The sequence below is a fragment of the Paroedura picta genome, chromosome 3 (genome assembly GCF_049243985.1).
Source record: "Paroedura picta isolate Pp20150507F chromosome 3, Ppicta_v3.0, whole genome shotgun sequence".
NCBI classification, from domain to species: domain Eukaryota; kingdom Metazoa; phylum Chordata; class Lepidosauria; order Squamata; family Gekkonidae; genus Paroedura; species Paroedura picta.
Genome location: NC_135371.1, coordinates 162,350,703 through 162,411,650, shown reverse-complemented (window position 1 = coordinate 162,411,650; position 60,948 = coordinate 162,350,703). Strand labels below are relative to the sequence as shown.

General features: G+C 50.5%; 1 protein-coding gene and 1 long non-coding RNA gene across 2 annotated transcripts in view; one reads left to right on the top strand and one right to left on the bottom strand.

The window, feature by feature from the left end:
* Positions 1-1,165: 1,165 nt before the first annotated feature.
* Positions 1,166-44,705, top strand: LOC143833377 (nuclear receptor subfamily 1 group D member 1-like). Its single transcript, XM_077329118.1, has 8 exons — positions 1,166-1,712; positions 30,807-31,097; positions 32,238-32,326; positions 32,999-33,143; positions 35,187-35,704; positions 39,103-39,288; positions 40,413-40,623; positions 41,707-44,705. The coding sequence occupies exons 1-8, from the start codon at positions 1,697-1,699 to the stop codon at positions 41,901-41,903; spliced, it is 1,653 nt and encodes a 550-aa protein (XP_077185233.1). The 5' UTR covers positions 1,166-1,696; the 3' UTR covers positions 41,904-44,705.
* A 15,499-nt stretch (positions 44,706-60,204) lies between these two features.
* The window catches only part of LOC143831379 (uncharacterized), a 19,214-nt gene continuing 18,470 nt past the window's right edge, over positions 60,205-60,948 (bottom strand). The window contains exon 5 of the long non-coding RNA XR_013228862.1: positions 60,205-60,556. This is a non-coding gene — a long non-coding RNA (uncharacterized LOC143831379). The remainder of the gene's footprint in view (positions 60,557-60,948) is intronic.

The window sequence follows — 60,948 nt, the reverse complement described above, 5'->3', positions numbered from 1 at the left end:
GCTGGCAGGGGCTCCTAGGAATTGTAGTCCATGGACATCTGGAGGACCACAGTTTGACTACCCCTGGTCTAATGCCATATAGCAGGGGTGGCAAACTAGCTCTCCAGATGTACATGGACTACAATTCCCATGAGCCCCTGCCCTATAGTCCACCCTCCAAAGCCGCCGTTTTGTCCAGGGAAACTGATCTTGGTCACCTGGAAATCACAGGAGATCTCTAGATCTCACCTGGAGGTTGACAAGCATATTCAGATGCTTGAAAAACAACTGATAGCTCTTAAAGATGGGGTCTCAGTTAATCACTCTCAGCATTCAATAAAGAAAGATATGTCTGCCTGTTAATTCCCAATTCTGTGACATCAACCCCAAACAAACAATAACCTTATGTGCTAAGTTTGTTATTCTTGTTTGGTCCCTGAATCTATCAAACTTCTTCATTATGTCCTGCTCAGGGGAGGGCGGTATAGAAATGTAATGATAGATAGATAGATAGATAGATAGATAGATAGATAGATAGATAGATAGATAGATAGATAGATAGATAGATAGATAGATAGATAGATAGATAGATAGATAGATGATTCCCATTTCATTGTATCTGAGGAAGTGCGCATAACAGCTGACGCCTCGAATATAACACGGTTGACGATCTTCAAGGTGCCCCGGGATTCGAACTGGTTCTGTCGCTTCAAACCAACACGGGGACCCATCTGAACCCGTCTTCGCAGGGTTGTTGTGTGGACAAAAGGGAGGAAAAGAGAACGACTTTAAGCCGCGTCGGGCGCCCGCTGGAGCGAAAAGCAGGCCAGAAATGAGAGCAAATAAAAATTAAACTAGACAGGAGTGACAAGAGTGCTTCTGAGCATTTGCAGAGCGCGGCAGCCCTGCCAGGAAGGCCGCCTCGGCTGCAAATCCTCCCTCCTTCTCCCTTTTCTGCACCGTCAAGGGCCCCGGAGCTACCTGCACCTCACCTGGGGCTGTGCCAGCCCGGGGTGGGACGAGTGGGGGGCTCCCTCTCCCTCCCGCGCCGCGCTGCAGTGGGTGGGCAGCCAAGCTCCGTCTCTGGCGCCGCCTCCCCTCCGTCCCTCCCTCCCTCCGTCGCTCGCTCCGCCTCCGTCCATGTGCGGCTCCGGCGCTGATGTCATCTCTCCGGCTGCCTGGAAATGTGTGTCAGTGGGGCATGCCTTTGATGCTGTCACATGCGGGCTACGCATGAGCCAGCCGCGGAGGCATGCCAGATCCCAACTCCCCCGCTCCCCCCTGGCTCGAAAACAGGAGCGGCCGAGCCGTGGAGTTGGAGGAGCAAAACAAGGAGGCTGCAGCCGCACCGCGCTCTCTCGGCTGATGCACACGCCGACAGCGCCCTGCCACCCGTCTCCCGCTAGCAGCGAGCCCGGCTCGGACGGCAGGCGAAGGCGCACGTGGGAGCCACAGCCGACAGCCCCCCTGCGACCGCGACCCATTTGCAAGCGCGGCGGCGAGGCAAGCGCGCGCGCCTCCGCGAGGGGGAAAGCGGGGGAAGCCGCAGAGGGGTTCCCTGCGCGGTCTCCGGCCGCCGCTCCTCGTCCTTTGGCCGCCTGCCGTGGGGAATCCGCACCCCGCGCAAGCCCTCCCCGTCCCCCAACCTCGGGGCCCGCGGCGCCCCGCTTTGCAGCCAGGTGAAGCTTGAGCACGGAAGAGGCCCGCCGGAAGGAACATGGACAACAATTCGGGTAAGCGAGCCCGGCCAGGCGCGTTGGTTTTGCAGAAGTCTTTTTTTTTTTTTTTTTAATTGCGAGATCGAAAAGGAGATCGAGTCCGGAGAGCCGTCCGCGGCGGAGGGGCGGAAGTTTGGGGGGCGAGGTGCGCTGGGAGGGGGCTCTAGGTTGCACTCCCCTAATCCACCCCACCCCAAAATCTGGGGAGGCTCCTCTCCTGGCACCCCCCCGCTTTGCGTCTTCCTCCGCCGCCGCGCATCCGAGATCAGGCACCCCTGGGTGCCTCGCCGGTTCTCCTCCGGATCCCGACCCGGCAGGCGTGCAGAAACCTGGGGCTTTCATTCATTTCGCCCAAAAAGGGTGGGTGGGAGAGGGGTGGGGGGACTCGAGCTTGGCGTTACTGCGGACGGACTGGGGGTTTCCCTGGAGGCGAATGCTTTGCCTGGCGCGCGTCTTTAGATGACCATGGGGGGAGAACGAGAGAGAAATATGCTTTTTCTGCCTGCTGGACGCATGCTTTTTTAGGGGAGTCGGCCAGCCTGCAGTCTTGTCTGCCTTCCGAGAAGGACCGGAGGACTGGCCCAGCCTCCGTAGGGCTCGCAAGGAGGCCGTTGCCAGGGGCTCTCCCAAATCTGGCATGATTTTTGCAAGGGGGCGGGCGAGCAGGGCATGCACTTCTCCGGGTTGTTATGGAGCTGCTGGGCCACGCAACTAGTTTCGGCAGGGCCACACGGGCCCACCTGGATGGCTCCGGCCAAGTAAACAAACAGCAGAAAAAAACCGGAGGGGTGGTTTTGGGAAACAGCTGCGTGCTTCCCCCCTCCCCCCCCAATCCTTGGCGTACCCAAGGCGGGGAAATTCTGCCACCCGTTCCCTTTTCTGCACTGTTCCGGGAGGGGTGGGGGAGCTTAGGTGGGGTAAGGGGGTCCCATGAGGTTTGCCTTTTGAAGAATGCTGCTGGTGGGGGGAGATGATAGCAAACTAGACCTCAGCCCCTGGTGGGGCGTGGCAGGGGAGGGTTGCCAGATCCAGGTTGGCAAATTCCTGGAGTTTTTGGGGGTGGAGCCTGGGAAGGCCAGGGACCTCAGTGGGGTGCAAGTCCACCCTCCGAAGTCCATCCCTTTTCTCCAGGGGGACTGATCTCTGCCATCTGGAGATGAGCTGGAATTCCAGCGGGTCCCCGTGTCCCACCTGGAGGCTGGCATCCCTCTAACAAACCCGTCGATTGAGGGCGAAATTGCTTTTGCAGGTTGGCACTGGAACAGTATTTGTGGAAGGGAGGAAGAGCTGCTTTCCAGGACAGCTAGGGAGCAGCACCAAACCAGAGAGACCTGGGGATGTCATTCCTTGTACTCAATTAGGCCATTGAGGTTTTCACCCATTTGGGATTTCCTGAAGGCACGAGTTCCCAGCCACCTTGGTACAATGACCCACAAGTCCCAATTTGCTGGGCCGTGGGGATCCAACCAGAGCTGGCCTGAGGTTTCCGGGGTGCCCTAGGCAAACCATGACCTTTGCACCCATCTAGTTCAGCATTCCATTTTTCGTAGAGGCCAACCAGGTGTTTTGCGGAACACCGACAAGGGTGCAGCTGATGCCGTGATGCACCTGGACCAAGTGGCATACACAGCTGTGGCGTATGGGAGTTTACCTTCCAGCTTTTGACCACCCTCTCCTTCTCCGTTACTCCCGCTCATAATCCCTCCCTGTTAAGATTCTCACTTGCTCCAGCGAAACCGTACTAGATCAAAATGTATATGCCAGGGGTAGTCAAACTGCGGCCCTCCAGATGTCCATGGACTACAATTCCCAGGAGCCCCTGCCAGCGAATGCTGGCAGGGGCTCCTGGGAATTGTAGTCCATGGACATCTGGAGGGCCGCAGTTTGACTACCCCTGGTATATGCAGTTAAGAAAAAATCCCGGCCCGTGTATAACATGGCAGATGCTGTTTCCAGGGTCAGAGCTTGGTGTCCAAGATGCACAAGAAAAAAATGGGAAAGGAAGGGCAGGGTCAACCATTAGGGAGGTCTGGCCTGCAAATCCACTTGCTGAGGTTGTGGGGACCACTTTGGAGTCCTGACCCACACATTGGGAAATACTGCCTTACGGGGAGATTCAAATGGGTGGCCGTGTTGATCTGAAGTAGCATAATAAAATCAGAGTCCAGTAGCACCGTTAAGACCAACAAAGATTTATTCCACGGGTGAGCTTTCGAGTGCAAGCACTTGCACTCGAAACCTCACACCTTGAATAATTCTTTGTTGGACTCTGATTTTATTAAGGGAAGAAGATGTCAAGGATACATGGGGGGGGGCTCCTACATTGAAATCCTCCTTTGCTTCTTCATCCTTAGACCTCTTTGTTTTGCTCTGCTGCCTCACAGAAGTGCAGTACCTGGAGAACAGTCTCATATAAGTTTCTAGTCCTCTGTGCTATGCGCATAGGTTTGACAGTGTGATGAAATCTCAGAAACCACAGCAGTGGCTGAAGTTCCAGGGCTTTGTCAGTGGGGCGTCGGTGTCTTCCCGCAGCCTTCTGGTTAGCAATAGCAAAACCAATTATGCAAAACCGGACAGGGTGCTAATTTGTTCCATTTGTCTAATTTATGTAACGCATGAAATGTTTGCGGTTGCTGTTATGCACGTTGTACGTTTTCTTAGTGGAGACATTGAGTTGCCTTATCTTGGTTGCATAGAGGACTATTATTTCTTAGACTATTAATTATGATAATAAGAATAATTGACTAATGCGGGTTATGCATGCAGATTGATGGCTCTTGCCGATGCAGATTACCCTGTGACCTTTCTGCTCTGGGTTTCTCCTCTCGGGGAACAAGCCTCTGGAATAAGAAAGGGAACTTATGTGTTTTCTTACTTATTTATCTTATTTCATTTATGCCCTGCCTATATGGGGACCCAGGGTGGCTTACAGATTTCTCCTCTCCTCTGCTTGATCCACACAACCACCTCCTTGGGAGGTAGGTTAGGCTGAAAATGCATGAATTATAGAATAGAATCATAGAGTTGGAAGGGACCTCATGGGTCATCTAGTCCAACCCCCTGCACTATGCAGGACACTCACATCCCTATCGCTCATCCACTGTAACCTGCCACCCCCTTGAACCTTCACGGAATCAGCCTCTCTGTCAGATGGCTCTCCAGCCTCTGTTTAAAAATTCCCAAAGATAGAGAACCCACCTCCTCCCGAGGAAGCCTGTTCCACTGAGAAACCACTCTGTCAGGAAATTCTTCTGGATGTTTAGACGGAATTTCTTTTGCATTAATTTCATCCCATTCATTCTGATCCGTCCCTCCGGGGCAAGAGAGAACAACTCGGCTCCATCTTCCATATGGCACCCTTTTAAATACTTGCAGATGGTTATCAGATCCCCTCTCAGTCGTCTCCTCTCTAGGCTAAACAGACCAAGCTCTCCCACCTTTTCCTCATACCTCTTGGTCTCCACCAACTCCTCACTATCTTTGTTGCCCTCCTCTGGACATGTCCAGTTAGTCTTCAACTGCAGTGCCCAAAGATCACCCACCGAACTTCCACAGCCAAGCAGGGATTCGAACCTGGTGCTTCTGAGGCTTTAACTATCTCACCACACTTGACATCTAAGAATTCCATGTCTCTTCTAGCTTGGTGGAGACACAGGACTGAAAAGCCTTGGGCAGTCCTATGTTCTTCTCCCCACCCCCCAAATAATCTTTAAGGAGATTTTGGAGTGCAGTGTAGAAGAAGCACTTCATACAGCCCCCCCCCCCCCCCCCGGACTCCTTGAAGGCCACAAGAGCTAATGGGTTACCGTAATGTGAGACTTCAACCAGAGAGATCTGAGTTCCGATCTGCCAAGAATCTGTCTGGCCTTTTATGAATCACACTTCCTCAGCCTAACCTCCCTCTTGTGAAGATCATCAAGTGAAATAATCTGCCATGAAATAGCCAGAGTGGCATAGTGGTTAGAAAGAATGTTGGACTGGGGTTTGGGAGTCCTAGGTTTGAATCCCCGCTCTACTTGCTCGGTGACCTCTCGCCCTGTCAATCAAACCTACTTCACAGGATAAGATGGAGGGAAAATGGTGTTAGGGGCAAACAATTTCCCCCTGGGGCAAAACAATGGGGGCATCAGACATCTGCGGTCTAGTGTACAGGGTACCGTTTGCCGTAAGTCAGATCCTGCTGTGTAAATTTGCAGTGTTTAATCTGTCCAGTTCTGGGTTTTGTGTGGATTTCTGGTTGGTTCTGCAACCCCAGTCCCAAGTCCCAAGGCATTGCTTATTTAATGTCCCACCCTTTCGACTGTATTGGCCCAGTCTGCCAAGATGTCATAGCCCCATTGTATACAGCACTGGTCAGACCACACCTGGAGTACTGTGTGCAGTTCTGGAGGCCTCACTTCAAGAAGGACGTAGATAAAATTGAAAGGGTACAGAGGAGAGCGACAAGGATGATCTGGGGCCAAGGGACCAAGCCCTATGAAGATAGGTTGAGGGACTTGGGAATGTTCAGCCTGGAGAAAAGGAGGTTGAGAGGGGACATGATAGCCGTCTTTAAGTATTTGAAAGGTTGTCACTTGGAGGAGGGCAGGATGCTGTTTCCATTGGCTGCAGAGGAGAGGACACGCAGTAATGGGTTTAAACTACAAGTTCAACGATATAGGCTAGATATCAGGAAAAAGTTTTTCACAGTCAGAGTAGTTCAGCAGTGGAATAGGCTGCCTAAGGAGGTGGTGAGCTCCCCCTCACTGGCAGTCTTCAAGCAAAGGTTGGATACACACTTTTCTTGGATGCTTTAGGATGCTTAGGGCTGATCCTGCGTTGAGCAGGGGCTTGGACTAGATGGCCTGTGTGGCCCCTTCCAACTCTATGATTCTGTGATTCTTTGAGTCCCAGCATCAAAAGGGGATTATAAATAAACTAGTAATCAAGCCCGCTGCAGCTAAATGCAGCGGGCGCTAGGCACTTACTGTGGGTGGGTGTGTTTCCTTGTCGTCGGTGGCTGGCTTGGTCGTCGTCGGCGGGCTGGTCGGCGGCTTGTTCGGCGGAGTTCTTGCGGCGGCGGCGGCCTGACGCGGCGAGAGGCGCTTTGCACCTCTCACCGCGCCAGGCCGCCAGGCAGGGAACCCCCGGCAGCCGCGCTTCGCGCGACTGCCGGGGACTCCCTCGGGCGGCGGCCTGACGCGGCGAGAGGTGCTTCGCGCCTCTCGCCGTGTCAGGCCGGGAGCAACTGCAAGCCGCGCTGTGCGCGGCTCGCAGTTGCTGGGGCTGGGAATCGGAGGGACCAATCGGCAGGCGCTTTGCGCCTGCCGATTGGTCCCTCCGATTGTCTGTCGTGAGGAAGGGTCCAATCTGGACCCTTCCTCATCACGGACAAAGCCCACCTCAAGGCCCCTTAACCATTTATTTAGTCCGTGGCGCCCGCGGCACCACGGGCGGTTTAAAGATAAAAATATCTAAATTAAAACCAAAGCCACCATGAAGCCACCATCAAAAGGGGATTATAAATAAATAAAAATATCTAAATTAAAACCAAAGCCACCATGAAGTTAACCTGAATAGTGGAACAAGCAAACATGATTGATTGTATCTTATATATATTTAAAAATAGCCTGTGTATCTCCGATCTCAAGGAACATTTTGGCAGTGGGGTAAGTGATAAAAGTATCACCCGCCCCAATGCCAAAAAGTTCCTTGAGACCGGAGACGCCCGGGACATTTTGCAATGGGACACTGGTGCCAAGAGGTGCTGACGTGTGGGAATTGGACAGCGGTGTGCAAGGTCGGGTGGTGCCATCCCACCAGGTGAGGTGCAAAACTTCACTTTGCTATGATGGCACCCCATTGTTTCTGAGACACGGACTTTCTTAAGAAAGGCAGTGCGGTGTTCGAAGGGGAGGTCTGTTCTGGCATCACACTGCCCCTCTTGAAGTCCTCCCAAGGAGGTTCTGTAATAATTAATAACTCCACGTTGACATCACTTTCCGATACTGGGCTGTACCATCTTGCAATAATGCATTAACACCCTGCTTGTGTTTACGGCTGGCGAGGGCAGGTAACATGAAGCGCCCACAGCAGTGTGCATGTAAGATGCAGCGATACCCGTGGGGACTTGGGGAGTCTCACTTAGCAGGATCCGTTGGGGAGCAGTGCCTTCTCTTTCTCGGGTAGGAGACAGGGTGCTTTCATCTTTGATGTGACGGATTTGCTGTGCTTTCTGGGTCCGTGGGAGCCCTTCGGTTCCCGGAGAACTAGGTTGAGTCTGCAGGCATATTTTGCCATGCAAATTGCTCTCTCCTCCCGAGCAGCCAGATTCCATCATAAAGTTGGCACCAACGTGGCATTAAAGGCTTGGCGGTTCTAGGACACACTGATTCGGGCCTAACTGGGGCACTGCTTACAAAGTCAGAGAGAGAGAGAGAGAGAGAGAGAGAATACATTTAAAGCTTCCCTTGTTCCCTGCAAGTCGTCTCTTTATTGGTTGACTGAGAGCCAGTAAAATTGGGTAGGGTCAGCAGGGGGGCATTAAAATTGCCTGGGGTGTGCGTGGCTGTGCCTCGCCTGTTGCACATCCCCGCTCAAAGGCATCCCAGGTAGCCTGTGAGACTTTGGCTGCCGCCTTCTGCCGACCCCATGGGCCGGCACCCATCTCTCTAATCCGTCTGATGGGAGTGACAGGCCAGCAAGGCCTCTCGCTCGGATGATCCCGGAGACGGCCGCGCATGACCTCGCCTCGCACGGGTGCTAACCTGACTGTGCATTCTCCTCCTTGCGCATCAGAGCCCTGAACGACTGCACGTGCCCTTATGGCTTCTTCCAGTCCGTCACACTTGGGGAAGATGGTTGGTGATTCAGACGCCGTGGAGGTGCCTGTGCCTGCACAGCAGCCAGGTTGGCTGCTTCGGAGTCTGGCAGGGCGGGACGGGAGTATCCTGCTTGCCAAGTCAATAGGACAAGAGGGTGATCTGGCTGTGACATCTGCCACCCCATCGATGGCCGATCTGTCTCTTACCTAGCTCACCCCTCCAGGTGCATCCCTCCCAAGGCTACATGCTCAGTGGAGGAGGGTGACCATTCCAGGTAGAAGAAGTGACCCGTTCTTTGGTTAAGGGTGTATGATAGGTGGGTTCTGCTTATATGGCTAAGATTCCCCTTCAAGACAGCAGGATCCAATCTCAACCGGTTTCCAAGACTTCAGGGCGTATCACCTGAATTCGGTTCCGCCCTGGATGACCTGGGGTATGACTGATTCACTGCTTGTTGGCACTGCGACTTAACCGAGCCACTGTGTTGCTCTGGAGAAAAGTGTTTCTTCTTAAATCTCCTCTTCCACATATTTCGCATTAAATGTATCCCTGCAGTTGGAGAGTAGAGCTTTTTCACAGCTGTTGTGGAACTTGCAGTTCCAGTAGAAAGCATTTTGTGAGAGCAGTCTGCACAGATAGGTCGCTAGGGAAGATTTATTTTAGATCACGCCCTGCTTTTCTCCCCAGCGGGGGACCCAGAGCAACTTCCAACTTTCTCTTCTCCTCCATTCCGTCTTCACAACAACCCTGCAAGATAGGTTAGCTTGAGAGCGCATACCTGACCTCAGGCTTCCCAGCAAATTTCCATGGTGGAGCAGGGATTTGAACCTGGGTCCCAGATCTTAGTTTGACTCTCTAAACCAGGGGTAGTCAAACTGCGGCCCTCCAGATGTCCATGGACTACAATTCCCAGGACCCCCCTGCCAGCGAATGACTACCCCTGCTCTAAACCCTATATTACACTGGCTCTCATTTGTTTGCCAAGGTGGAATGAGCTCATGCACAGACTTGGATCAGAGATGCTCACAGTGGCTTTCCCCACTCACATCAGGGAGTGCCCAGAGATGTAAACAGCTGTTTTTGGTTCAGTCTGGCACTTAGGTTGGATTACACCAGGAGATCATTTTGTCATTTTGTTGTTTTCCTTCTCTAATTACCAACTATGCCATCGTTCTTTCCCTCTCTGCGTCTCTACGGGGCATGCACAGAGGGTCAGACCTCACGAGCTCTCTACATATATGCGCTAGCCACAGGCTGTTGGAAAGAAAACAAAAATTGGCCATTAGGTAGAGTAAGGTGACCAGGTTGTCCCACTTTTGGAGGGACATCTGGGGGCACCTGGCAAATTGTACGTATGTTAAAATGAAAAAAATATATATTACAATACTATTTTTGCGTTCTATGCGTTCTTTGAAAATTGTTGTTGCTCCATATAAACCAAATTTTTAATCAGGAACCCCCCCGGTCAATGGTGTCCCGCTTTACCAATGTTAAAATCTGGCCACCTTAATGTAGAGGCCGTTGTGACCTACATCCCTGACCCATCTGAGGGTCCTCCTCACCTGTAGGCTTGGAGGCCTTGTCACAGCAGAGAAGGAAGAAAAGCAGCCAATTAGGTGCTGGAGAGGTTGTGTGGGAGTAGCTGCCACCTCCGCATTTTCTGTACTTGAGCTAGATGCTTGAAAGGCAGCATTCAGTGCCTGGGGTAAGAAGAGGCAACCCTGATGGTTTTTTAAAATAGCACAGGCTAGCCTACGACAGGAATTCAGAATGCAGCAGGTGATGTTTTTTGTCATTTCTTGCATTTGCATGTTGGGGAAAAGTCAACTTTTTGTTCCGGTGCGTTAGCCAATGTCGTTATTACAGAGCCAGTATGGCATAGCGGTTAGGCCAGCCTTTTTCAACCTTTTGACCGTGGACGGGCCCCTGAAATAATTTTCCAGACTTTGAGGAGCCCCAGAAGAAGAAGAAGAAGAAGAAGAAGAAGAGTTGGTTATATGCCGCTTTTCCCTACCTGAAGGAGGTTCAAAGCGGCTTACAGTCGCCTTCCCTTTCCTCTCCCCACAACAGACACCCAGTGAGGTGGGTGAGGCTGAGAGAGCCCTGATATCACTGCCCGGTCAGAACAGCTTTATCAGTGCTGTGGCGAGCCCAAGGTCACCCAGCTGGTTGCATGTGGGGGAGCGGGGAATCAAACCCAGCTTGCCAGATTAGAAGTCCGCACTCCTCACCACTATACCATACTGGCCACGCCCCCAGAAGTGACATCACTACCTGCATCCTTAGCCCTCCTTTTGCTCCACCCAGTCAGGAGACCCTTCCGGGGCCTTCAAGAAATCCCACGGCCTCACAAAACCTTGTTTGATAAAGCCTGGTGAGTAATAATATAGTGATATATATAATCTTCCAGCAAGAGGATCTCCTTACTTCAAGGATGGGCCAGGTTAGCTAGGTCTCGTAACGTCTTGGCAGCTAAGCAGGGGTCAGCTCTGGTCAGCATTTGGATGGGGGACCACCTGTGAAGTGCATGGTTGCCATGTAGAGCCAGTCAGTGGCAAAGCACCCTGGCTTGCCTCTTGCCCTGAAAACCCCATGAGGGGGTCAACAGAAGTTGGCTGGGGACAGCACTTGGCACCCATAAGCTCAGAGTTTATTACAGAGCTTAATGACCTGAGGTATGCGTGGGAGATTTCAGTTGTGCAACAAGATGTACCTGGCTACTGTCCCGCATTGTGATCTCTGGAGGATATCGAGTTTGGCAATTGAGCAGTGAAAGGTTGCTGCACTTAGGTGTAGGCCTGCTGAGAGCATACTTAATAAAGAGGCACATCCCATCATGCAAATACCTGGCGGCTCCCCAATGATTTGATTTCCCTCTCCCTAACCAGGTGGGCGACGCCTGCCAACCTAGCACAGCGTCCGTTCTTGAAAGCAATAAAAGTTTTCAGCGTTTTTTGAACAAAACAACAGGTTGGGAGGGATAACAGAGATGGGCTATTAGCCAGTTTGGGGGAGATTTCTCCTAAGGCGGACTCGGACATTGGCTGTGGAGATTGACTAGCTCGGAGCAGAGCAGGTTGCTTCCAGGAGATCCGCCCCCAAGCAACCCGCTGCAGGAGCCAAGCTAACCAAATTGGCAGGTTGAAAGAGTCCTTCGTTGAAGCCCATCAGCAGTCGGGTCCTAAGCTTTTCTGAGAAGGAAGGTAGAGTGTAGGTAATCAAAGCCATTCCCATAGAATCATAGAGTTGGAAGGGACCTCATGGGTCATCTAGTCCAACCCCCTGCACCATACAGGACACTCACGACCCTATTGCTTATTCACTGTAACCTGCCACCCACTTGAACCTTCACAGAATCAGCCTCCCTGTCAGATGGGTATCCAGCCTCTGTTTAGAAATTTCCAAAGATAGAGAACCCACCACCTCCCAAGGAAGCCTGTTCCACTGAGGAACCGCTCTAACTGTCAGGAACTTGTTTCGGATGTTTAGATGGAATTTCCTTTGCATTTATTTCATCCCATTGGATCTGGTCCGTCCCTCCGGGGAAAGAGAGAACCCCTCTGCCCCATCCTCTGCATGGCAGCCTTTTAAATACTTGAACATGGAGGAATAAGTCCTTGCTGTAGACTCTTGACCATAAGGCCTGTTGTTTCATTGGACTATTTCCTGCATGGTGTAGTGATTGAAAATGGTGGCTTCTAATCTGGCAGGCCAATTCCCTGTGCAGCCAGCTGGGTGGCCTTAAGCTCATCACAGCCCTGATAGTGCTGTTCTCACAGAGCAGTCCTGCCAGCTCTCTCAGCCTCTCCTACTTCACAGGGGAGAGGAAGGGAAGGAAATTCTGTGCTCCTTTGAGACACATGAGGCCTGCTGGGTGACCTTGGGCCTGTCAGGGCTCTCTCATCCTCATCTACCTCACAGGGTATCTGTTGTGGGGAGAGGAAGGGAAGGCGATAATAAGCCACTTTGAAACTCCTCCGGGCAGTGAAAAGCAGAGTTTAAAACCAACTCCTCTTCTCCCCCCTACTTTCCCCTCCGCTCTTGATTTTTTGTTATCGACTAAGTCATCTTTCTTTTGAGACTAATGAGGGGAAAGCTAGACAAAGTGATTAGATGGAGTTTTGGACAGAAATAGGACTGCCCACTAACCGTAGTAAGCCCCCTCCACTCACCAGAGGATAGACCCCATCAACCTTATCCAGCAAAATGTTGCATCGAGGGTTTTGCAGCATGCATAGAACTCCCCCCCCCATGCACCAGGGCTTCGCTGTTCACCTTGAAGGGATGCGCTTTTGCAAGTGACTCCCTAGAAAGGCATGGTGGGCTCCACTTGAATTTTACCATGGGGAGTCTGGTTTCAGCCTTTTTACTGGTGCTTGGATACCTGGCTTGTAGTCTGTGTCGTTTTGGGCATATTGCCAAAGGCCCGCTCTGTTTCTTTTGCATCCTAGTCCCCGGCACATCCAGGTGGTGACCGTCAGTGACCTCTGTCCATTGTGCTCGACTTGTGATGAAATTTGGCTTGTGTCCAGCTCGCTATGCCAGGGGTAGTCAAACTGCGGCCCTCCATATGTCCATGGACTACAATTCCCAGGAGCCCTTGCCAGCATTCGCTGGCGAATGCTGGCAAGGGCTCCTGGGAATTGTAGTCCATGGACATCTGGAGGGCCGCAGTTTGACTACCCCTGCTCTATGCCCATGGTAGCATGTTCTGCCTGAGACAGGCAGTGCAGGCCGATGGAACGCTGCAAAACAGCTTCCAGTGTCGGTGCAAGAAATGACCACCTGTGTAAACACACGAAGCTGCAATATACTGAGTCAAACCATCAGCCCGTAAAAGTTAGTATTCTCTACCCAGACTGGCAGCGGCTCTCCAGGGTCCCAGGCTGAGATTTTTCCCATCACCTACTGCCTGATCGTTTTAACTGGAGATACCAGGGATTAGAACCTGAGACCTTCTACATGCCAGGCAGGTGCCCAGCCACTGAGCCACCCGCTCTGCTTCTTGAAACAGCCCACGATTGATGAGTTTAGCTTCTTGCATGAATCGGAGCTGCATCTCCCAGTCTTTTTGGGTAGGGTGAACCACGAGTCCAAATATAGTTGGAATGGTGACCCACTTTTAAAACAATGGGCACACACAGTAACCTGCAATAGCCTGGGACCCGCCTTTACAGGCTCTGCAACCCACTTCTAGGGCAGGATCCCACAGGTTGGAAAAACTGGATTAGAGAGCATTTGCAAGACCGTTTATGCACTGGAGGTTTCATGCCAGGCTGCAGGCTGGAGTTCTAGTCATAGCAGGTTGCCCCACCACTTCCTGCACCCACATGGGGGAGCATTTGGCCTGGTGCACCTCATCTGCCCCTGATTTGTGCTCCTGCACGGGAGCTGGGTCAGAGAAGTTCCCAGTGCATAAACGGTCCAAACGAAGCAATTGATTGACTTTATTTTTGTAAACTTTAGTCTCTTCTTCTTTTGACAATTGGGTGGTGGAAGAGGTGCTGTGAGGGGTGAGGGTGATCCGGGGCGACAGTGGACTGGGGTCCTGCATTTTGGACAGAAGAGTGATCTGTTGGGAGGTGCAACTTTCTGTACCCTTGTGGAATTAGGATGTGTGTTTTGTGTGTGTGTTAAAGCAATCTCAACCATTGGTAATTTACTCCACCTGTGAATTCACAACAGGGAGCAAAAATTTCTTAGGTACAAGGAAAGAACTAGGGAACATGGTCCATCCCTTCTCATGGTCCACCCTCTACATCAGGGGTAGTTAACCTGTGGTCCTCCAGATGTCTATGGACTACAATTCCCATGAGCCCCTGCCAGCATTTGCTGGCAGGGGCTCATGGGAATTGTAGTCCATGGACACCTGGAGGACTACATCCCAAACTCTCATTCTCTAGGAAAGACCTCCATCTCGTCCTTTGTGGCTGGTTCCCCACCTCTGGAGTTCCTATATTCGATGCTTCTCCAAAGTACCGGAGCAAAATCTCTTGCGTCACATTTTACCTTCCGATTGCAAAAGTTGCAACAGGTACGGCGGCACTGAATACAACAGCTGTGCAACCACTTAGGCAAGGATTGGGTCCCACTACTCTCACCTCGGTGCCGCACCTGTTACAACAGAATGCTGGCAGAGGAATCTTCCAATCCAGATCCTCCGCAATCCGGAGGAAGAGCATTGAAGCAAAAGCCATGAGCTGTTTGTAGATTTAATACCATTAATGTTCTTGCCGGAGATCAAGGTACCTGGTGATCCGGCCAATTGGTTTAGCCTGTTACACATCCGGCGTATTTGCAGCTTGCTTGCCCCATTTCCCATCGCGGTGCTGTCTGCAGCGTTCGGAGGAGAGGCTCGAGATGTAAACAGCCGGTGGAAATGGGTCACGGTGCTGCAGCCGTTGGCACTCCCCGTCCCTTGTGTCTGCGTGGTGTCAGAATATGCCCCTCCGAATCCAGAGATATGCACCAGCAGGGAACCTACATGCTGTGCCTGCATTGGGGTGTGAACAGGCTCACCAGCCGTTCTGGTGCTTAACCAAGGCATTGAAGCTTCAGAGATGGGTTGGATGAAGGGGGCTAATTTCAACGTTCATGTCTGTTTTTCTGCAGCAGAGAGGGGGCAAAGCGGATGATCCAGTTGGCGCCTTGGTCTCTGCGTTTGCGTGCTCTGTCCATCATTGGCCATTTGGGGAGGGGGGGCAGGTCAACATGACCGTATATGATCGTATCACCTAATAAATCACCTGTCAGAACTGCCATCTTTCCGCAGGGCCTGTAAGACGGAGCTCTTCCACCAGGCGTATGGTTGAGGCCAGGGCAGAGCCCGGGTTCCATCCGAGATCCCTGATCCATCGGCCAGTTTTTTCTCTCCTCTCTCTCTTACAGAACTAATGTCTGACCTCTCCCTGAACAAGCGGGGAAAGTGGGGAGAGTTATAGAATAGAATGCCATATTTTTATTGTAATAATGGGGTATTTATGGGGTTTTATGTGATTTTACTGTGATTTTATATTTTATTGTGAACCGCCGTCAGAACTTTTGGCGAACGGCGGTATATCAAACTATAAATAAATAAATAAATAAATAAATAAATAAATAAATAAATATCTAACAATGTATTAAACAATGAATTAACTCTCACCCATTCGGAAAACCCTTCCAGGGCCATCAGGAAACCCCAGGGTTTCAAGAACCCCTGGTTGAGAAAGTCTGTATAAGATAAACCATTTTTCCCAAGGTTACAAGATTTTCGTCACCTTGTTACCTGGAATCAGCCTTTGCTCGCCATGGGTGAGCAATGATATATATGCGATATCTAGCTATATTTTACAAGCTGGCTTTAGTTCTTAATTTCTAGTTTATAGCCGGCTCTGTTTTTCACCTGCTCACGTGATATAGTGGCTGGGCTGTGAGGGGTTGCAGCAAAAAGAAAAACCCTTTCGGTTCTCAACTCAGTGCTGCGTTCCCTACTTCTTGCCCTTTCTCCTGCGGGGTGACATTGACCTACTTCACTGTCTGCAGGCGTCGTCGCGGGCGCTTTTGCAGGTGCCAGGGAGGCTGAGATCGAACTCAAAATGTAATGCAGCAGGCAGAATTTGCTGGCCTAAGAGTAAAAGCCCATTTTGGCAGGGTGTGGGCCTGCTCTGTCGTCAAGCTGCTCTGATTGTCGAGCAGCCAGGGAGATCCTGTTTACCTTTCTGGTTAGCCACCAGCTTTACGGCACCAGAAAAATAGCTTCTCCGGGATGGGGCGGGGGGAGAATATGAGGGAACCAGGTCGATCCTTTAAATAGTCTCGGACTGAACGATCCCTCTTGGAACAAAGCATACCCGATAATACGCAGCACAGAATACGCAGAAAGTTAAAAGTTCTTAATTCCTGATCGAGAGGCATCCTGAGTTCTGTGGAGCATGCCCTGGAGTTTACAGATGAGTGACTTATCCAAGACTGCTCATTCAAGTGGAGAGGCTGTTTCTGAGGTCAACCTATGTTGCCAAAAATATGTAGATATGAGTACGTTGTCGGCTGTTTCTTTCAGGCTAAGTGGTCTGAGGAGGTGATCATTAGAAGCAGGGAAGGATCTATCCTTAATCCTTTTTCCACCTGCTGATTTTCTGCTGCAGTTCTGCCCCCCCAGCACCTGCTTTTTTTTTTCTCCCCATGGGATACCTTCCATACACGTAAATTTGCTCCTGAGATCCCTGAAGGGAGCATCATAGTAGGAAAATGTTAAAACGATTCTGCCCCTTCGACACTGCAATCCACCACTTTCTGCTGCTTGGAGTAGTGGTTAGGAGCAGCGGCCTCTAATCTAGATCAGGGGTAGTCAACCTGTGGTCCTCCAGATGTCCATGGACTACAATTCCCATGAGCCCCTGCCAGCGGCTGGCAGGGGCTCATGGGAATTGTAGTCCATGGACATCTGGAGGACCACAGGTTGACTACCCCTGATCTAGAGCACCGGGTTTGATGCCCCAGTCTTCCTCCACATGCAGCCAGCTGGGTGCTCTTGGGCCAGTCGCAGTTCTCTCAGAGCTCCCTTGGCCCCACCTGCCTCAGAGCATCTGTTGTGGGGAGAGGAAGGGAAAGTGATGAAAAGCCACTTTGAGACACACGAGGCCTGCTGCCTGCCATCAGGCCAGCCAGTTCTCTCAGAGCTCTCTCAGCCTCACCTATCTCACAGGCTGTCTTTTTGTGGGGAGAGGAGGGGAAAGGCGATTGTAAGCCGCTTTGAGACCCCCTCGGGGAGTAAATATCAGGGTACACGAACCCAACTCGTCTTCGTCGTGCTCCCAAAGTCCGGTTGTGAGAAGAAAGGTTTTCTCACAGAGATTTGTGAGTAACGGTGTGGTTTCCCCCCCTCAGCAACGCACTCCCAGACTGTCGAGAGTCTGTAATGTTTAGTTTGGCACCTTGACCATAATCGTCTCGGTTTCAGATCATACCCCCCTCTCCCCCGAGCAACGGAGGGCAGGTTCACGTGGCCCCTTTTTTGAAGGAACGGCTGGAAACCAGGTTAACGGAAACCGAGGAAAAGCCAACCCAGTTTGCAAAGCGCGTGTGGTGAGCCGCCAGCCTGGACAAGCCGCCACAAACCGAGTCTGACAGGAACGCCTGCGAGGAGCAGGTGTGAAAGTTCCACCGGGTGTCTCAGACGATGGGGTTCGCCAGACACGAATTTAAACCAGGTTACATCGTCCCCCTTTGCAACTGCGCGGCTGTGGGGAACCCACGTCTGAAATCCCCCAAGCCTTGACAGGCTTTGTGCACTTCGTTTAAGGGCAATCCCTCCTCATTTTTTGCACTTTTGATGCTGCCTCTGGAGCTTAAAAAAAGAGGCAACAGAGATATATATGGAAGCCTAGAGGAGCATTCCACTTGTGAGTTATTTGGCCCGGTTTTCACCCTGCCTTTCCTTCAGCTGCCAGGGAAGCAAAGAAATAGCTCGGAGAGGGCATGTGGTGTCTTGCTTTTCTTGCCTATTCTGGGAGCGCTGCTGCTACAGAGGCAGCAGCGGCTCCTGCCTGCACTTCCAGCAAAGCCCACAGATGCACTCTGATTTGTTTAACCTACTTAAAGCCAAAAACACAGAGCCTCTTCCCTCTCCTGCCCCTCCCGCCCCTGTTCCACCGATGAAGGAACATGCGGGCAAATTAAAGCCCGCACGAGTAGCTAGTGTCTCCCGGCAGGCTGCAGCAAAAGGCCCCGGCTAGGCTTGTTTTGGAGGAATCTGATTTGTTTACACATCGACATTTTATTTTGCAGGGAAGGACCAACTATCTTCTCCCTGTTAAGCAAGCCTCTCTCCTGCTGGGGTCCAGCCCCGATGGGGAGAGGGGACAGAGAAATGGGGCGGATTAGGATTTGCCTGCCATTTTAGGACCGATCGTTCTCTGGGCTTGCTTGAGTCCTGGTCCAAAAGATGGCAAACTGGGCCGGCCAGGACACTGTTTTCCACCCTGAGGTATAATCTTATGCACCGACTGGGTTTCTCTGCTGAGGAGAAAGTTAGGGTTGTCAGGCTCCAGATGGGGCCTAGAGTTATGGAATGACAGCTGATCTACAGATGACAGAGATCTGTTCCCCCGGAGAGAATGGCAGGTTTGGAGGGTGGGCTTCGGCTGCCCATCCCTGCTGTCCTTTCAGTCCGTAAATCTTTACATATTTCTTAACCCAGAGTTAGCACCGTAAGAGAAATCCCTCGCTACTGGCCCTAGTTACATAGAAGGTCGGTTTTGTTTTCATTTTGTTTGTCACGGGACTGTCATGACTTCACCAAGTGGTTTGCAAAATGGTTTCTTTCCGATTACCTATGCCTCCTCAAGAGGGGTCAAGGGTGCTTGGTTTTTGGCAAATACCGCTCAACCAGTGTGACACGGGATGGCTTGGCTCAGTTGATAGAAATCGCATCTTAGGGAAATAATAGTGAAGTGGGATTGGCAGGGTTTTGTTCACAACCAAGAGGTATCAGGGTAGTAGTATCAGAATAAAAACATTTCAGGGGTCCCTTCCAGGTCTTCTCATCGTGCGCCTACACCACACATTTCTAGAGTTACCAGTTCCCGAAAACCAGTTATCTTGTTTTTAGGCCAGGGTTCTGAGGTGATTTGGAAATTAAGAACTTAAAAAGGTCAACACAAGGGGGAATGAACTTAAGCCTATACAAGAGTGGAACACAGTTTACAAAACTATAAGGCCAGTATTTATTAATCCAGTTAAAACCCAAGCTTTCAGCATAACCTCGATAAAATTAATACATCCATACAAACTAATGCCTCCACTGACGAGACACTTTTTGGCGTTACCACCTTTATCAGTGGTCAGGCATCAAATAAAACCGGCATATTTAAAACATACAATAGATACAATAATTGTTAAAGCCAGTTGGCTCCTTATATATATATATTCAGGACACTGTGCACCTGTAGTCAATTCTGTGAACCAGGTGACCAGATAGAACTACTTGAGGCCTCTAACATATTTGAGGCCTCTAACATTTCAGAAACAGGCCCTGGTCAAGGCAAGCACTTTTGACATAAGTATGCGGCAGGGTGATTTGGAAATTCAACAGTCATTTGGGATGGCAACATGGTGAGCACTCCCCCAGGCAAATACCTACCTGCTGTTCCTAGAAAATGGAGCTTGGATGGATTTCAAAGGCCTTACCATTTGTCCTTAACAACAACAACAAAAGGTGCAGAACCCTCAGGGGATCCTAGTTTGAGAATTGCTGATGTAGTAAATATGTTTGGGAAACACTCTTGAGGTGTTAAGCGTCTTCTGTGGTTTTATTAAGAAATGTGGAACACAGTGGACAGGAAGCGGAACTATATTTTTGAGGGGCTTAGCAGGGTCGGTCCTGGGCCAATTCTGCACACATAGGATAATGCACTTTCAATGTGCTTTGGCAGCTGGATTTTCCTGTGCGGAACAGGTTAATATTTGGATGGGAGGCTATCATGGAATGACTGGAGACAGGCATTGGCAAACCACCTTTGACGATCTTTTGCCTTAAAAGCCATATTATAGCAACTTGACTGACAAAGTATCTTGATGTCCGTGGCTTGACTGCTATAAATTGGCTGTGACTTGACCGAAAAAAGAAGAAGAAAGTGACCAGAAGATTAGGATAGACCCATGCTGGCAGGGGCTCATGGTAATTGTAGTCCATGGACATCTGGAGAGCCCCAATTTGGCCACCCCAAATTTAAACCTTCTGCAAGATTATATCGTACACGTGGATTAATTCCTGTCTGCCTTCACCCAAAGATGTGAAAGCGCTTTCTTAATAAAATAACATCAAAGCTGAGAGCTTCCTACTTCTAGGAGTCGAAAGTTAGGTCTACTTGGAGTGTCTCAGCATGTCTTGGAACAACCCTGAGGGCAAAACAAAGAAACCCCATTTCACAGATGGCAGTACTGAGGCTCCGAAATAGCAACTCAGGTTGAAGCTCATGGCTGTCTTGAAACCCAAAGTCCAACCCTCCAGCCCCCCAAATCTGTTTGGGTAATGCAGAATTGTTCTGTAAAGCTAAAACATAAGGAGTAGAATTGATTCCCCTCCCTACACACCTTGCCCCCAAAGTCAACCAGCTAGACTAAATCAGTTCACAATGTTTGGTGCATGAAAATCTAGGCCCACATCTGAACCTCAAGTTATAGGGTTACTAACCTCCAAGGGATAGTTGGGGATCTCCTGGGATTACTACTGATTTCCAGGTGACAGAGATCAGTTTACCTGGAGAAAATGGCTGTTTTAGAAGGTGAACTCTAGGGAACATGGTCCATCCCTTTTCATGGTCCATCCTCTACATCAGGGGTAGTTAACCTGTGGTCCTCCAGATGTCCATGGACTACAATTCCCATGAGCCCCTGCCAGCATATGCTCTATAGCATTTTATCCCATTCCAGTCCTTACCCTCCACAATCCCTTCCTCCTCAGTCTCCACCCCCAAATCCTCTAGGTATTTCCCAACCTAGAGCTGGCAACCTTAAATTATCACCTACTTTAGTGTCCACTAGGGATGTTCGGAGTTCCACATTTTGAGAGCTAAATGTGGAACTGAGAATTTTCCCATTAGCGATGGGCTAGCCAGACCGCCTTTCCCCAGCAAGAGAAACGGGAGCCTTTTTTTCTTTCCTGCAAACTTTAGTTAGATCTAGCCAGCTGGAGGGAATCTGTGCCAAGGTCGGCTTCAAAGCGGTCCGATAAGGAAGCCCAAAATAGGGTCACGGCTGGCTGCCATCTGCGGAGGGAGGGAGGAGGAAAATCAGGTTTCGCTGCTTTAAAAAGAAAGGAGGGAGGGGGGATAAGGACACAGCAGTCTTCTGGCCTAGATTCCAAAATACACAGGGCTCCCCCAGCTGCCAAGTGCTTCGGAGATAGCACAGTGCCTGGTAAACATGTGCCAGAGTTGCTGAATTGGCCTTTATTGGGTGAATCGAGGTCACAGGTAGAAACGACTGCAGCGGCTGTCTCCAGCACAATAGGGTGGGAAAGGCGCGGCGGATTGATTTCTGCCCTGCCAGGCATCCCGCGCACTGCAGCAATCCCTTTTCCTGCTACGACATGTCAAGTGGCACAGGGCTGAGACCCATGCTCCCTCCGCTTAAGGATTGCCCGCGCGGCTGCTGCGATGGCTTCTCCAGCTTGCACACGCACTCACGCCCTACCGCTGCAGAGGAGCCAACTGCAGCGTCAGCAGTGCCGAAGCTGCGACTGAGCTGATGGATGAAGTGGCATGCCATGCAGTCGCTATTAATGCCACCCTGGATGGGGTCGGTGGGGGGATATGCAGCGTGGAGAGGGGAGCATGCTGCTGCAGTCGATTGTGTGCTTACTCAGCGACAAACACTGGCCTTAAAAACAAAGGTTTGATTTTCAAACCTTGCACGACGCTGGCAGGGAAGGGAGGGGACGCCTCCCCACAAACTGGCCATTGTTAAGGCCTCAGGCCCCTGATCTTGATGTCTGTTCTCACCAGATCTTGGAAACTAAGCAGGGACAATTCTAGTTAGTACTTTGGAGGCAAAGGGAGACCTCCAAAAAATACCAGGGTTGTAATTCAGAGGCAGGCAAGGGGAAACCCACCTGTGAACATCTCTCACCTTGAAAACACCTATGGAGTCGTCATAAGTCGGATGGGACTTAATAGCAATTCCCACCACCAAAACCCCAGGAGGTCTGTTCCTATCTCTCTACTACTTAACAGCAGCATGGTAGGTTAGTGAAAAGCTGATGCAAGCTTCACCTGAGCTTGGTGACCAGGTGGGCCTCCTGGCCCTCACCTGACACTGTCCCCTACTGATTCCACATTTAATATCACGGCTTTCTGACCGTGCGAGGAACGCCTCTGATGAGTAACCACCAGAAACTTCCTCCTACTTGTTAGGTGAGGCAGAATAGCTAGAGGGTTTGACTTTTTCACAAGCAAGATAGCGATGGAAAGTTGACTTATGGTGACTCTGTAGGGCGAGGGCGGGGGCGGGGGGTGGGGTGGGGCTGCAGCTTTCCGGATGTCCATGGGCTACAGTTCCCATGAGCTGCATGTGCTGGCCAGGGCTGATGGGAATTGTACTCCATGGACACCTGGAGAGCCACAGTTTGGCCACCCTTGCTGTAGGGCCTCCAGATGTCCATGGACTACAATTCCCACAAGCCCATGGGAATTGTAGTCCATGGACATCTGGAGGACCACAGGTTGACTACCCCTGCTGTAAGGTTTTCAATGCAAGAAATGGTCAGAGGTGGTTCCCCATTGGCTGCCTCCATGTCCCAATTCCTTGGAGGTCTCCCTTCCACATACTAGCCAGGGCCGACTCTGCTTAGCTTCTGAGATCTGGCTTTCCCAATGCTCTGAGACAGGGGTAGTCAAACTGCGGCCCTCCAGATGTCCATGGACAACAATTCCCAGGAGCCCTTGCCAGCATTCGCGAATGCTGAAAAGGGCTCCTGGGAATTGTAGTCCATGGACATCTAGAGGGCCGCAGTTTGACTACCCCTGCTCTGAGAGATCTTCCGAGGAGGGCACTCTGCACATGGCCAGAGGCGCCGCGCCCAGACTAAGGAAGGCGGCCTGAGCGGCGAGCAGCGCCTCCGTGCGCCCGGGAGCTGTGCCTGCCTGGCTGGCGGCTGCTGTGCCGCGCAAGGCGGGCCATGTGAGCGGCGAGTCAGGTGTCTGCCGGGCGCCGCTTGGCGGGGCTCCAGCACGTTGCTTGTTCTTGGACGCCGGCTCCGCGGCAGCCGCCAGAGGCGGACACGTGAGGCGCTGACCCGATTGGAGGCTCCGCTCCGCAGGGGAGGCGAGGCGAGGCGAGGCCGCGCTGGGAACCCGCGCTCGGCCCGCCTCCGCCTCCGCCTCCGCCAGTGCGCGCGATTGGCAGGCGCTAAGAATAGCCGCGCTTGGCACAGATTTGCCCGCGCACGACCCCCGCCCGCCTGCCTGCCTGCCTGCCTGCCCCACGGAGAAGGGGCGGAAGGGGACGGCGGGACGCCCGTTTGCTCGCAGGAAGGGGATGCCGGGCGGATTGAGGGGGGGCTGAGAGGAACCTGGCAGGGATGCTGTTGCAGGCTGGTTGGGCATCCGTTCTTAAGAGAAAAGTCTATTGGTTTTAGCCTTTGGTTGTGTGTGTGTGTGCCAGGTGGAAGTCGATTTGTGGAAACCCTGTAAGGCAGCCTATCTTATCCTTTTTTACCCTTGAGCAGGGGTAGTCAAACCGGCCCTCCAGATGTCCACGGACTACAATTCCCAGAAGCCCCTGCCAGCGAATGCTGGCAGGGGCTTCTGGGAATTGTAGTCCATGGACATCTGGAGGGCCGCAGTTTGACTACCCCTGCCCTTGAGAACCCCCGAAGCATTCCTCAGACCCCAGAAGTGGCGTGATCCTGCAGAATATGGCTGAGAAGCATCGCTGCATATATGCCCGAGAGGTGAGGGGTGGGATTTAAGCAGGTCCGGGGGTAGCCAATCTGAGGCTCTCCAGATGCCCATGGACTACAATTGCCATGAGCCCCTGCCAGCAAATGGACATCTGGAGGGCCGCAGTTTGACTAGCCCGATATGGACCATATATGGTCCTGTCGCTCAGTAAATGTTTGACACATTTAAAAACTATATTAAAATTAATGAACTCCCACCCATTCAGGGAGCCTTTCCAGGGCCATCAAGAACCCCCCCCCCCCCCGGGTTTCACAAAACCCTGGTTGAGAAAGCCTGCTGTGGGGTTTTCAAGGCAGGAGCTGTTCGGAGGGGAATTGTCATTGTCTGCATTTACCAGGTGGTCTCCCATCCAAATATTAATCAGGGCTAGAGAGTCCAGCCCCTCAGGTGGGACCTGGGGATCCCCTGGAATTACAGCTCCTCTATAATCTGTTCCCTTGGCAAAGATGGCTGCTTTGGAGAACAGGCTCCATTCTCCGCTGAGGTCCTGCCCCATCCCAAATCCTCCCACTCCTGGCTCCACCCCCAAGCCTCCAGGTGTTTCCCAGTCCTGAGCTGGCAACCTTAGGCAGGGCTGATCCAAGTCAGGGGATCTGATAGAATGATAGAGTTGGAAGGGACCTCCAGGGTCATCTAGCCCCACCCCCTCCCTGTGGAATGCAGGAAATTCACAGCTACCTGCCCACCCACCTAGACCCCAGGTGATGCCCCCCCCCCAAATTTCATTTGCAGTTTTTTAAAAAATGGAATTTGCTTTTAACTTTCTACCTGGAAAAAGCAGAATATAACTGTGATGGGTGGGGGGGGGGAAACAATTTAGCTGGAGCAGGTTGTTCCTGCTAAATTTTGCATGGTTGGAATGGGAGCTTCTTGGCTCCCCAAGCAACAGTGGCCAGACAGAGGAGCCTACCAAGGTGCCTTTGACTGAATCAGACCCTCCCCCCCCCCAGCCCTGCTTTTTCCACTGTTAGTGTCTCTCCGGCTTCCCAGGCAGGGAAGCGTCTTTCCCCAGACTTCCCTGAGGTTGCCAAGAAGAGATTCAGAGACCTCCTCCGAAAACTATGTACTGGTCCTCTTTCCCAAACATCCAGGTTTGCTTTAGGATGCTTTGGGCTGATCCTGCGTTGAGCAGGGGGTTGGACTAGATGGCCTGTATGGCCCCTTCCAACTCTATGATTCTATGATTCTATGATTCTAGGTGAAATCCAGGAGGTTTTAGTTATGTAGGAACTCGCCCCACTTGACTAGGAATCAGGCCCAGGGGGAAAACACCCCCTTAAATAGCAACATTCCTTCTCCCTAAAGAGCATATGCCCTGACCTGTATAGGCCCGATCTTGTAAGATCCCTGAAACCAAGCAGGGTGAGCCCTGGCCACGGTTTGGGTGGGAGGCTGCCAAGGAAGTTCAGGTTGCAATGGCCGACCACCTCTGAACATCTCTTGTTTACTTCCCTCGACCACAACGAAAAGAGACTCCCCTCCCGCCACTGCTTGCAGCCTCTTTAGGGTGGGCGCTAGAAGCAAGAAACCAATTAGAAGCCTGTATAGTACTGAATCAATCTTTAATTAAAAACAGCTCCCTGTGGTGTCATTAGTTTCTAAGCACATAGGCAGCCTAACGTTAGGGAGGTGTCGTGAGCCGGCTGCTGTGAGCTGCCACTGTGCCTGCAGCTTCTCACGAATTCTGTATTTATGAGAAAATCTTGGCAGAACCACCGTGATCTCGTGGTTAAGAACGGCGGCCTGTGATCTGGAGAACCGGGTTAGATTCCCCATTCCTCCTCCTCGTAAGGCCATCTGGCAGATCTTGTGCCAGTCCTAGTTCTCTCAGAGCTTTCTCAGCCCCACTTCCCGCACAGGAGAGAGGAAGGGTAGGCAAGGGTGAGCCGCTTGGAGACTCCTTTGGGTAGTAAAAAGCAGGGTACAAATAACCAGCTCTTCTCCTTCTTAAAAGATACTTCATTAAAGAAAGATTCTTGGGTAAGGGTATTCCTGTGTGAAATAGGTCTAGAGGGTTGGAAGGGTTGGGTTGTACCCTTGCAGACCAGATGTGACAAAGAAACTTTTCTCTGCCCGAAAGAGTCTCAAAGTGTCTTACAGTCACTTTCCTTCTCCTCTCCCCACAACAGACACCCTGTGAGGGAGTTGAGGCTGAGAGCCCTGATATTAGTGAAGAAGAAGAAGAGTTGGTTCTTCTATGCTGCTTTTCTCTACCCAAAGAAATCTCAAAGCGGCTTACAGTCACTTTCCCTCTCCTCTCCCCACAATAGTCACCCTCTGAGGTGGGTGAGGCTGAGAGAGCCCTGATATGACTGCTCGGTCAGAACAGCTCTATCAGTGCCATGGTGAGCCCAAGGTCACCCAGCTGGCTGCATGTAGAGGAGGGGGAATCAAACCCGGCTCACCAGATTAGAAGTCCGCGCTCCTAACCACTACACCAAGAAAGGATGAAACTCTCCAGTCACTTTTGGCCAGATGTTAAAAGGGCCCCTTGGAACTCTCTTGTGCTTTTTTGGGCTCTCAGATGAATGCTGTTCATCTAGGGGGGAAATGACGTGTATGTTGCAACCAATGTTTTGTTTTAGGATTTTACAGTTGAAGCGCCTGTGGAAACAAAATATTCAGTATGTGTTGTGTTATGCGGTTGAGGACTTTTGCAGCGGCACGTGACCCAGTGGGCTGTGGTGGTGGGGGCACTGGAATTTTAAGCTGGGGGGGGGGAGAGGACTGAGGTCAGAAGCAGGGAAATTGAGGTTAAAGGAGATCTTGTTGTCTGACTGACGCTGATTCCGTGCAAAACCAAAAAGGGAACCGAAACCCAACCTGAACAGAAGTCAGGAACTCAGAGGTTGAGCTGCAAAACAATATTAAAAAATTATTACAAATATTTATTAAACCAAGTGCACCAATAATATATTAAAAACAGTTGTTTTCACACATGTACACCAAGGCAGGTTGTCCTTCAGCCTCTTGTGAAAGGGGGGACTGTCCAGCCCTGCTACCGGTCCTAGGTGACCCTTCAGCCATGTACTTGAGGGACCGGTCAGTTATTAGATCCACCTTAGGGTGGCTGATGGTGCAAAAGTTTGAGATCTCTGGTGATCTAGATTAGCATTTTCCCGCCTTTGGGTCCTGAACTAAAGTGGGTCATGAAGCCTGTGAAAACAGATCCCGTTTGTTTGCGACTGGATTGATTTGTGCCTGCCTTTTAAAAGCAGGTCACCACCCCAAGTGAATTTGGGCTTTTAGGTCACCGTACCCTTGCAATGTATGGCTGTGAAAGTTGGACCATAAGGAAGGCCGAGCGTCAAAGAATTGAGGCTTTTGAACTCTGGTGCTGGAGAAGACTCTTGCGAGTCCCTTGGACTGCAAGGCGAACAAACCGGTCAGTCCTAGAGGAGATCAGCCCTGACTGCTCCTTAGAAGGCCAGATCCTGAAGATGAAAATCAAATACTTTGGCCACCTCATGAGAAGGAAGGACTCCCTGGAGAAGAGCCTAATGCTGGGAGCGATCGAGGGCAAAAGAAGAAGGGGACGACAGAGAATGAGGTGGCTGGATGGAGTCACTGAAGCAGTCGGTGCAAACTTAAATGGACTCCGGGGAATGGTAGAGAACAGGAAGGCCTGGAGGATGGGGTCGCGATGGGTCGGACATGATTTTGCACCTATCAACAACAACAACCCTTGGGAACCTGTCTTCTAGACCAATGGCTGACCTGCAGGGCTAGAGCTGGCCACAGAACCATTCCCTGGATTCCCCTGCAGCCCGACGGCTTGCCCAGTGGTCTTGAAATGGAATCCTCCCTCGATAAGAACCCATTTCAAGATCCAAACTGGGTCATAAGATCAGCAACGTTTGCAATTCAAACGGGCCATCCTTGGCCTCATCAGCATCACAATGCCTGTGAAAGAAAGAAAGAAAGAAAAAAGCAGTTTATTTTTGGCACATGTTTTTGAAGCCAGGGTTCTTTTTCTTTCCCCGAGTGACGATGATCAGTCCTTGCGGCGAATTAAACTCATTCTGTCACCAAAAGACGGCGAGAACGAGGCTGCGGAGATGTGTTTGCTTGGAAAGTACATCTCCTGTTGCTGATATAGGTCACATGCGGACGTGTGCGTGCGTGTGTGTGTGTGTGTGTGTGTGATGTGCAGTATGAGAGTTTCAGGCATGCAGGGGAAGGACGAGGTATGTGTGTCTTGCTAGTCTCTGTGCGATTTTCTTTACACAAGATTTTAGGGTTGGGGGCAGGAAGCGGGGGATGAGGGTAGCTGGAGGATGCTGATGGTGCATCAGGAATTTTTGGGAGGAATTTTGGGAGGAACCTAAGGCTGGGATCACAGGAGACCTGTAAGTAGGGGGTTCCTTGTCTGTCTTCTAGTGCAGCCCCACATTGGGAGTGTGTGTAGAATCTTTAGAATCATCAGGGGAGATCAGACAGCCTGGATGCCATAAAATGAGCCACTGGTTGAACATGCTTTGTCAATCACATGAGAGTCCCAAATAGATCATAGAATCATTGAGTGGGAAGGGATCCCCAGGGTCATCTAGTCCAACCCCTGCAGAATGCAGGAAATTCACAACTACCAGCCCACCCACAGTGACCCCCAACTCCTTGCCCAGTTGATGCCCTTCTGCCCACCCACTTATAATCTGCCTAAATTCACGGCTTTGAATTTCCTTGGCTGTGTTCTCAACAAGATGCATTTTGCCCTCAGGCCATGATATTATTATTTTTATTTTAATCTTGCCCTTCCATATTGCTTAGGATGGGTAACAGCATTAAAAGCGATATACAAAGGTTCAAAGTTTAAAGTTAAAGCATTTATAGAATGGATAATACCCTCCCTGCTACACGCCGAATGCCTACTTCTTGTGATCCTTCTGCTCACCTGAATATATAACCTCAATTGCAGTATGGTAGGGAGCACATCCACCCCCACATCCCAGGGCTGGAAGAATTCCCGCAAGAATGGTACATTTTGCATGCGAGAGTACCATGCGACAAATAGGGTATTCCTAAATTGATAACCTTTTGCATCAGCCACGGTCTAAAGAATATTATTTACTTTCTCCTTTTGTACCCCACCTTTCTCTCCAATGCGGAGAAAGCAGTTTACGTCGTACTCCTGTTCTCCACTGCATCCTCACACCAACCCCTGTGAGGGAGGTTAGGCTGAGAGAGTGTGACTGGCCCAAGGACACCCAGTGAGCTTTCGTGGCAGAGGTGGGGGTGCAGGCCTGACACTCTAACCCAGGGATGGCCAAACTGTGCCTCTCCAGATGTCCATGGGCTCCCATGAACCCCTTCCAGCATATTGGCAGGGGCTCATGGGAATTGTAGTCTATGGACGTCTGGAGAGCCACTGTTTGGCCACCCCTGCTCTAACCACTATGCAACACTGCCACACAGTTAATGAATCACACCCTCATGTGCTTGTGTCCTTAAGTGGCCCTAGCTGAATATGCCCCATTCTGAGCCAAAGGGATTTCTGGTTGGCATCGGCAGGATCGTCTTGTGGGGCCTTGGCCCTGCCTTTCCTTTGCGCTCTTCCCTCCTGGGATGCATTTCAGACGGCTGCCTTGGTTCGGTGGCTGTGTCTGTGTACCATCCATCTGCCCTACTTTCCCACAGCACGTGTCTCTTGGGCTGCATTTCCTGCTGTCCCCCCCCCCCTCCAGCTTTGTCCCGGAGTCGCACGGCATGTGTTCAGTCGGTCAGCGGCTTCACACCTTTGGCTGCTGACCCCCTCCCGGCCAACGCTGCGGATTAACGCCTCGCTAAAAGGAATCTTTGAGAAGGGAGTTGGAGATCTGGGGCGACAGCACCCCTGTTTGGGGCCGTTTCTCTCAATGGCTGCCTCTGGTCTCCAAAGTTTTTGGCAGGTCAGACTGTTGACACATATTTATGAGGCTTTCGGGAAAAGGGAGAGCATTTGTTTGCCCTGCCTACGAAGGACAGGAGAAGGAACTCGCTTAGCCTAGTTGGAAATCAATGAATGTTTTCACCACTGCTTTTGACAGGAGTCTGGCGCTACCTTGTAAGAGGACAGGAAGCAGATGCTGTTCAGGGAGACGACAGAATCTCTTTCCCTGGAGTTTTTCAAGGGAAAGCTGGGCAGGCACTGGAGTGAGCTTTCAGGGCCCACCGTAATAATTTCAGAGGGGTGGCCATGTTTTTCTAGGTTCCCAACTGCCAGGTGGGGCCTAGAGCTCTCCAGGAATTATAGCTGGTCTCCAGAATACGGAGAGCAGTTCTGGAGAGCACAGCAGCTTTACAGAGTGAGCTTTGTGGCATTATACCCCACTGAGGTTTTTCCTCAAGCTCCTCTCCCAAATGTCCAGGAAATTCCCAACATGGATCTAGCAACCTTAGCTCCGTTGCAGCAAAATAAAGCAGAAGTCCTGGGACCCCTTAAAGCAGAGATTCCCAACCAGGGGTCCACGGGAATGCTGAAGTGGCATGGTTTCAGTGGGTCTGGGATGTCTTCTCTGCTCTTAGGGTCATTCCGCACAGATTCTTTGTAGCAGGAGTGTGGCAAATTGAAATCGCTACAAAAATGCGGTTATGCACAACGTCGTAGACACTGCCACACTCCTGAAACCGATCCGCAAAAAGCGCTTTGTTGTAGCGCTTTCAGGGAAATGCTTTCACTCATTTTCACAAGAAGACCCATTGCTTTCACTCATTTTCTGCAAATGACCCATTATTTTCACTCAGTTTCCACAAGATGACCCATTGTTTTCACTCGTTGCCCACAAGACAACCCCTGGCTCTTGCTTGTTTCTAAACACTTGTCAGAATCAAACTTCCCGGTGGAATTCACGGTTCCTGCTCTGACCCTTTCCCTTCTCTACCCGCAGGTGGCGTAATCCTGTACGTGGGCTCCACTGCAGGCTCCAGCCCCACCCCGGGCAGCCCACCCAGTGGATACCTGGTGCCTTCGCCCCAACACTCCCTGCCCTCCTCCCTGGAAGAGCTGACGCTTACCGAGATCGGGGCCATCAAGCCGCAGACAGCCAGCTCGCCCTCCTCACCCAAGGTAGCCTTCCAGTTCCCCGAGGCCGTTCGGTACTCCAACAAAGGCCCCTCGCCTCCGACGCAGAGCAGAGTGCCCGCTGCCAAACAGAACGGAGCCACCAGCACCTTTACCAGTAAGTGACCGGCCATCCGTCACCTTCTTTGTTTGTTTTGGGTGTGTGTGTGGTGGGGGGGACACAAGCCTCTGGCAAGGGCTAAAAACCAAATCCCACAAATCTGCCCTTGCGTAGGAATGTGGTTGGTCACGGTAGGGACCGTGAATTTCCAGCAAGGATGTCCTGGCTTCAGATCTCACTGCAAGGAAGGGGCCAGTGGCTCAGTGTTAGAGCAGTTGGCAGACAGAAGGCCCCAATTTCCTTCCCTGGCACCTCCAAGCTGAAAGGACCAGGTAAATCGGGGACGCAAAAGAGTTCAGCCTGAATCTTTGGAGAGCCGCTGCTATTTCGAATAGACAAGACTCTCCTCGGTGGTCCAAGGGTCTGATTTGGCACGAGGCAGTTTTGTGTGTTCAAATCACAAGTCTTTCCCCCTGTCTGCGACAAACGGCCTGCCTCGCAAGGTCGTTGTGTGGATTATAGGACAATAATGTCTGTTCCGTGCTTTGAACATACTGAAGGACTGTGATTTTCCCTGCTGCCCATCGCTGCTTCCCACTTGCCCAGTTAATTACTGAAAATTGCCTACTGGTATGCTCTGCAGCTACTGTTTTCTGCAGTGAGAAAGCCCTGGCCCTGATTGAGGCCAATCTTGCCTCTTTTGGGCTGGGGGTCCTTGTGGAGATATAAATATACTGGTAAACAAAGGTGCATGAGCCTCTTGTGGCGCAGAGTGGTAAGGCAGCAGACATGCAGTCTGAAAGCTTTGCCCATGAGGCTGGGAGTTCAATCCCAGCAGCCGGCTCAAGGTTGACTCAGCCTTCCATCCTTCCGAGGTGGGTAAAATGAGGACCCAGCTTGCTGGGGGGTAAACGGTAATGACTGGGGAAGGCACTGGCAAACCACCCCGTATTGAGTCTGCCATGAAAACGCTGGAGGGTGTCACCCCAAGGGTCAGACATGACCCGGTGCTTGCACAGGGGATACCTTTACCTTTTAAACAAAGGTGCATAAGCAGAAAGAAGAGCCTTGCTTGGCCAGGCCAGTTGGCTGCTCTGAAGATGCTTCAGTTATCTCAGGAGTCCCCCTTGGGCCCAGCACGGAGCTGCACAAGCCCAGAGTGGAGAGTTACTTACAGTTTTCCTCTTCCGTCAACAGAGACCGGAGGGATGGTGCTCCTCTGCAAGGTTTGCGGTGATATCGCTTCCGGCTTCCATTACGGTGTCCACGCCTGTGAAGGATGCAAGGTGAGTTTGGCTGCCAGAGGAGGATAGTGGTGGGAAGAAAAATGGGCAATGGGGGACAGCAACAGGTATTTCGAAGGTGTGTCCTGGTACCTGGAGAAGCCAACGTTCTACTTCACTGCATCCTGCATCCTGCAGATCTCCCCAAAATTGAGCTCCTGCAAGACAGGGGACCCTTAGGGGCAGCATGGGAGGTGAACTGGCAGGGTCTGCAGCAGGAAGAGGGAAATGACGGCACTTAAATCCCTCTCAATCCCTGGCATCTCGTTGAAAGGACCAGGCAGTAGGGGACGTGAAAGACCCTTACCAGGGTCCCTAGGGAACTGATGGTGTGCTTTGATTCAAGACAGCTTCCTGTGTGTTCATGTGTGAGGGTGAACACCCTCCACATGCCGATGGAAAAGCCAAGTCCCCAGCATTCTGCCTCTCTTTAGCAGTCAAGCCAGGCAGGGCTGAAGCACGTCTTGTTACTTCACTGGTCATCTGAGCACATGCAGAGTTCTGAATATCCACAATTCGGTCCTCCGCTGATCTAGAAGGGAGCCAGGGTTCCGAGCCGGAAGCTTTCTCCTCGGCTTAAGGCTTTGGCAGTCCTTAAAACTGAAATGGAAACGTACTCTTGCAGCTTCCCAGCTCCCACCTGCTAAATCAATTCCTCCCTGTTCTGCTCGCCAGGGGTTCTTCCGCCGGAGCATCCAGCAGAACATCAACTACAAGATGTGCGTGAAGAACGAAAACTGCATGATCATGCGGATGAATCGCAACCGTTGTCAGCATTGCCGCTTCAAGAAGTGTCTGGCAGTGGGCATGTCGAGGGACGGTGAGTATCTGAACAGAGCCAGGGACGGACGTTGGCCAGTTCTCTCTTGCTCCGGAGGGATGGACCAGAACCAATGGGATGAAATTAATTCGAAAGAAATTCCGTCTCAACCTCCGGAAGAAGTTCCTGACAATCCGAGCGGTTCCTCAGGCTTCTTTGGGAGGTGGTGGGTTCTCCATCTTTGGACATTTTAAAATAGAGGCTGGACAGCTATCTGATGGAGAGGCTGATTCTGTGAAGGTTCAAGGGGGTGGCAGGTGACAGTGGATGAGTGATAGGGTTGTGAGTGTCCTGCATGGTGCGGGGGTTGGACTAGATGACCCAGGAGGTCCCTTCCAACTCTATGATTCCATGATTCTAGGGCAAATGCCATACTAAGATTTTCCTCCAACACGGGTAGCATGACATGATGTCCGATGGGGACACATCTTATCTGACACTCTCTGTTTCTCCTTTATTCCAGAGAAGGTGTAGATTTCAAGTTCTCTGGAATATATAGGGAGGCCGGGGGTGGCGCATCCAGATAGATGACTCCTCGGAGTCACCCATGAGAGGGGAAGCTTAAGTTCTTCCTCTCAACGTTTAATTTTTTTTTCCTATCAAGCTGTACTATGGCATGAACTATAGCAGGAAACCCTGCAGTGTTCATTGAGAGCCATAAATTCATGTAGGAGCTCCGGTGGCTCTTTGCAAATTGGAGTTCACTGAGTGACTCTGGTGACTTGCGTTTCTGCTGTGTTTTGTGAGGAGGAGCACAACTGCCTTACTGGCATCTGATAGCAAGAATGCTCCCTCTTCCTTAAATACCTGGGAAGGAGGGGTGGGAGAAGGGCAAGAAGGATCGAGACTCTTACCCGAGGCGCACAATTACCGGGAAAGCTCGAAGGCAGAAACCTTTGAATAGCTGCTGCTCTTGGTGTCCTCTGACTGGGCAGAACGTCATGAAATCCTGGGCTGATGAATGGGAACCTTGGTCTGAGTTATGCTTCCGAGCCAGGATTTCCAGAGCAATGGAGAAGGAGGGGGAGGGAGAGCCACTCTAGGGCCGAGAGCAAGCGGTCCAGCCTTTGATTAATGGTCCCGGCTTCTCTTCTGAGTACATGATGGATTTACCCAGAAGCTTGAGAAGCGGGTTGCTAATTTCGGCTTTTCCAGAGGCTCCTTGGATTTTGCAGCCAGCCCTTTCTACTTCGGGCAGAGCGACGTCAAAACGAGACGCTCACATCAACCCCGAGATGCAAAACCATCCCCAAGGGACTGCGGGACGCCTGTCTCATGCTGCAGCGTACCTGATCTGAGCACCAACCAATCCGATCTCTCGGTTGACGCCAAGGGCGTTGAAAGGTCATGCAGCCTCCTCTCACCTGCTGGGAGGTCTTCGGGCCACAGGGCTGCTAGAGCCTAGTGGAATAACGAAGGGGAGAAATTTGGCCGGTGCTCTTACTCCTAGGGCAGGAGTAGCCAAACGGTGACTCTTCAGATGCCCATAGACTACAATTCCCATGAGCCCCTGCCAGCATATTGGCAGGGGCTCATGGGAATTGTAGTCTATGGACATCTGGAGAGCCACTGTTCAGCCACCCCTGCTCTAACCACTATACCATACCGCCTGTCCATGCACGGCTAATGAATCACGCCCTCATGTGCTTGTGTCCTTAAGGGGCCCTAGCTGGATAAGCCCCATCCTGAGCCAAAGGGATTTCTGGTTGGCATCGGCAGGATCGTCTTGTGGGGCCTTGGCCCTGCCTTTCCCTTGCGCTCTTCCCTCCTGGGATGCAGTTCAGACGACTGCCTTGGTTCGGTGGCTGCGTCAGATGCCTATGGACTACAATTCCCATGAGTCCCATGGACTAAAATTCTCCCAGGGTGTGTGCTGGCCGGGGCTCGTGGGAATTGTAGTCCATGGGCATCTGGAGAGTCACAGTTCAGCCACCCACGTCCTAGGGTGTGAAAAAAGTCAGGCTTGCCCCTGCTCCCCTTCACTGAAGTCCTCCCCAGTGGTGCTCACGTTCCCCTCCCCTTCTGTCTCCTTTCCTCCTGCAGCCGTGCGCTTTGGGCGCATCCCCAAGAGGGAGAAGCAGCGTCTGCTCGACGAGATGCAGAGTTACATGAACAGCTTGAACGAGGCCCCCATGGACGTGGGCCTCAGCCCCGAGGCGGACGCCCCGCCCAGCCCCAGCGTCCAGGAAGAGGAGGCGATCAATGCCATCTCGAGGGCCTACCACGAAATCTTTGTGAGCGGGCAAGACCGCCTGGGCAAGCGCGGGGGGACTCCGGGGGCCGAGGCTTGTCCCCTGACCAACTACAACGACCAGCAGCTCAACAACTCCTACGGCTACGGGCAGTACGAGTCGGCCACCTTGCGTCTGTCCAGCTACGGCCCCCAGGAATCGCCCGGTTACGTGGACAACAGTCCCCGCGGCTTCGGCAACGAGATATTCCAGGCCCAGCAGGCCGGCTACCTGCAGAACACTGGCCGTTACCCGGCCTTTGACTATGGCTACCCCGAGACCAACGCCCAGAGGGGCTGCCCCTGGCGGGGGACAACCAGCAGAGGCATCGTAAGTACCTGGACAGGGGGGAGAATTTGATATCAGGGCTCTCTCAGCCTCACCCACGTCACAGGATGTTTTTTGTGGGGAGAGGAAAGGGAAGGCAGGAATATCAGGGCTCTCTCAGCCTCCCCTCCCTCACAGGGTGTCTGTTATGGGGAGAGGAAAGGGAAGGCAGGAATATCAGGGCTCTCTCAGCCTCACCTCCCTCACAGGGTGTCTGTTATGGGGAGAGGAAAGGGAAGGCAGGAATATCAGGGCTCTCTCAGCCTCACCTCCCTCACAGGGTGTCTGTTGTGGGGAGAGGAAAGGGAAGGCAGGAATATCAGGGCTCTCTCAGCCTCCCCTCCCTCACAGGGTGTCTGTTGTGGGGAGAGGAAAGGGAAGGCAGGAATATCAGGGCTCTCTCAGCGTCCCCTCCCTCACAGGGTGTCTGTTGTGGGGAGAGGAAAGGAAAGGCGACTGTAAGCCGCTTTGAGACACCTTCGGGTAGAGAAAAGCAGCCTATAAGAACCAACTCTTCTTTTTCCTATGGCACATTGGGACAGCTGCTGACGTTTAGGCCGTTTGTGGCCCCTGAGGGTTTAGCAAGGCATTCATGGCGAGAAGCCAGGATGGTTGCTCGATCCTCCATGTTCAAAAAGAGCACATCTCCGATTCCTCTCAGGCCCAAGCAGGGAGATGACGCTCTCTCTCCGCCTTGCCCTGTGTATGAATTCCTACAGAAATCTCTGTCGATGTGCGTGGTGAGGGGCCAAGCAACCTGAAAAGGGGACGTTGATACGGTTTCTGACTGGAGCCACATCATGTCTGGTTTTAAAAATGAGAGCTCCGTATTGAGCTGCTGTTTAGGAAATCCCGCACATCAAGAAATGGGGCCCAGATCTGCTGCAGGAGAGCTCGGACTCAAAACGTTAGCAAAGCTCTGTGCTCCCCCTGCTGTTTCTTGGAGGTACAGCAGCCCTTTCCCCTGTCCAGTCATGGCTGACTTATGGAGAGCCAGTGGCTTGGCTCTGCATTGCGACCCTTAGAGGTCTCCCTTCCAGTACTAACCAGGACCGACCCTGCTTAGCTTCAGAGATCTGACAAGGTCAGGCTAGGCTGGGCAACCCAGGTAGTATTTAGTGCATGTGTGGAAAAATTGCATCGGAGAGACCTCTGAAGCTCATAATGCAGCTGCCTTAATTTGTCCTGAAAGGAGGGGTATAAGTACTATCTTAAAGGCGGACATTTGGGAAGAAATGGGAGCTGAGTATTGGGCAGGAGTTGCTATTGGAATCCCCCTCCGGCTGGGTGAATCTGAGGGTTACGCTGGTTTTATACCACTTTAACTCTCATGGCTTCCCTCGGAGAATCCGTGCAATTGGGGGAGCTGCTGAGGAGATTTTGTTGGGTTGGGTTCTTTAGCTGCCCCTCACCGAGGTGAGGGAACTAGTTCTTAAACCAGACAGTTGAACCTGCAATGCAGAATCTGCCTTGAGGTATTATAAGCAGGGCACTGATCTTCCTAACTGAAGAAATATGAAATTAGTGACCGTGTCAGTGTGAAACCTTGGTATGACTGATTGTACACAGTAAATCTGCGAGCCATTAAATCTTTACTGCAGCCATGGTGGGCTTTAATTTGAAGCAGGGACCGAAAATTTGAGTGCCAGGCCTTTCCACTGAAGGGCCTGAGAATGAATAAATATGAGAGGGTCTCTGAGCATGCACAAAGTATTTATCCCTTATCTGCTGGTGGACAGCCATTGCCTTAATTTAGATGCCTAGTTTAAAGGGTGCCACTTCAAGGCCATTTGTGGCTTGGAACCTTTATTTTAAGAAACGACTCTCTTGAATTTGGGCAGTTAAATTGCAAGGTTTAATTTGGATTAGTAATTTTTAAAACGTTAACATTTATTTTACTGCAAAACAGAAAAAAGAAATTAAAAATTAACAAGATGTAACAACAGTGGTGCCAAGTCCACAGAGAAGCACCTATAAAAGTCTTCCAAATATCTGAAAATAAGTCTGCGTATAATTATTGTCTATATGCCATATGTTCAAAGGTCGATATGGTAAACAGTTACATCTCTGGTGTTGTAACGTAAGTCATTTAGCAACAGTTTGAGCACAGAGGACTTATTTTCACCGAACCTCAGTTAATCTTCAGGAGACTAGTTTAAAAGTACATAAACATCCTCAAGATCAATTAACATCCTAATACAAAAGTGATATGAGTAATCACTTACTCAAAGACAGACTGAATAACTGGACAGGCCCTACGCTCATGTTTAACAGCTGTGTCTTCTAAATTAGAGCACCAACAATTAAACACGTTACTTAGACCTTTACTAAAAAGGCTCCATGGTGTCTAGTGTATCCTAAACATATATTTTTTTGAAGTAGAAAAGACACTTGTTCTTTTCCGCCGCTGCAGGCAGACTTACATGGTTACCAAACTTGATCTATAATTTTTTGCAGAATAAGCCACAGTTTAAAGTCCACCAAAACAACAGCTGTAGGATTTAGGGCCCTATTCCATTGCTTTGACAAAACAGGGCAATCTTAATCTTTACTCCATTCGTTTCTGAGACTTTCCATATCCAATTTATTTATTAATTGACATAAAATTCATTCATTAACTGATTCATTTATTTAGGGGTGTGCTTTTTTAGGTCGCGCCCCTCTTCAGCAATGGTCTCAGGGCGACTAACATCATTAAAATCAAATACAAATATTCCTAAAAATTTATCAACCCCTTACAAATTAAATTAGAACCACCCTGGTTCAGGTGGAAGGGGTAAAGTGCAGATAGGGGGCCCATTCATTCCACACTTGGTGGAAGAGGGTCGTTTAATTTGCCAGTTCCAAAAAGGCCCTGTTGGCAGCTCATTCCCAGACTTATAAGTCAATCTTTTAGGTTTCGTTTTCTGCCTTGATTCAACGAGAGTTTTCAAGATGCAAGGGGGATTCTGAAATACTTTGTGCAGGCAGGGCCATATTTAGGTCCCAGCAGATGTTGCAGTTGTAAATATAACAGAGGCTCAATTTGGATTATGTCACATGCCCCGGGGAAAATGGTTTTTGATAAACAAGCAGGTCAACAAACAGTCCGGTTTGCCTGTATCATGTTCTGTGGCAGTTCTCCTCGCAAGGCAAAACTCAGAGCCCTGGGCCTATTCCGCACACAATAGATAAAGCACTTTCAATGCACTTTCGAAGTAGATTTTCCTGTTCCGCACAGAAAAATCCAGTTGCCAGAGCACATTGAAAGTGCATTATCCTATGTGTGCGGAATGGGCCCTGGTTAGAAACTCTGCAGTTTATTGAGAACGTGGAATCCCACTAGGATGGTTCTGATTTTTCCTAGAAGCTGTACCCCTGCTGACCTAAACCGTCCCTGTCTGTCTCCCCGTTCCCTGCAGGCATGCCCCCTGAACGCCATCCCCTACTGCAGCAACGGCAAGAGCAGCCAGCAGGTGTGGGAGGAGTTTTCGCAGTGCTTCACGCCGGCCGTCAAGGAGGTGGTGGAGTTTGCCAAGAGCATCCCGGGCTTCCAGTCGCTCTGCCAGCAGGACCAAGTGATGCTGCTGAAAGCCGGCACCTTCCAGGTCAGTCGGCCCGTCATCCTTGCTGCACGTTCTTCTGACATTCTGGATAACGCCACTTCTGTGAGGACCGTACCTTACGGGAATCCAGCTAACTGACATACTGTGGACAAAGATTAAAGTTTTCCGAAGGGCCACTTTGGGGATAGGCAAGGTGGGGTGGGGTTCCCAGGTAGGGTAGCAAAAGATACTGATTTGGAGGACTTGCTTCCTTCACAAGGACTAGAGACTTCATTCCCCTCCCCCTTTATAAATGAAAATGTTCATTAAAATGAGAATAATTTGTCAATGGGTCAAGTATCCCAAGCTTTTGCAGATTCACTTTCTTAAGAAAGTAAGCAAAGCCCTGCTGGATCAGACTAAAGGTCTTCTAGTCGAGCATCCAGCCAGTTCCTCCAGAGGGCCAACAAAAGGGCCAAGAGGCCGAGCCCTTCCCCTGATGTTGCCTCCTGGCTCTGGGTTCGGAGTCTTAGTGCCTCTGAATGTGGAGCTCGCCCTCAGCCACCATGGCTAGTGCCCCTTGATAGACCTCGCCTCCATGAATCTGCCCATGTTGATGGTGATGTCAGCCAGTCAGTTGAGTCTGATGCTTGGCGACACCATGGCTCAGCTGTTGCCACGGTTTCTGATCTTGCACTGCTTCTTTTAGTTGCGTCACATTCTCTCTCAGCCTCACCTCTGTCACAGGATGTCTGTTGTGGGGAGAGGAAAGGGAAGATGATTGTAAGCCACTTTGAGACTCCTTTGGGTAGAGAAAAGTGGCATAGAAGAACCAACTTCTTCAGTAATATCAGGGCTCTCTCAGCCTCACCTCCCTCACAGGGTGCTTGTTGTGGGGAGAGGAAAGGGAAGATGATTGTAAGCCATTTTGAGACTCCTTCGGGTAGGGAAAAGCAGCATATAAGAGCCAACTCTTCTTCTTCGTCAGTAATATCAGGGCTCTCAGCCTCACAGGGTGTCTGTTGTGGGGAGAGGAATGGGAAGGTGATTATAAGCCACCTTGAGACTCCTTTGGGTAGGGAAAAGCAGCATATAAGAACCAACTCCTCCTCTTCTTCTAAAATGGTGCCACCGTTTGTTGACGTTGACAGTCTCTCACAGTTTCTCTGCCTCTTCTCCCTCCCCAGGTGCTGATGGTGCGCTTCTCCTCCCTGTTCAACCCCAAGGAGAAAGTGGTGACCTTCCTGAGTGGGGAGACGTACTCTCTCTGCAGCCTCCGCACCATGGGGATGGGATCCCTGCTGGACGCCATGTTTGAGTTCAGCGAGAAACTCAGCTCCCTGGGCTTGGATGCCCAGGAAATGGCTCTGTTCATGGCCGTGGTGCTTGTCTCCGCAGGTAGGCGTTGGCTCTATCATGGTGCCACAATCAGGCCGGGGCTTGGGTGGTGAGAATGATGCATTCGATCCTAGGCAGGTGTTTCAGTGGCTTTCATGGCTCTCCAGAGATCCATGGACTACAGTTCCCATGAGCTCCTGCCAGCACATGCATTAATGGCATTCTGGGAACCCTTGCTAGCCAGTGGGAGTAGATTTAGCTGAGCCAGGGGCACCTTTGAGGTTTCCTGTGCTAGTGTGGTGTGGTGGTTAAGACAGATCTGAGGCTCTTGGGTTCGAATCCCCACTTGCGCCATGGAGGGAAATTGGGTGACCTTGGGTTAGTCATGCTTTGTCAGCCTAGCCTACCTCTCTGAATGTTTGAGAGATAAACTGTAGGGCAGGAATGTGATGTAGGCCGCCTTGGGTCCCCATTGGGAGAAAGGTGGAATACCAGTGGAGCAAATAAACTGAAGTGGAACATTTGAAGTCATTGGTTCGGACAGCTGCTGTTCCCCTGGTTTTGTTTTATTTCTACTTTCTCAGGCTGGATAGCTTTGACTTATTTTAGGGCAGGTTCCGATTGTAATCTGCCTTGAACACTTCCAATAAAGAGGAGCTGCAAATATAATGAATCAATTTTTTAAAAAAGGCAAGATTGGGTCTCTGAAATTTGATATTAGTTGTCTAGTAAATAGCATAGCTCTTTCAGTTTCCCAATGAGCCTCTTGTGGCGCAGAGTGGTAAGGCAGCCGTCTGACAGCTCTGCCCATGAGGCTGGGAGTTCAATCCCAGCAGGCGGCTCAAGGTTGACTCAGCCTTCCATCCTTCCGAGGTCGGTAAAATGAGTACCCAGCTTGCTGGGGGGTAAACGGTAATGACTGGGGAAGGCACTGGCAAACCACCCCCGTATTGAGTCTGCCATGAAAATGCTGGAGGGCGTCACCCCAAGGGTCAGACATGACTCGGTGCTTGCACAGGGGATACCTTTACCTTTACCTTCAGTTTCCTGCGGAATATTTTTTCTTTTCTGGGGAAGCACTCGTAGAAAACTGCCTCATTGTCCACACCTTTCCCGTTCTAACCTCTTTGTTCCGGTCCGCAGATCGCTCCGGCATTTCTGATGTGGATGCCGTCGAAATCCTCCAGGAGACTTTAATACGGGCCCTGAGAACTCTAGTAACCAAAAAGCACCCGGACGACTCCACGCTCTTCCCCAAGCTGCTTCTCCGGCTCCCTGACCTGAGGACCCTCAACAACCAGCACTCAGAGAAACTCCTAGCCTTCCGGATCAACCCCTAAGCCCCGTCGACCGAGTCAGCCTCTTAAACCCAAGGAGACGCGGGAGGGTATAAGTACGGCGTAACAACCGAATCAAACAAGACTGGACTAAATTTTGCTCTTTGAAAGAAGGCGACGGCAGGAGAGGAGCAGAAGGGATCCGGCAAGGGCGGGGAGCCCGTCGTCCATCACAGCTGGGATCTGCTACAGCAGATCCCTCCCCGGTGAGGCGATCCGATGCAGGAGGAAGAGCCGCGTCGCCCGGACGGCGCTCTCCGGGGGCCCTGGGTGGATTGAAGATCATTTCTTTGCTAGAGGAGGTCAAGCAAATGAACCGGACATGCATTGTACTGTTTTGTTTCTAAATGTGCGTTTTATATATGCACCGTTTCCCTCCCACCCCCTCCATGATATTGTCTTGAGGTTCTATTCTGTATATATAAAGACAAGGAGAGTATTGTACATAGTAGTATCGGTCGGTAGCTCTCGGGACGTGAAAGCCTTTAGTTCCCTTCCTTAAGCTGCATGCCACCCTAGCCCCAAGGCGTCTTTGGACTTTGTTCCCTGGAGAAGGAGTAGCCTGCATGGAGGTGGGGGCTAGGTCTTAAAAAAAAACCCGTTCAGTATATACCGCAGATTTTGCTGGATAACGTAACTGCAGAGCAAAAGTAGAACGACACAAACTAGCCCGTTTCTACCACCCCTTCCCGAGCGAGCAAACGGGGCCACATCCTTGTTTTATTTTTGTCTCGTCCGATGTGGGTAACTCTGTAATGTATATTTTGTAAAACGTCTCAAAGCCACACGAGGAACTTTCACCAGTACGTAGACAGAACTGCACTGAAGAGGGGAGTGGTGATGCCTGATGAGGTTTGGGGCTGGTTTCTCGGCAAGGCCGTTCAAACGGAAGGCAAGCACAAGTTGGGGGCTCCGGGGGGGCGGGGCGGGGCGGGAGACGGTCTCAAGGAGCCAGGAATTCCTTCCCTGTCGAGGAAGGTCGAGAGAGACAGGGAAAGGTTAGCGAAGCCTTGGGGAAGAAAGGGCTAAGCAAAGGAAGACAAGCACTCCTAAATACCTTTCTGTCCAACCTCGCTGGTTCCCTCTGTGTAATGGTGCTCTCCCCTCCCGGTAAGTTTAAAGTTGTGAATATCCCTTTCCAAATTTCCAGTGTATGGCTTCCCATGGCTTCCCATGCCGGGGTTCCCCAGCATGTTGGGGTACATGGGCACCATGTACCTGCCAGTAGTCCCCATGGCGGCTGTTGAGCTTCTCAAAAAGTGGGTGGGGCCATTGTGAAGCAGGGCTTGTTATTGGTTGCCCTCATTTGAATGAAAGGGGTTTCCCACAGTAGGATCAGGAGGATGGGGAGGCACCTGGGCTTTCCTTGGCCAATATATGGTTCCATTCTCCCTTTGGGCTTTCCTTCTTCCTAGGAGGTGTGAGAAGCCCTGGTTCCAGCTTCCCCTGTTCCCCAAACTTGAGATTATGTCTAACTCTGCACTTAAAAATTAACCGGATTCTGTGCCAAGAAATGCAAAAATCTGCAACCTGAATAAGTTATGCAAATGAAACAAAAAATGTCATTAATTTGCACAGTTTAATTCCACGTCTGCTAGCTGTGGAATTAGGGACACCTGGAAGACTCGGGAAGCCGTGCCAAGCCCTGAAGCTCGACCCGCTGATCTCTGGGAGTTCTGCTTCTGGGTTCCCGAGGCCCAAATTCCAAATGACGGTGGCAGACCAGTGTCTTCCAGCAGAGAAGAGGTTTCCTTTCTGAAAGAAAGAAAGGCTTTTCTCCAGTTGGAAAGTCATTTCCTATTGGTGGATGTCCTTTCTGTTGGGGAAAACTTAGCAGAAGGGAGCCATGGAATCTATTCTCACATTTGGGACATCATAAGGGATGTCATTTGCCTATGATTGGCAGGCCACCAAAGCTCCTCCCCCCCCTCCCCTAGTGGGGAAATGGCAGTAACCTTCCAAACCTGGGAGTGACTTTAATGTGTCAAGCGACGCTCTAGGAATCCTCCCAGGACCAAAGAGATCAGGGCGATCCTAGAACGTCACGTGACACAGCCACGTCAATTCTGGTCTGAGAAGCGACTTTGATGCGTTAAGTGCTGCTGATTTTGGCAGCTCCTCAATTGCCATCGAGGACTGGCAGGCTTAAACGTGGTACACCTACAGGCACAGGGATTCCGTGTAACCCTGACTACTAAGCATCCTAGTAACGTGTTTTCCCTGCCTCCTTGGTCCCTCGGTCTGTGTGATTTTGGAAGAAGGACCCCCAAACGCTTCCCCCTTTTTTTGAATTCGCAAGGGAGGGGACCAAGCGGGAAGCATGGACTCCCATCTTCTCTCCGGTGGGATCCCGGTTTGGGCATGGCCTGGTTCTCTGCATTGATACATATCAGGTGTTCACATTACCATGTACAGGAGACGTCATGGCATGTACGGTCACCCTCCTGTGTGCATGATATAAGGATGTTGTTTTTTTGGGGCAGGGTGGGAAGGACACTGCTGCTGCCGCCGCTGCTGCTGTTTGCTTTGAAATGAAACCAAACATTGCACTTTTCTTAGAAATCTAAAAGGGGAAAAGGTATGAGAAATATATATATATATATATAAAAGAGAGAGAATTCCCTCCTTAATGTGGAGTATATTTGCTGCAAAATAAAGGAAAATAGAGAGGTCTTTATTTACTGCTGCTGGGAGTCCAAAGGCTCGCAAAAGATGCCGAAAAGAAAGAGAGAAGAGTTTATTTTTTGTCTAATATTGAAGTGCAATAAACACATTACAATAAATTTTAAAAGAACTTTGCCTCTGTCACAATTGTTGAAGACGTGGGGGCCAGGGAATGTTCAGGCGGTGGTGCAAACGGAGAGGAGGCCTGAGGACATAACAGCAGAGAATCCCTGTCGGATCCGGCTAATGGCCCATCTGGTCCAAGGCTGTGTGTCGAACAGTGGCCAAAACCCGGGGACCATCAGGGGCAACACACTCAAAATATTCTAAGTGTGCTTAGAATACGTCGCTTGGGGGTGGGGGTTCATATTGCCCTTGTGGTGGTGGTGGAAAGTGCCGTCAAGTCAAAGCTGATTTATGGTAATCCCAGAGGGTTTTCAAGGCAAGAGATGTTCACAGGTTGACTCCAGGTTACGCCCCTGGTAATTCCTTGGAGGTCTCCCATCCAAATACTGGCCAGGGGCGGCCTTGCTTAGCTTCCGAGATCTGGCAGGATCGGGCTAGCCTGAGTCAACAGAATGGAATATAGGGGTCATCATGAGGTGGCAGCCATTCTTCCTTCTCCTTCTCCTCCTTCTCCTTCTCCTTCTCCTCCTTCACCTTCCTTCCTTCCTTCCTTCCTTCCCTCTCTATACATCTATTTTCCTTCCTTCCTTCCTTCCTTCCTTCCTTCCTTCCTTCCTTCCTTCCTTCCTTCCTTCCTTCCTTCCTTCCTTCCTTCCTTCCTTCCTTCCTTCCTTCCTTCCTTCCTTCCTTCCTTCCTTCCTTCCTTCCTTCCTTCCTTCCTTCTTATTATTTGGATTTCTATACCACCACTCCTGGACTAGTGGTTTACAAGCACAACAATAAAAACACTAAAACCCTGTAAGATGGCGAGCTATACCAGCTTGCCAACAAAATACGAAATACAGAAAAGAAAGGACAAAAATTAGCATAGGTGTAAACCGTACCTACCTTTATAGAGCCTTCCTCCTCAGCTCATCCATTCCCAGTTGTGTATCTAAGCCAAGGGGCCAATGAGGGGCCCCAGTGTGTGTGTGTGTGTGTGTGTCCAGATTTCACAAAGATGGGGGAGGACCCACTCCTATTAACTTGGTATAGGAGGAAAATCACTACAAAAGTAGAAACTTCGCAAATGCCTGCAGCTAGAATTATGACAGCAGCTAGAATTATCTGCACAGCAAAATGGAAATTGGATGTCTGGCCACGCTTAGAAGAATGAGAAAATAAACTTGCCGATTATGCAGTAATGGCGAAATTAATGGCTTATTTGAGAAACTGACGATTTTTTCAAGTCTCAGGACAGAGGGAGTCTTTATTATGTAAGCAGGGGACAAAGAGTGAGAAACAGTTTTAAAACTATATAAATGTATTGCAATGCATATAAACTATTACAGTGCAGAAGCAGAAGGAGAAGTTTTGAATATAAAGATCTAAGGAAGTGGATTTTGAACAAAAAAAATGGTTTTGAATGTGAGGAATATAGTAGATATATCTATATGTTTACTCACAATGACACCTGATGAGGGCAATGGCAATCACCCCAGGGTCATCCCTTTCTTCCACATGCCCCAGAGACGTCATGTAGGGATGTGAAGGCCTCCGCATAGGCAGCTGCGGTTGACACCATGGCTCTGTAGCCATTTGCTCCAGATTGGACTCCTGCGGAACCTGGCCATGTGGTAAGGCAGTCTCCTGTACAGACACGGCCAGTTACAGCGGTAGACCCTTACCAATTCCCGGCTTCATCATGAATGGGGAAATTTGCCAGCTCTAGGAAGCAGAATTTTGCGACCTCCCATTAGCAAAACAGCCAAATTTTCCACATAATGCAACATGACAATATTCCCAATGATGGGATGGAAGAAGAGAGGACGGAGGAGACTGTGTCATTGGGCTGAACTGTAAATGAGGGAAATTGCAAGGCACAAACCCACCGAAGACACATAGTCCACTGAGGTCCTTCCCGGCCCCAAATCCTGCCCACTCCTGGCTTTACCCCCAAAATCTCCAGGTATTTATCAACCCAGAGCTGGCAAACCTATCCAGACTTCAGAGATCAGTTCCCCTGGAGAAAAGGGCTGCTTGGGAGGGCAGCATTAGACTCCCTGCCCAAATGCAACCCACTCCTGGGTTCATACCCAAAGTCTCCAGGTATTCCCCAACCCAGAGCTGGCAACCCTAGCAGAACACTCTCTTGCCACAATAGAATCAGAGTCCAGGAGCACCTTTAAGACCAACAAAGATTTATTCAGGGCGTGAGCTTTCGAGTGCAAGCACTCTTCGTCAGACGAAGAACTGACCATCATAACTGACGAAGGGTGCTTGCACTCGAAAGCTCACACCTTGAATAAATCTTTGTTGGTCTTTATTGGTGCCATGGGACTCTGATTCTATTGTGCTACTTCAGACCAACACGGCTACTCATTTGAATCAACTCTTATCAGTTCTATCTTAGTAGTTGCAATGATTGTGCCTTACCTCTAGAGGTCAGTGCAAACCACAATAATCCCCCCCTACTTAACCAGCAGGCCTACTTTGATAACTTTAAACAAAAACTTGCAGCACCAGCCAAGACTGTCTCGTTCTATGGGTCTGTCACCAATCCCTGCTGCCGGAGTAATGTAAGAAATGGGAGATTTACAGGGGGGTGCTAAAAAATCCTGGTATCCTATGCATTGGCCACTGGTCAGGTGATCTGCCCACGACGAGGATTTTTAAACACGTTGACTGCAGCGTCCACCTTTTCAAAGAAAACCGGCTGCTTCTGCATTACGCAGATGAACAAATGAGGCTGCCTTAGATAGAATCAGGCCCTTGGCTGATCTCAATCAAGGTCAGTATGTCACCTCTGATGGGCAACACATTTCTAAGCTCTCAGGGAGATCTGATCTTTTGTGTCACTTGCTCTTTTTTAACTGGAGACAGCAGGCTTTGAATCTGGAACTCCACGTGTGCAAAGCAGACCTGCATAGTACACGGGGCTGGACTAGATGACCCATGAGGTCCCTCCCAACTCTATTATTCTATGATTCTATGATTCCCCCTGAACCAGGGCCTCAACTCAAGTGGCTGAACAAAGGGGTGCCAGTCCCCAGGTGGGACCTGGGGATCCCCTGGAATTATAGCTTATCTCCAGGCAACAGAGATCAGTTCCCCTGGAGAAAGTGGCTGCTTTCCAGAGTGGGCTTCATAGCACTCCATTGAGGTCTCTCCCCGGCTCAGATCCCAACCACTCCTGGCTGCACACTCAAAGTCTCCAGGTATTCCCCAACCCAGAGCTGGCAACCCTGGCAGAACACCTTGGAATAGCCCTTGATATAGCCTTGCCAACCATCTGGGGTAAAGCATCCTGCCCCTTCAATAAAGACCTACAGTGTAGAAAGTGGCAGGTGAAGCTTCACAGGGCATGGAGGTAAATAAGACCACCTGGTCAATATGAAAGGCAGGACTTTTCTCCTGCTCCATCTCAAGCTAACTGGCCAGTGGCAGCCCTATTCTGGTTCCCTGTTCTAAACAAACATTTTTTTTTAAGATTACGAATCTGCTGCTTCACTCTTCGGCGATGAAGCAATTGACCATTGGAAACTGACCAAACCTCTGCCAACAGGTTGGTTATGCAGGTCCCACCCAGTCTTTCCTCATGGTTCCTATATTAAAACTGTTTTTAATTGATTGATTAATTAAGTCTATCGTTTTTATTGGTCTCAAGGGTTTTTAATAGAATCATAGAATAGAATCACAGAATCATAGAGTTGGAAGGGGCCATACAAGCCATCTAGTCCAACCCCCTGCTCAATGCAGGATCAGCCCAGAGCATCCTAAAGCATCCAAGAAAAGTGTGTATCCAGCCTTTGCTTGAAGACTGCCAGGGACTGCCAATAGATTCTATTTGTCTGTTTGTTTATCTGTCCGCCTGTATTAGCTAAAAATCTTGATTTCTGTATCCCCCTATCCTACAGAGATAGGTTGTTCTTAGGGGAGTCCCATTTAGGTGGTCTCATGATGATGATGATGAAGAAGAAGAATTGGTTCTTATATGCTGCTTTTCTCTACCCAACAGAGTCTTAAGCAGCTTACAATCTCCTTCCCTTTCCTCTCCCCAAAACAGACACCCTGTGAGGTGGGTGAGTCTGAGAGAGCCCTGATGTTACTGCTCAGTCAGAACAGATTTATCAGTGCTGTGGCGAGCCCAGGGTCACCCAGCTGGCTGCATGTGGAGGAGCAGGGAATCAAACCCGGCTCACCAGATTAGAAGTCCTAACTCCTAACCACTACACCAAGTTGCCCCAACCAAAAGCCTGACGGAAGAGCTCCGTTTTTTGCAGCCCCGAGGGAATTAGGGAAAACCGGAAGGGTCTGCAGCTGTTGCAGGAGCTCATTCCACCAGGTAGGGGACAGGACTGAAAAGGCCCTGGCCCTGGTTGAGGCCAGATGTATTTCTCAAGGGCCAGGAATCACCACCAGCTGGTCCGAATCAGCAGAGCAGTGTTCTTGGGGGGGGGGGGGGAGATAGGTGGGTCTCATATGTGCTGGGCCCAGATTATTGACTAAACCAGGGGTAGTCAAACTGCAGCCCTCCAGATGTCCATGAACTACAATTCCCAGGAGCCCCCTGCCAGCATTCGCTGGCAGGGGCTCCTGGGAATTGTAGTCCATGGACATCTGGAGGGCCGCAGTTTGACTACCCCTGGACTAAACTGTTTGGGTCTGGAGACAGTAGAGTCTTGACTCTTGCTACCATTGAGGGGGTGGCAAGCTCCTTTCAAGGGCTCTTGGAGAAGGGGGGGGGCACAAAGGCCCTGGGCTCTTAAGGGGAGAGGTGAGCCAGGAAAATGCATCCTTGCATCTCAGCAGTTTACAGAAAATGGGTAAAGCCTTCTGAAGGGAATCTAGGGCTTGCCCCGCCATATCTCTCGAGGAGGCCTTCGGAGGACAAGAAGGGGAAACTTTTTAGAGTCAAAACCATCCTTTACTTCTGAGGTCTCCTCCAGAGCTGCGAGGGCAAGTTCCTTTTTCCTCTCTCTGCTCAGAACGAGGTGCCCATTTTGACTCATCGCTCACCATGCCCCAACAGTGTAATTTGGCAAAATGCAAAGATAGATGTTTCTTTTTCTGTCTCACCAGGGTAAGGCCCCCTTCCCTCAAAAGCCCCCTTGTTCCCCTACTGCCTGGCTTGGCCCCGCAGCCCCCGGAATCACCTCAGCTTTGCGGTAAGCGGCCATCGACTTTGTTTGCCTTGAGAGCCAGCCAAGAGCCTTGGACAAGGCAGGGATTGTTGCGAGCGGGAGAAGAGAGCGATCTGGATCTGGGATTCTGTTACTAGGGCTCCCCTCCTCTCTGCCGGCCTAGGGCTGGGACGACACGGGCAGAGAGAGCAGGGCTGAGGGGGTAAATGTGGGGCAAAGGCCCTGGAGGGAGGGCGGGCAGCCTCGTTCGAATCACGGCAAGCAATGCAGAGAGATTGAAAAGACTGAAAGAACAGCTCCAGCTACCCACCAGTGTGGGGCTAAAGCTCAGTGAGAGAATGTCTGTCTTTCTTCACGACAAAGAGGGAAAGAATTTGGCAAGCTGTTGTCAGTCATAATAGCGGACTAGACAGGTAAGGTTGCCGTTTTCCAGGCATGGCCTGGAAAGCCCCTCAGAATTACATCTCCAGATGACAGAGATTAGTTCCCCTGGGGAAAACGGCGGCTTTGGAGTGTAGGGGCAGCCAAACTGTGGCTCTCCAGATGTCCCTGGTCTACAATTCCCATGAGTCCCTGCTAGCGTGCCCAGTTGGCAGGGGCTCATGGGAATTGTAGTATACAGACATCCCAAGAGACACAGTTTAGCCACTCCTGATTCTATGGGATTATTTATTTTATATTTGCACTTATTCCCTGCCTTCTCTCTGGAGCCTCAGGGCGGATTGCCATGGAGGTAAAACTATATAAAATTAATACAAAAATGGAAATTCAATGATATAAGTTTTAAAGCTTCCAAGGTGGGTAAAATGAGTACCCAGCTTGCTGGGGGGTAAACAGTAATGACTGGGGAAGGCACTGGCAAAACACCCCGTATTGAGTCTGCCATGAAAACGCTAGAGGGCGTCACCCCAAGGGTCAGACATGACTCGGCTCTTGCACAGGGGATACCTTTACCTTTTACCTATTATTTTTTACAGCACTGGACCCAGCCACCTGTTTCATGTCACCTAATCCCCTGCCTTACCAGGGCCGTTGTCCTACATGGCTGTTGTCCATGCAAATTCTCTGGTTCCCAGCATAGCCTTCTCGTGGGCAGGGTGGGTGTGCCCCCCTCCTCTCCTTTTCACCCATGGCTGGTTGGAGCCAGTGCATGGTTTGGTGCAGACCCTCAGGCAACAGTAAGCTTCGACCTCTAAGTCCAGAGGCTCATGGTAATTGTAGTCCATGAACATCTGAAGAGCATACTGGCAGGGGCTCATGATAACTGTAGACCATGAATGTCTGGTGAGCATGATGGCAGGGGCTCATGGTAATTGTAGTCCACAAACATCTAGAGTGCATACTGGCAGGGGCTCAGGTAATTGTAACTGTGTCTGGAGAGCATACCAGCAGGGGCTCATGGTAACTGTAGTCCATGAATGTCTGGAGAGCATGCTGGCAGGGGCTCACGGTAATTGTAGTCCATGAACATCTGGAGAGCATACTGGCAGGGGCTCATGGTAATTGTAACTGTGTCTTGAGTGCATACCAGCAGGGGCTCATGGTAACTGTAGTCCATGAATGTCTGGAGAGCATACTGGCAGGGGCTCATGGTAATTGTAACTGTGTCTTGAGTGCATACCAGCAGGGGCTCATGGTAATTGTAGTCCATGAACATCTGGAGAGCATACTGGCAGGGGCTCATGGTAATTGTAACTGTGTCTGGAGAGCATACCAGCAGGGGCTCATGGTAACTGTAGTCCATGAATGTCTGGAGAGCCACAGTTTGCTACCCCAGATCTAAAGGCACACCAAGAATGTCTCCCTTGCCCCTTCTCCCCACCCCATCGGGATTGAAGGCTGAACATTTAAAGCCAGACCGTCGGGATCACCCCAGACTTCCCTTTAGGGGCTTGTTTTACTATCAGGGAACTTTCTAGCGGGTCGGAGCTGTTACCATCCCCCTCGTGACTCTGCTTGATGGAGTGTATCTTGGTCCCAAGCCTGGAACGCAGGCCTGGCTCCAGGATTTAAGAGTGCCCCCCTCCAGTGATAAGTGACTCAATGGACCCTCCCTGATGCCCTCGCAAACTGTGCTGATTCTCAAAACTCGGGGGGGGGGGGAGGGATTATATCTATTTGGCATATAGAAAGGTTTAGATTCAAATAGTAGCTGTGTTGGTCTGAAGTAGCACAATAAAAATGCACTCCTGGCTTCATACTCAAAGTCTCCAGGTATTTCCCAACCCAGAGCTGGCAACCCTAGCAGAACACTCTCTTGCCACAATAAAATCAGAGTCCAGCAGCACCTTTAAGACCAACAAAGATTTATTCAAGGCATGAGCTTTCGAGTGCAAGCACCCTTCGTCAGACTAAGAACTGCCATCATGAGAGTGGGAATATAAAGCACTGATGTGGTAAACTTTTCACAGTCAGAGTAGTTCAGCAGTGGAATAGGCTGCCTAAGGAGGTGGTGAGACACACACTTTTCTTGGATGCTTTAGGATGCTCTGGGCTGATCCTGCGTTGAGCAGGGGGTTGGACTAGATGGCCTGTATGGCCCCTTTCAACTCTATGATTCTATGATTCTATAACTCACAAAGAGTCCACCACTGAATGAGAAGGCACTCCAGTGTGTTGATTATTTGAGTTCCTGACATCTCATGTAAAAGGATTCATATGTTGTAGGCTCGAGAGTGATCCCCAAGACATGAGAGAGACGGGGAAGGCCATAGAGTTGCCAACTTCCAGGTGGCACCTGGAGCTCTACAGACAGCCAAGCTCTGTTCTTGGAAAAAATGGTTACTTTGGAGGGTGCCCTCTATGGCATTATACCCTGCTTAGGACCTTCCACTCCCCAAGCCCTGCCTTCTCCAGACTCCACCCCCATCCCAAATCTTTAGGTATTTCACAAGCCAGCACTGGCAACCCTAGCAGGTAGAGATGACCAGGGATGAAGAAATCCACAGATCTTTGGGATGCCATGAAGATGCCGAAGCAACTCTGTGCATCTCTTTGTTGAGGGAAGTCAACATGGACAAAAGTTCAGTCTCAGATGAGATGGGACAGGAAACAGGAGACCGCTGCGCCTTCTGTTCCCTGCCACAAAATTAACTTGTTTAGGAGACAAAGAGAAGAAAAGTGGAGATGGAGACAGCATAATACTGTGAGCAAGATTGAATGACACGGTTAAAACTGTGCGGGAGGGGGGGGAGAAGGACGGAGACGGGACTGAAATCACCCAGATGCCTCTCCTGCAGGCCGTGGATGCGGCTCAGATTATGTTGACGATTGCTGTTTGCACGGGGATCGGTCCAAAGACAACCCTGCAGCTCACGAAGGGGGAGAAGCCGTGGCTGCTACGCATGAGAAGACTCCTTCTTTTAGGGACTCTCTGGCTGTCCCTTCCCCAGACTTCCCCAGACGCCTCAGCCCTGTTCCCTCCCCCTTTCCCTTCACTCTCCCGTCACATCTGCAAATGGTTTTCTGTGCAAAGGAAATCTGTGTGGTGTGGTGAGCTGGCACCAGACTTTCCCCCCTCCCCCTTCCCCCCCCTGGCTCGCTGATGAGTCCAAAAAGTTAAGCAAACCCCCAGGCCTTGCAGGAAAGCTGGCCTCTGACTTCATGTTGCGTGTCAACACCTGGCTGGTGGAGCTGTATCCACACCGGAGAGTTCCGCCCTCGGCTCTTATTCATGCCTTGCCAACTCCCCCAACACTGCAACTCCTGTCGGGGATGGTGGGTTGTTGGGAGCTCCAATGGTTGCCCCATTGGAGAAGCCCAAGCAGAAGGACTGGCGGTGTTCCTCTCGATGACCCGGAAGCAGAAATACTGTTGTTCATGGAATACCGGCTTACCCCACTTTTGCCCATGGTGAGAAAAACGAGCAGATCTTTGGGTTGTTCCGAAACCTGCGTGACAATTCCAGGTTGGGAAATCCCTGGCAATTTCTGGGATGGAGCCTGAGGAGTCGGGTAGCTGGAGATCCCCAGGAATTGCAACATGAATCACTTATTCGATGCATATTTATCTAAAATAGTCATTTTAGTAGAGACAATGGCTGCTTTGGATAATTGCATGGCATTATTACCGGCCAAAGCCCCTCCCCTCCCTAAACTCCACTCTCCCAAGCTCCACCCTCAAACCTCCAGGTATTTCCAAACCTGGAGTTGGCAACCCCAGTGGTGTGAAGGAACCAGCTGGCATAAATGTCATTGGAATCCACCCTCCAAAGCAGCCGTTTCCTCCAAGGGTATAGGCCAGGGGCAGTCAACCTGTGGTCCTCCAGATGTCCATGGACTACAATTCCCATGAGCCCCTGACAGCGAATGCTGGCAGGGGCTCATGGGAATTGTAGTCCATGGACATCTGGAGGACCACAGGTTGACTGCCCCTGGTATAGGCCATAGCATCTGTTGTGTTCGTAGACCGGCCGAGGACCAAGCTTGAGGTTGGAGGCAGGATCAAAGCTCACAGTGTAATTGACCAATGTGTGGCTAGATCCCACCTGCTGGATCCAGTCAACTGAAACTTAGGGCCATTTCGCACGGCTTCAAAGTAGCACAATGGTTGCTATTTGGAAACGCTACTAATTTGCCATAACCCACGACGTCGTAGACAATCTGCAACAATCCTGAAACCAATCAGCAAAAAGCGCTTCGTTGTGGCGCTTTCAGGGGAATCCAGAAAAGTGGATTCACCCTCCGGATAGCGATACACTCCTGCAACCAATCTGCAACAGTAGCGCTAAAGACCTGTGCGTTACCATTGTTGCTGGTTCTTCAAAGTCCCTCCCCCTGGCTCTCTCCTCCAAACTTCCGGCGAAGCGATCGCCATTTTTTTTTCTCCGAGCGAGCGGGGATAAACGCACCGGCGAGCCTCTTTCTGTTTAGAGGCTTCCCTGGCTTCAGTCCTTCACCTTTAGTCACTAAGCACAAACCACTGAAAAGCCCGTTTGCTGAAATAAAGTCCCTTTATTTTTTACAAATAAATTCAGCCGAAAATCGGGCCCGTGAGAGGGGGGGGGGATTTTTTTTTTTATCACTCGAGGCAGCGTGCAAATGATCATACAATAAAACGACAGCTCACATTAGGCAGCTGGATGGGTCTCTCCGTAGCAACGAATCTACCTAGATTCGTTGCTATGGGTGGTTTTTTTTTTAAAAAAACCTTTCTTAAAGGGAAAGGGGCTGTTTGGGAGCATGCTAACGGCTGCCCATTGGCTGCTTGACGGCCAGGGGCGGGACGAGCTTGGCAATAGCGCTTCCTTTCTAGCGATTTCTGCCGAGACCGGAAGCCTGTGGGAAACGCTAAAAAACGCAACTGATTCCACTACAAAGGCAGGTATGCATAACGACGAATTCCACTATTTTAAATGGCGATTTTTCATTCCGCAAACAATTTGCAACAAAGATCCCTGTGCGAAAAGGCCCCCAAACTGACCAACAGCGGCCACTGGTGGGTAGATCCCTCGTTTGCTTTGTGTATATAAGTTGGTGTTTTCTGGGGAGTTTTGGTGCAGTCCTCAGTACTGCTTGCATAACGCTGAGGTCTTAATGAAGAGCTCAAATCAGTACCGGTGTCCGTGTCCACCTCTGAACCCGAGGATTTAACAGCGTCCACCTTTCAATGTCCACAATCCAAAACAGCCATTTTCTCAAGGGCAACTGATCTTGGCCATCTGGAGATAGTGGAAGATCTCCAAGTGCCGTCTGGAGGTTAGCAACCCTAAAAGGAGCTGGTTCCTGTCATCTGGAGATCTCCCAGACTCATGTTGAGGTTGGCAGCTCTAGCTTGCAAAGACGACTGTGGGACAGTAGAAATGGTGATTGCTACCATGCTGGGTGATTGGTCCAACTTGGATGCAGACAGAGAGCTGTTTCCCTCCCCTCTGCTTCGCTTCCATACAGCATAGAATCATAAAGTTGGAAGGTACCTCCAGAGTCATCTAGTCCAACCCCCTGCAGAATGTGGGAAATTCACAACTACCTGCCCACCCACAGTGACTCCAATTCCATGCCCAGAGGATGCCCTCCATCCAAAACCAGAATCCCTGGCCAGTCTGGCCTGGAAGGAATTTGCTTCCCGATCCCAAAGTGTCGATTGGCATTTCCCTGGGCACGCAAAGAAAGGGCACGCAAAGAAAGGGCACCGACACAATCCCTTCCTGCTCACCCACTCACAATCAGCCTAAGTTCACAGAATCAGCATTTCTGTCAGATGACTATCTAGCATCTGTTTAAAAATGTCAAAAGAAGGAGAAACCACCACATCATGAAGAAGCCTGTTCCACTGAGAAATTGCTCTAACTGCACTGGGTGGGGGGGGGCAGTTTCTCCCCTCCCCACCCAACTTTCCTGAGATCTTTCCAAACCCTGCTCGACTCTGATCTTTTCAGAAAGATCACAGCAAAGCCAGGGTGGCTACTCTGTAAACACAAAAATCCGGGTCTTCCCTGGTTCTACCCACAATGTCACCATTTTCCCACCTCAGTCCAGGCATTCGCCGTGGTTGTCCCCCCCTTCCTTCCTTCCTTCCTTCCTTCCTTCCTTCCTTCCTTCCTTCCTTCCTTCCTTCCTTCCTTCCTTCCATCCATCCATCCATCCATCCATCCATCCATCCATCCATTCATCCAATGTATCCTCCCTCCATTCCTATCCATCTATCAATGTTTCCTTCCTTCCTTCCTTCCTTCCTTCCTTCCTTCCTTCCTTCCTTCCTTCCTTCCTTCCTTCCTTCCTTCCTTCCTTCCTTCCTTCCATCCATCCATCCATCCATCCATCCATCCATCAATGTATCCTCCCTCCATTCCTATCCATCTATCAATGTTTCCTTCCTTCCTTCCTTCCTTCCTTCCTTCCTTCCTTCCTTCCTTCCTTCCTTCCTTCCTTCCTTCCTTCCTTCCTTCCTTCCTTCCTTCCTTTTAGGGAGGCTCCAATTACTGGCAAAATTGGGGTGGCCAAACTGTAGCTCTCCGGATGTCCATGGACTACATTTCCCATGAGCCCCTGGGGGCTCATGGGAAATGTAGTCCATGGACATCCGGAGAGCCACAGTTTGGCCACCTGTGTATAGCGTTATCATGTGCCCTCCCTTCTCGATTTCACTCTGCTTGTAATTTGACTGCTTTGCCTGCACCCAGGGTGCATTTGATTTCTCCAGTCATGGTCCTTCTTGCCTTAAAGGCCACGTTGACAACTTTCAAACACACCCGCCAGTAGATCTGAAGACACTTAAAAGCGCTTTCAGAATCTTGCTGAAAGTGTTACATCTGTCATTCCAACTACGAAGCTCCCCCCTTCAGCATTCTTAGAGCTAAAATAAGGAACGTGGTGGTAAATAACTCTTGAAAACTAGGAGAGAACATCTGCAGCACAGAAAATTCATTCTTTGGAGCTTTCAGAGTGTACCTACTGTGCTGACCCCACCTTCACCTTTCAAGTAGGCAGGGGATCACTTGGGATGGAATATGGAAACAGCATTCTGCAAAGGAGATAGAGAGACATCCAACACTGAGGCACTGGCTGAACCTTGGCTCATTACACAGATATGTCTTATTGTAGACTAGGGGCAAGCCAGTTGAATTCAAGAATACAACAGGTGCTAGAATAGGGGGGTGGGGAAGGGTAGAACTCTGTGGATGGCTCCCCCCCCTCTTAGAAAGGCTGCAGGGAGCTGTTAGGGAACTCACCTGCAGGGGCAGCTCTCACGCAGCAGGGATTTGCAGCCTCCGAGCCTCGGACGGAAGTGGAAGGAGGAGGGGTTGCTCAGGGGTGGGGGATGGAAGGCGATTGGCCGGCTGCTGGACAGACAGGCAAGCCGGTTGGAGGAGGAGGCACTCAGGGGTGGGACAGCTGCCGTGAGTGGGTGTTAAGCGCTGAGTGGCACTTAAGCCATGGGACCAGTTCCTCTTCCTAGCTCTTACCAGAAATATTAAGTGGAACATATATTCAGAGCAGTAAGCTTTTTATCCTGACTTTGGATTCTGTTTCTGCCTTATGTGGCATTCTTTTTCCTCCAGAGTATTTATTCTGAGGCTGCAATTTTAAAAACATACTTTTCAAAATTGGGGTAGAATCATAGTTGGAAGGGGCCATCCAGGCCATCTAGTCCTACCCCCTGCTCAATGCAGGATCAGCCTGAAGCATCCCTGATATGTATCTGTCCAGCTGCTGTTTGAAGACCATCCGCGAGGGGGATCTCACCACATCCTTAGGCAGCAGATTCCACTGCTGACCTGTAACCTGCCACCCCCCCCCCCCAATATCTAGCTGGAACTGTTCTACATGTATTTTAAACCCCTGACTGCGGGTCCTATCCTCTGCTGCCAACAGGAATGTCACTTGTGACATTTGTAGTGTGGTGTACAAAGTTTTTTTTTTTTAAATAAACAATCACCCTATCACCGCTGCGCAATGTCACCCAGCAGGTGCTTTCCATTAAATCCTCATGGTTCAGGTTTTGCACATGCATTTTAAGGAAAACATGACACTGAAACCAACCCAACTTTTTTTGAACTTGACAAGCCGTTGCAAAGGTCTATTTCCCATACTGTGGAGCACAAGGAGATTCTCAGCCGTGTCACTGGCCACTGTGAAAAAGGGTAGAGTTGCATGATCTCATAATGGGGGGGGGGGAACACGGACATGTTGAGATTACAGAATGCATGTTTGAACCCAATGGCGCTGGCATTGCAAGCTGTGATCATTGGCCACACGTGCCTGTTCAAAAATCGGCTGCGACTCCAATGCAATTTGTATGGGGGAGGAGTCCTCTGGCAGGAGCTCTGTAGAGCTTTTTTAGTCTTGTGCCACTAAACTGAAACAATTTGGGTTTTTGTGAGTGCGTTTTTACGGAAGCTCTAGCACAGCTGCGTAGTAACCCTAATTTCCTGACTTTTCTTGTAAATTTGTGTGTTTTTCTCTTTGAGATTCCCTAATTTGAGCCTGGCCATTTTTTAGACCCTGTCCTGTGCAGATTGCGCTGTCCTCCAAACGGATCGAGCCCAAGTGATTCTGAAGATCAGCGGTTTGCAGATGGTCCATGTGGCTCGGCCACTATTTTAATGTTAGGCTTCTGGCTACTGCCTAAAGTGTCCCCCCTCCAGCTTTGTTCACTAACATATTAAAGGGGAAAATGGCCGTAGCGGCATCACTTGAGCATAAGTTTTCTGTTCTTTCGGTCCCTGTAGCCCAGCGTGGTGTCGTGGTTAAGAGTAGCACCTTCTAATCTGGAGAGCTGGGTTTGATCCCCCACTCCTCCACATGGGCCAGCTGGGTGACTTTGGTCCAGTCACAGTTCTCTTAGAGCTGCTCTCACAGAGACATTTCTGTCAGAGCTCTCTCAGCCCCACCTCCCTCACAGGGTGTCCATTGCGGGGAGAAGAAGAGAAAATGATTGTCAGCCACTTTGAGACTCCTTCCTGGTTGCTTTCTGGTACCTTGTGCTAAATACGTTGGTGAATCCACTTTATGTGATTCCCGAATGGAGGATGTAGTGTGCCGGTAACTGCCCAGACGCTGGATGTTGGCGACGTCATATGGAGGGGCCGGAATACAGCGACTATGTTAGGTAAGCATTTCACTACATTTAACAGGTGCGGAAATGTCCTAGGTGTCTTTGTATTGCATTTTATCCCAGCTTTTAAAAAAGGTGCTCCAGGAGGTGTCCACCTCCTTATATTACCCAACAACAGCTCTGCGAGGTAGGTCATACAGAGAGAGTGTGATGGCCCAAGGTCTAGGGCTGCCAACCACCATTGGAGGAAGCTCAAGAGAAACAAGAAATGTACCGGAGTCGTGTTGCGTGAAAACTTGGTTGAATATTTTGCCTTTGGAGAGAAATTGCCTGTGGAAACTTGGTTGAAAACTTTTGCATGAAAACTTGGTTGCATATTTTGCCTTTGGAGAGCAATTGCCTGTGGAATGCTGCACTATGAAGAAGGAAGACCTACACAACGGGGAGTGTTTTGAAAACATTGATCAGAGTTTCCTTAGCAAGAGGACAGGGCCTTCTGGCTTTTACTTTTACTAAAATGACTCAGCCTGCGAACTTTCCAAGTTGATTGATGCCCTGTGCACCTTAATAAACTTTCAGGACGGGAGGATGTAATTAGAGAGCCCATGGATGAAAATTGTGAGGCACTTAGTACATATGGAAATAACATATTGACACCGATTTTTCAGGCCAAATAGAGCTGTTTCGGTGTTTGACCATGGTTGTTTGTTTTACACGTGAAACCTCCAGTTGGTGGCTGGAGAACTCCTAGGATTACAGCACATCTCCAGGCGACAGAGATCAGTTCCCTCGGAAAAAACAACCATTTTGGAAGGTAGACCATACGGCATCATCCCCCACTGAAGTCCCTCCCTCCCCATGCCCCACCCTCCTCTGGCTCCACCCACCGTCTCCAGGTTTTTCTCAACACAGAGCTGGCAACCACTCAGTTTCATGACGGAGTGAGGATTTAAACCTATGTCTCCTACCCAGGTCCTTGTTGAGCATTCTAACTGCTATGCTAGTTTGGTCTATCTGTAACCCGCCTTTTCCTCAGATTTGAGTGGTGGCTGAATCCCTGCCAGGAAGGTTGTCAGACTCCAGATGGCGATTGGAGATCTCCTAGAATTCCATCTGGTCTCCAGGTTACAGAGATCAGTTCCCTTGGAGAGACAAGGAAGAAAAGAAGGTTGAGAGGGGACATGATAGCCCTCTTTAAGTATTTGAAAGGTTGTCACTTGGAGGTAGGCAGGACGCCGTTTCCGTTGGCTGCAGAGGAGAGAACATGCAGTAATGGGTTTAAACTTCAAGTACAACGATATAGGCTAGATATCAGGAAAACAATTTTCACAGTCAGAGTAGTTCAGCAGTGGAATAGGCTGCCTAAGGAGGTGGTGAGCTCCCCGTCACTGGCAGTCTTCAAGCAAAGGTTGGATACACACTTTTCTTGGATGCTTTAGTATGCTTTGGGCTGATCCTGCGTTGAGCAGGGGGTTGGACTAGATGGCCTGTATGGCCCCTTCCAACTCTATGATTCTATGATTCTATGACAATGGCTGCTTTGGAAGATGGACTCCAAACCCCATTGAGGTCCCTCCCCGTCCCAAATCCAGCCCCACTCTCAAAGTCTCCAGATATTCCTCTACCCAGAGCTGGCAACC

Bases quoted from the DNA above. Each gene is read 5' to 3' on its own strand.
- LOC143833377 (XM_077329118.1), top strand. The intron at 31,098-32,237 runs GTAAGTGACCGG...TTCCGTCAACAG, and splicing joins AGCCACCAGCACCTTTACCA to AGACCGGAGGGATGGTGCTC. The intron at 35,705-39,102 runs GTAAGTACCTGG...CGTTCCCTGCAG, and splicing joins GGACAACCAGCAGAGGCATC to GCATGCCCCCTGAACGCCAT.